Source organism: Coregonus clupeaformis, chromosome 20 (assembly GCF_020615455.1).
Source record: "Coregonus clupeaformis isolate EN_2021a chromosome 20, ASM2061545v1, whole genome shotgun sequence".
Lineage (NCBI taxonomy): Eukaryota > Metazoa > Chordata > Actinopteri > Salmoniformes > Salmonidae > Coregonus > Coregonus clupeaformis.
Genome location: NC_059211.1, coordinates 64,246,918 through 64,316,298, shown reverse-complemented (window position 1 = coordinate 64,316,298; position 69,381 = coordinate 64,246,918). Strand labels below are relative to the sequence as shown.

The following is a 69,381-nucleotide window of genomic DNA, read 5'->3' as shown; positions in this document are numbered from 1 at the left end:
AAGGTTATCAGTAGAATTGCGTGACCTCGGACCATAAAAACAGAATTCCTCATCACAGTATCACAGCTCTAGTTATGAGCCATCAGACTTAGTGTGGGTGGTGATGCTTTGAGCTCTGTTACCTTTGGCAATAAAGTTATTCAAATTGAATGGAACCTGACAATAACACCTCCCACCCAATTGCTCACCCTCGCACGCACACACACACACACACCTTCTCCCGATCATACCCCTGTACCATGTCATTATAAAGCAATTACACTACAACTCAGTCACTAAACTGGTTATTATTGAATGCCTATTTGAACTGTGACTAAATAAAACTAGAGAGCGAGAGTGTGTTTGTGCATGTGTATCTGCATCCGTACCTCTGTGTCTGTGCGCGAGTCTCTGCGTCTGTGCGCGAGTCTCTGCGTCTGTGCGCGAGTCTCTGCGTCTGTGCGCGAGTCTCTGCGTCTGTGCGCGAGTCTCTGCGTCTGTGCGCGAGTCTCTGCGTCTGTGCGCGAGTCTCTGCGTCTGTGCGCGAGTCTCTGCGTCTGTGCGCGAGTCTCTGCGTCTGTGCGCGAGTCTCTGCGTCTGTGCGCGAGTCTCTGTGTCTGTGCGCGAGTCTCTGTGTCTGTGCGTGTGTGTCTCTGTGTCTGTGTGTGGAATGTCCTGAGCTGCCAGCAGACTAATGTGTCAGGGCTGAGTAAACATGGAGAGCAGCAGCAGCAGATCAGACCACTGGGACCTGCCAGCCTTCTGTGTGTGTGTGTGTGTGTGTGTGTGTGTGTGTGTGTGTGTGTGTGTGTGTGTGTGACAGACACTGCTGTCTGCTGTAGGGATGCTGCCCTCTAGTGTCCGTCTGGACAAATTACACACACATTTACATTTTAGTCATTTAGCAGACGCTCTTATCCAGAGCGATTTACAGTTAGTGAGTGCATACATTTTCATACTGGCCCCCCGTGGGAATCACACACACACACACACACACTAAAGCCATCAAGTGAAGTACAGTGTTTCTATGAGGTGGAGGCTGAGCGCAATAGAGCGAGAGAGAGAAACAGAAAGAAAAAGAAAGTAAGTCAGACGGACGGACAGATACAGTGAGAGTCAGTGACAGCAATAGACAAGAGACTGACGAACAGACAGACAGACGGACAAACACTCTCTCTCCCCTCTCCAACCCTACCTTGTTCTTGCTGTTAGCCAGGTTGATCCGGAGGATGCCCATCCCGTGGAGGACAAACTTCATAGAGGTCAGAAGGTTGTCCAGCACCGCCGGCTGTACGGGGTCAACAGGTCAGGGGTCAGAGGTCAAAGACACCAGTTACCATGGCAACGGTGTTCACACCACACAGGAAAAGTACATATAGAATGTGTCTGAAATTGCACCCTTTTCCCTATGTATTACACTACTTATTAGTGCACTATGGGTAACGGTGCAATTTCGGACACAACTGTAGCCTTTATAACCAAAAAGGTCAGACATGAATTACATGGCAACAGTGACAACACCATACATATAGCCTTTATATAACCTCTTAAAATAAATAAAAAGTGGGGTGTTCATTCAAGTCAGACTTTAGGCTAAAGGGGAGATAACAGACCTGTCTGAAGATGACGAACAGAAGACAAGTCAGACTTTAGGCTAAAGGTGAGATAACAGACCTGTCTGAAGATGACGAACAGAAGACAAGTCAGACTTTAGGCTAAAGGTGAGATAACAGACCTGTCTGAAGATGACGAACAGAAGACAAGTCAGACTTTAGGCTAAAGGTGAGATAACAGACCTGTCTGAAGATGACGAACAGAAGACAAGTCAGACTTTAGGCTAAAGGGGAGATAACAGACCTGTCTGAAGATGACGAACAGAAGACAAGTCAGACTTTAGGCTAAAGGGGAGATAACAGACCTGTCTGAAGATGACGAACAGAAGACAAGTCATACAAGTAAACACAAAACTCAACTGTATCCAAGGTTGGGGTCAATTCCATTTAAATTCCAGTCAATTCAAGTAGTACACTGAAATTCAAATTCCAATTCTCTTCAATGCTTTTTAATGAGGAAAATGTGGAATTGGAATTTGTTTTACTTTCTGAATGAACTGGAATTGAAATGGAATTGACCCCAACCCTGACAGTAACTAAACTGAAAACTCAACTGTTTGAATCTCTGAGTGACTCAATGGGATTAGGGGATCTCTGTTAGTCTCTAACCCCCCTCCCTCTCTCCCCTTCTCTTTTCCCCTCCCTCTCTCCCCTTCTCTTTTCCCCCCATCCCTCTCTCTCCCCTTCTCTTTTTCCCTCCCTCCCCCTTCTCTTTTTCCCTCCCTCTCTCTCCCCTTCTCTTTTTCCCTCCCTCTCTCTCCCCTTCTCTTTTCCCCCATCCCTCTCTCTCCCCTTCTCTTTTCCCCCTCCCCCTCTCTCCCCTTCTCTTCCCCCCTTCTCTTTTCCCCTCCCTCTCCCTCCCCCCTTCTCTTTCCCCCCCTCCCTCTCCCTCCCCCTTCTCTGTTTCCCTCCCTCCCTCCTCTTTTTCCCTCTCTCCCCTTCTCTTTTCCCCCCTCCCTCTCTCCCCTCTCTCCCCTTCTCTTTTCCCCCTCCCCCTCCCTCTCTCCCCCTTCTCTTTCCCCCCTCCCTCCCTCTCTCCCCTTCTCTTTCCCCCCTCCCTCCCTCTCTCCCCTTCTCTTTCCCTCCTCCCTCTCTCCCCTTCTCTTTTCCCTCCTCCCTCTCTCCCCTCTCTCCCCTTCTCTTTTCCCCTCCCCCTCCCTCCTTCTCTTTTCCCCTCCCTCCCTCTCTCTCTCCCCTTCTCTTTTCCCCTCCCTCTCCCCCGTCTCTTTCCCCCCTCCCTCTCCCCCCTTCTCTTTCCCCCCTCCCTCTCCCCCCGTCTCTTTCCCCCCTCCCTCTCTTTCCCCCCCTCCCTCTCCCCCTTCTCTTTTCCCTCCCTCCCTCCCTCCCTCCCTCCTCTTTTCCCCTCTCTCCCCTTCTCTTTTCCCCCCCTCCCTCTCTCCCTTCTCTCTCCCCCCTCCCTCCCTCTCTCCCCTTCTCTTTTCCCCTCCCCCTCCCTCTCTCCCCCTTCTCTTTCCCCCTCCCCCTCCCTCTCTCCCCTTCTCTTTCCCCCCTCCCTCCCTCTCTCCCCTTCTCTTTCCCTCCTCCCTCTCTCCCCTTCTCTTTCCCCCCTCCCTCTCTCCCCTTCTCTTTTCCCCTCCCCCTCCCCTTCTCCCCTCCCCCTCCCTCTCTCCCCTTCTCTTTTCCCCTCCCTCTCTCCCCTTCTCTTTTCCCCTCCCTCCCTCTCTCTCTCCCCTTCTCTTTTCCCCCTCCCTCCCTCTCCCCCCTTCTCTTTCCCCCCCCTCCCTCTCCCTCCCCCTTCTCTTTTCCCTCCCTCCCTCTTTCCTCTCTCCCCTTCTCTTTTCCCCCTCCCCTCCCTCTCTCCCCCTTCTCTTTCCCCCTCCCCCTCCCTCTCTCCCCTTCTCTTTTCCCCTCCCCCTCCCTCTCTCTTTTCCCCCTCCCTCCCTCTCTCCCCTTCTCTTTTCCCCCCTCCCTCTCTCTCCCCTTCTCTTTTCCCCTCCCTCTCTCCCCTTCTCTTTTCCCCCTCCCTCTCCCCCTCTCTTTCCCCGTCTCTTTCCCCCCTCCCTCTCCCCCCGTCTCTTTCCCCCCCTCTCTCTTTCCCCCCTCCCTCTCCCCCCCTTCTCTTTTCCCCTCCCTCCCTCCCTCCCTCCCTCCTCTTTTTCCCCTCTCTCCCCTTCTCTTTCCCCCCTCCCTCTCTCCCCTTCTCTCTCCCCCTCCCCCTCCCTCTCTCCCCTTCTCTTTTCCCCCTCCCTCCCTCTCTCCCCTTCTCTTTTCCCCTCCCCCTCCCTCTCTCCCCTTCTCTTTCCCCCCTCCCTCCCTCTCTCCCCTTCTCTTTCCCTCCTCCCTCTCTCCCCTTCTCTTTCCCCCCTCCCTCTCTCCCCTTCTCTTTCCCCCCTCCCTCTCTCCCCTTCTCTTTTCCCCCTCCCCCTCCCCTTCTCCCCTCCCCTCCCTCTCTCCCCTTCTCTTTTCCCCCTCCCTCTCTCCCCTTCTCTTCCCCTCCCTCCCCTCCCTCTCCCTTCTCTTTTCTCCCCTCCCTCCTCCCCCCTTCTCTTTCCCCCCTCCCTCTCCCTCCCCCCTTCTCTTTCCCCTCCCTCCCTCTTTTTCCCCTCTCTCCCCTTCTCTTTTCCCCCCTCCCTCTCTCCCCTTCTCTTTTCCCCCCCCCCCTCCCTCTCTCCCTCTCTCTTTTCCCCTCCCTCCCTCTCTCCCCTTCTCTTTTCCCCCCTCCCTCTCTCTCCCCTTCTCTTTTCCCCCCTCCCTCTCTCCCCCTTCTCTTTCCCCCTCCCTCTCTCCCCTTCTCTTTTCCCCCTCCCTCTCTCCCCCTTCTCTTTTCCCCCTCCCTCTCTCCCCTTCTCTTTCCCCCCTCCCTCTCTCCCCTTCTCTTTCCCCCCTCCCTCTCTCCCCTCTCTCCCCTTCTCTTTTCCCCCTCCCCCCTCCCCTTCTCTTTTCCCCTCCCCTCCCTCTCTCCCCTTCTCTTTTCCCCTCCCTCTCTCCCCCTTCTCTTTTCCCCCCCTCCCTCCCTCCCTCCCTCCCTCCCTCCCTCCCTCTCTCTCTCCCTTCTCTTTTCCCCTCCCTCCCTCTCCCCCCTTCTCTTTCCCCCCCTCCCTCTCCCTCCCCCTTCTCTTTTTCCCTCCCTCCCTCTTTTTCCCTCTCTCCCCTTCTCTTTTCCCCCCTCCCTCTCTCCCCTTCTCTTTTCCCCTCCCCCTCCTTCTCTTTTCCCCTCCCCCTCCCTCTCTCTTTTCCCCTCCCTCCCTCTCTCCCCTTCTCTTTTCCCCTCCCTCTCTCCCCTTCTCTTTTCCCCCCTCCCTCTCTCTCCCCTTCTCTTTTCCCCCCTCCCTCTCCCCCCTTCTCTTTCCCCCCTCCCTCCTTCTCTTTTCCTCCCTCCCTCCCCTCTCCCTCCCCCTTTCTCTTTTCCCCTCCCTCCCTCCTCTTTTTCCCTCCCCCTTCTCTTTTTCCCTCCCTCCCTCCTTCCCCCCCTTCTCTTTTTCCCTCCCTCCCTCCCTCCCCCCCCTCCCTCCCTCTCTATCTCTTCCCTCCTCTTTTTCCCTCCCTCCCTCCTCTTTTTCACTCTCCTTTTCCCTCCCTCACTCACTCTTCCCTTCTCTTTTTCCCTCTCTCTCTCTCCCCTGCCAGAAAGAGATAAGCCTTACATTCCATCCCGATTTTTATCACAGTCTAGACCACCTTTCTTCCTCTCTTTCGTTCTGTCTGTCTGTCTTTTCTGACGTTTATTGGAGAGGTTTGACTTTCTCAGTGAGGCGTACCTACAGTGTGATAAGAAATACTGTAACTAACTCTATGAGAGTGACACATAACTTCAGTATCAGTATCGTGTTAAGCCGGGCTGAGGACAGTCAGATGTCAGGGAGTAATGATTCTTTATTAACACATTCTCCAATATTCATTTTTGCTGACACCTGCATATTGATTTGTGTCAGAAAAATAAGCAGCTCAGAGACTCATTTTATTTCTCTCTGAGAGAGAGAGAGTAAGGGAGGGAGGGAATATGCTTTTCTAAAGTATGAGAAGAGGCTCCAATCTTTCCCTGGTCCTAACAAGCAGCATGTGGCTAGGCTTAGTGACCTCTGACCCCGGTCTGCTGCTGTCTTACTGGCATCATGCTCGAAATTCTCACCTCAAAGAAAGGGAGTCTGTACCTACACATTACACAATGTCTGTGTTGGTTAAAACCGTCTCCCTGTACCCTCACTGTCTGTGTTGGTTAAAACCTTCCCCCCTGTACCCTCACCGTCTGTGTTGGTTAAAACCTTCCCCCCTGTACCCTCACCATCTGTGTTGGTTGAAACCTTCCCCCCTGTACCCTCACCGTCTGTGTTGGTTGAAACCTTCCCCCTGTACCCTCACCGTCTGTGTTGGTTAAAACCTTCCCCCTGTACCCTCACCGTCTGTGTTGGTTGAAACCTTCCCCCTGTACCCTCACCGTCTGTGTTGGTTGAAACCTTCGCCCCTGTACCCTCACCGTCTGTGTTGGTTAAAACCTTCCCCCTGTACCCTCACCGTCTGTGTTGGTTAAAACCTTCCCCCCTGTACCCTCACCGTCTGTGTTGGTTAAAACCTTCCCCCTGTACCCTCACCGTCTGTGTTGGTTGAAACCTTCCCCCCTGTACCCTCACCGTCTGTGTTGGTTGAAACCTTCGCCCCTGTACCCTCACCGTCTGTGTTGGTTAAAACCTTCCCCTGTACCCTCACCGTCTGTGTTGGTTGAAACCTTCCCCCTGTACCCTCACCGTCTGTGTTGGTTGAAACCTTCGCCCCTGTACCCTCACCGTCTGTGTTGGTTAAAACCTTCCCCCTGTACCCTCACCGTCTGTGTTGGTTAAAACCTTCCCCCTGTACCCTCACCGTCTGTGTTGGTTAAAACCTTCCCCCTGTACCCTCACCGTCTGTGTTGGTTAAAACCTTCCCCCCTGTACCCTCACCGTCTGTGTTGGTTAAAACCTTCCCCCTGTACCCTCACCGTCTGTGTTGGTTAAAACCTTCCCCCTGTACCCTCACAGTCTGTGTTGGTTAAAACCTTCCCCCTGTACCCTCACCGTCTGTGTTGGTTAAAACCTTCCCCCTGTACCCTCACCGTCTGTGTTGGTTAAAACCTTCCCCCTGTACCCTCACCGTCTGTGTTGGTTAAAACCTTCCCCCTGTACCCTCACCGTCTGTGTTGGTTGAAACCTTCCCCCTGTACTCTTACCGTCTGTGTTGGTTAAAACCTTCCCCCTGTACCCTCACCGTCTGTGTTGGTTAAAACCTTCCCCCTGTACCCTCTCCGTCTGTGTTGGTTAAAACCTTCCACCCTGTACCCTCACAGTCTGTGTTGGTTAAACCCCTCCCCTTCAAAAGTGTCACAGTGTGCAGGCCAAAAAAGGCCTCTTTACACAGTGATGAGATCTGTCCTGTTGTATTCAGATCATTATAAACACACACACCCACACCCCGCCTGATGGTCAGATCCTTCCTCTACCCTCCCGTCTCCCCATCCAAAATAAACACATTCCTGGCCTTGTTTCCCAGACGCTTTATTTGAAGCGTGTGTGTGTGTGTGTGTGTGTGTGTGTGTGTGAGTGAGTATGTGTGAAGTCAGATCAGACGTACCAGAGCTTCCCAGATAAGTTGTATTTTTAAAAAAAGCTTGTGTCTCCCTCTCTCCATCTCCCCCTCCATCCCACTTTTTCTCCATCACCCTCTCTCCATCTCTTTCTTTCTCCATCTCTTTCTTTCTCCATCACTCTCTCTCCATCTCATTCTTTCTCCATCTCTTTTTTTCTCCCCTCCAACTTCCATTTACATTTTAGTCATTTAACTTCCCTCTTCTTTCCTTTCCCGCTTCAAATAAAAATATGTTAATAGACTAATGGACACAGACATACTCTCTCTCTCTCTCGCTGCCTGCACCCCCAGGGGTTTGTCAAGTAATCTGATCTCAATATCTGAGGGCTACGTCACCCCTTTGTATAGTTTGTATGCATGTAGGAAGGGGGATACAATTCCAGATACTCTCATTCACCTCAGCAGTATGCTGTCAGCTTAGCTAATGCCCCAGTCACTACTCCCCCAGAGGCGAGATACAGGAACCCACACACACACGGGAGAGATAGAGAGAGAGTAAGGAGGGTGGGCCAGAGAAATGGAGGTAGAGAGAAACAGAAGGAGAGAGGGGGAAAGGAGGGCAAAAGTGAGAGAACAATGAAGATTGAAGAGGAACAAAAAGCAACACGTCAGAAAAGACTGAGGGCCTCAGTTAGCATCAGAAAATGGCACCCTACTCCCTATATAGTGCACTATTTTTGACCAGGGCCCATAGCGCACTATACAGGGAATAGGGTGCCATTTGGGACATAGCCTCAGTCTTCCCCACTCCTAACTCCTACAGCAGCCTCAGGTCTAGACAGGTTTTAAAGACTAATCCCTAGGTAGTGTGTGTGTGTGTGTGTGTGTGTGTGTGTGTGTGTGTGTGTGTGTGTGTGGAGAGAGATTTCCCACCAAAACCCTCATTCAACCACACCTTACTTAGTAGGTCAATAGGCTGTATGTATGGTAGTGGTGTGTACATTGTTTATTTGGGTGGTATGCGCACGTTCATGAAAAACTTGCCCCAGGCGTTATCAGAGAGGATACTGTAGAACAACAAGTTAATCTGCTCGCTGGTAGAATAATGCTCCCAAAAGACAACGTCTGGACCCCAAACTGGATGTTCTTCAGTTGTACATTCAAATTGTATGGATGGAACACTAGAACGACCAGGTTCAAACTGCCACATCCCCAGCCACTAAAACAACCCTACCCTGTAATCATGAAGGACACAAACATACAAAACCACCTACTAACCTGCCAAGGGACACAGATTGCAGGGGTGTCATATTGTTTGTCCAACTTCTTTTCTCTTTAGAGCTGGGAGTGTTTTTATTGTTGTAGTAGCTAGCGGTTACCATGTACTGCCTGGAAGTCAGGTTTCAACATTCTCTTCTTGCTCCAAGAGGCTGATATTGTGTGAGAACAGTGTCAGTGTGTGTGTGTGATTCCAAAATCATGATATAGTCAACTATTGTTCTATCCAACATAACCCTTTCTATCATTCTCAAACACAAAATAATAAAAACATGTTTCACGCTCTTAGTATTTCTGGACAATGTTACAAAAACAATATGTGGAATGTAGCTGAACTGGCAGAGGTCTGGCGTTCAATCATTAACTACTAGAGTGTTGTGTTAAAGCTGAGAGCTTTTCTGCTCAACAGAATTCTCAACACTGTTCTAGAATTTTCAACACTGTTCTAGAATCTTCAACATTGTTCTAGAATCTTCAACACAGTTCTAGAATCCTCAGACAATAAAGACATCCCCAGAGTTCTGAGTGCCCCCATCCTTGTTGACATAGCTGGTGGAATGAAAGAGAAATCTCACTCTATCCTCACGCTCTCTGCTGAGTAAAACCACTCTACAGCCCCAGGGCTGGGATCTGAAGCAAATAATGGAGGGATGAGACAGAGAGGGGCCTTCTTTATGTCTCTCTATCCCAAATCCAATACAATTTTATTGGTTGCGTACACATATTTTGCAGATGTTAATGCAGGAGCAGCGAAATGCTTATGTTTCTAGCTCCAACAGTGCAGTAATACCTAACAATACACACAAATCCAAAAAATTAAAAGAAAGGAATTAAGAAATATCAGAACGAGCAATGTCAGAGTCCAGGATATAAAAATACACTGAGTGTACAAAACATTAGGAACACCTTCCTAATATTGAGTTGCACCCCCTTTTGCCCTCAGAACAGCATCAATTCATCGGGGCAAGGACTACAAGGTGTCGAAAGCGTTCCACAAGGATGCTGGCCCATGTTGACTTCAATGCTTCCCACAGTTATGTCAAGTTGGCTGGATGTCCTACAGTGGTGGACTATTCTTGATACACAGGGGAAACTGTTGAGCTTGAAAAACCCAGCAGCGTCGCAATTCTTGACAAACTCAAACCGGTGCGCCTGGCACCTACTACCATACCCTGTTCAAAGGCACTTAAATATTTTGTCTTGCCCATTCACCCTCTGAATGGCACACATGCACAATTCATGGCTCAATTGTCTCCAGGCTTAAAAATCATTCTTTAACCTGTCTCCTCCCCTTCATCTACACTTTTTGAAGTGGATTTAACAAGTGACATCAATAAGGGATCATAGCTTTGACCTGGATTACCTGGTCAGTCTACAGTGAAGGAAAAAGTATTTGATCCCTTGCTGATTTTGTACGTTTGCCCACTGACAAAGAAATGATCAGTCTATAATTGTAATGTAGGAAATAGTAAAAATAAAGAAAAACCCTTGAATGAGTAGGTGTGTCCAAACTTTTGACTGGTAGTGTACATAGGGCGGCAGTCTCTAAGGTGCAGGGTAGAGTACCGGGTGGTAGCCGGCTAGTAATAGTGACTAAGGTGCAGGGTAGAGTACCGGGTGGTAGCCGGCTTGTAATAGTGACTAAGGTGCAGGGTAGAGTACCGGGTGGTAGCCGGCTAGTAATAGTGACTAAGTTCAGGGTAGAGTACCGGGTGGTAGCCGGCTAGTAATAGTGACTATGTTCAGGGTAGAGTACCGGGTGGTAGCCGGCTAGTAATAGTGACTAAGTTCAGGGTAGAGTACCGGGTGGTAGCCGGCTAGTAATAGTGACTAAGTTCAGGGTAGAGTACCGGGTGGTAGCCGGCTAGTAATAGTGACTAAGGTGCAGGGTAGAGTACCGGGTGGTAGCCGGCTAGTAATAGTGACTAAGGTGCAGGGTAGAGTACCGGGTGGTAGCCGGCTAGTAATAGTGACTAAGGTGCAGGGTAGAGTACCGGGTGGTAGCCGGCTTGTAATAGTGACTAAGGTGCAGGGTAGAGTACCGGGTGGTAGCCGGCTAGTAATAGTGACTAAGGTGCAGGGTAGAGTACCGGGTGGTAGCCGGCTAGTAATAGTGACTAAGGTGCAGGGTAGAGTACCGGGTGGTAGCCGGCTAGTAATAGTGACTAAGTTCAGGGTAGAGTACCGGGTGGTAGCCGGCTAGTAATAGTGACTATGTTCAGGGTAGAGTACCGGGTGGTAGCCGGCTAGTAATAGTGACTAAGTTCAGGGTAGAGTACCGGGTGGTAGCCGGCTAGTAATAGTGACTAAGTTCAGGGTAGAGTACCGGGTGGTAGCCGGCTAGTAATAGTGACTAAGGTGCAGGGTAGAGTACCGGGTGGTAGCCGGCTAGTAATAGTGACTAAGGTGCAGGGTAGAGTACCGGGTGGTAGCCGGCTAGTAATAGTGACTAAGTTCAGGGTAGAGTACCGGGTGGTAGCCGGCTAGTAATAGTGACTAAGGTGCAGGATAGAGTACCGGGTGGTAGCCGGCTAGTAATAGTGACTAAGGTGCAGGGTAGAGTACCGGGTGGTAGCCGGCTAGTAATAGTGACTAAGGTGCAGGGTAGAGTACCGGGTGGTAGCCGGCTAGTAATAGTGACTAAGGTGCAGGGTAGAGTACCGGGTGGTAGCCGGCTAGTAATAGTGACTAAGGTGCAGGGTAGAGTACCGGGTGGTAGCCGGCTAGTAATAGTGACTAAGGTGCAGGGTAGAGTACCGGGTGGTAGCCGGCTAGTAATAGTGACTAAGGTGCAGGGTAGAGTACCGGGTGGTAGCCGGCTAGTAATAGTGACTAAGGTGCAGGGTAGAGTACCGGGTGGTAGCCGGCTAGTAATAGTGACTAAGGTGCAGGGTAGAGTACCGGGTGGTAGCCGGCTAGTAATAGTGACTAAGGTGCAGGGTAGAGTACCGGGTGGTAGCCGGCTAGTAATAGTGACTAAGTTCAGGGTAGAGTACCGGGTGGTAGCCGGCTAGTAATAGTGACTAAGTTCAGGGTAGAGTACCGGGTGGTAGCCGGCTAGTAATAGTGACTAAGTTCAGGGTAGAGTATCGGGTGGTAGCCGGCTAGTAATAGTGACTAAGTTCAGGGTAGAGTATCGGGTGGTAGCCGGCTAGTAATAGTGATTAAGTTCAGGGTAGAGTACCGGGTGGTAGCCGGCTAGTAATAGTGACTTAGTTCAGGGTAGAGTACCGGGTGGTAGCCGGCTAGTAATAGTGACTAAGTTCAGGGTAGAGTACCGGGTGGTAGCCGGCTAGTAATAGGGACTAAGTTCAGGGTAGAGTATCGGGTGGTAGCCGGCTAGTAATAGTGATTAAGTTCAGGGTAGAGTACCGGGTGGTAGCCGGCTAGTAATAGTGACTTAGTTCAGGGTAGAGTACCGGGTGGTAGCCGGCTAGTAATAGTGACTAAGTTCAGGGTAGAGTACCGGGTGGTAGCCGGCTAGTAATAGTGACTAAGTTCAGGGTAGAGTACCGGGTGGTAGCCGGCTAGTAATAGTGACTTAGGTGCAGGGTAGAGTACCGGGTGGTAGCCGGCTAGTAATAGTGACTAAGTTCAGGGTAGAGTACCGGGTGGTAGCCAGCTAGTAATAGTGACTAAGTTCAGGGCAGGGTACTGGGCAGAGGCCGGTTAGTGGTGATTATTTAACAGTCTGATGACCTGGAGATAGAAGCTGTTTTTCAGTCTCTCGGTCCCAGCTTTTTATTTCATTTGTATTTAACTAGGCAAGTCAGTTAAGAACAAATTCTTATTTACAATGATGGCCTACCCCGGCCAAACCCGGAGGACGCTGGGGCAATTGTGCGCCGCCCTATGGGACTCCCAATCACGGCCGGCTTGTGATACAGCCTGGAATCTAACCAGGGTCTGTAGTGACGCCTCTAGCACTGAGATGCAGTGCCTTAGACTGCTGCGCCACTCGGGAGCTTTGATGCACCTGTACTGTCTCCACTTTCTAGATGGTAGCTGGGTAAACAGGTCATGGATTGTGTGGCTGAGGTCGTTGATGATCTTCTTAGCCTTCCTGTGACACCGGGTACTGTAGATCAGGGTTTCCCAAACTCGGTCCTGGAGGAAAACACAGTGCCACCGACGCTGGCCACCACCGCTCATGAGGACTGTGAGCTCTCGTTCTCCGTGGCCGACGTGAGTAAGAAATTTAAGCGTGTTAACCCTCGCAAGGCTGCTGGTCCAGACAGCTTCCCAAGCCTCAGAGCATGTGTAGACCAGCTGGCTGGAGTGTTTACGGACATATTCAATCTCTCCCTATCCCAGTCTGTTGTCCCCACTTGCTTCAAGAAAGCAACAACAACGAGACAGCCTACAGGGAGAAGGTGAGGGCCCTGGCGGAGCGGTGCCAGGAAAATAACCTCTCCCTCAACGTCAACAAAACCAAGGAGCTAATCGTGGACTTCAGGCTACAACACAAGCCAACGATGGGACAGAGAAAGGGGTGCGTCCCAAATGGTACCCTATTCCCTATATAGCCCTATGGGCTCTGGTCAAAAGTAGTGCACTATATAGGGAATATGATGTCATTTGGGATGCAAGCATGATTCCTGCTACAGAATTGGTGTGGTTCATCAAATAGTCTCTACCAGTCTGCAGCAGGCCTAGAGCAGAGATCAACTGTACAGGGCATGGTCAGGACAGGACAGGACAGGACAGGGGAAGGCGGGGGTGTGTGTGTGTGTGTGTGTGTGTGTGCGTAAGAGAGAAAGCAGGGTGTGTCTCTGTTTTCGTTGGTTCAGGGAAGGGCATAGATAGGGCAGTGAGGCAGCGTGTGATTTATTCCACTGGAAGAGAGGGTGTTAATGTTACCATGGCGCTAAGGTTACCAATGGCGCTAATGTTACAAATGTGTCTCTTTAGATCAAAGGGGGACTGATTGGGGCAGTGATGGTGGAGTGAGTCTTGGATAATCTGACTTTTATGAGAAAGAGGAGGGAAATGGCCTAACCTTCACCTTCACATATCACCACCCGGGACCTTCATCTGGCATATCAGAGTCTATCCGGTGGGTGGGGGGATAACAAGTGTTGTTTCCTCTCAACACGTGTTCATTATGTTGCTACATTATATAGAAGGCAGAGTGAGGGAAGGAGAGAGGGGGAGGGAGGGAGGGGGAGAAAGAGTAGAAGAGGGAAAGGGTGAAGAGGGGAGAAAGAGAGGTAGAGAATTGGGGTGAGCAAGGGAGCGATGAAGAGAGGAATAAAAATCAAAGTGAGAAGGAAAATAGAGAGGGATGGGAAGAAAGTTAGAGGGAGAAGAGAGAGAGGGGGAGAGAGAGAGAGAGTAGAGAGAGACAGAGAGAGAGGGAGAGAGAGTGGGGGAGAGACAGAGAGAGAGGGGGAGAGAGAGACAGAGAGAGGGAGAGACAGAGAGAGAGGGGCCCGTGGGTAAGAGCATTGTGCCAACGAAAAGGTCGCGGTTGAGCCTAGGTGAAAAATCTGTCATCCTTAGGCCCTTGGATAGAGTGACAAAAGGAAGAGAGTGGGGGAGAGACAGAGAGAGAGGGAGAGAGAGAGAGACAGAGAGAGTGGGGGAGAGACAGAGAGAGGGGGAGTAGAGAGAGAGGGGGGGAGTAGAGAGAGAGACAGAGAGAGTGGGGGAGTAGAGGGAGAGATACAGAGAGAATGGGGGAGTAGAGGGAGAGAGAGAGAGTGGGTGGTTCCCCCAGTCAGTGAGGGGGTGTGTCTCAGTATTGTCCACATTCCTCTATTTAACCCCATTCTGAAACCTTAGGACACACACACAGGAAGAGTGTGTGCAGATGTGCGTCCCCAGAAGACGACAGGCCCCACATAATAATATAATATGCCATTTAGCAGACGCTTTTATCCAAAGCGACTTACAGTCATGCGTGCATACATTTTGTATCTCCACTACCTTGGCGTCAAGCGCCGCGCTCACCACATATTGGATGCTTCCCAAATGGCAGCCTATTCCTTATTCTCCTTAGAGGAATGGACAGACTCAAACCACTGCATTCCTCTCCAACCCTACATCACTTCACCCCCTTCTCTCCGTCTCCATCTCTCCTCTTTTAGGCGCTACGCCCCTCACTCACCTTCTCTTCCCCTCCCTCTCTCACTCTTTCTCTGACCCCCTCTCTCTCTTATTCCACTTCTTATCAAATGAGTGATATGATCATCTATCCATCTCACCTGGCCAGTTCCATTAGAGTGAGTCGCAACCAGCACCTGATCTATGCAGATATGACAACAGACGTCCACACAATGGCTTTCAAGCAATTTGATCAGGCTCCTACTGTATTTAGATGACCTGTGGGGCTCTTGGTGTGTGTGTGAGCGTTTTGATCAGGCTCCTACTGTATTTAGATGACCTGTGGGGCTCTTGGTGTGTACCTTGAAGCTGGTCAGCTCCAGCTTGGTAAAGCCGTGGCTGTGGATGATCTTCATCTGTTTGACCAGAGTACTCTTCCCACTCTCTGCTGCTCCTGAGTGGGACGGAGGGTATAAGAGATGGAGAGAGAGAGAGAGAGAGACAGAGAGAGACCTGATAATATAACACTTGAAATGTATTTTTGAAACCTTGAGTGCAATATTTCCTGTTAAATTCTAATTGTTTTTTGTTTATGTTGTTTTGCATCTTCTCGCTTTTGTTTATATCAGTTGCTTTGGCAACGTAAACATGTTTCCCATGCCAATAAAGCCCCTTTGAATTGACTTGAGAGAGAAAAAGAGATGGAGAGTTTCTTACATTGTATTACAACAAGTTCAAGGACAATGCCTTTATGTTGTAGCTTGGGTCCAAGATCAGTTTGTGCTGTGATTGGACAATGACCATAGATAGGAGAGTTGGCAAGACAGCATAAAACATCTTAAGTGTTTCCCTTAAGGAATCATTTTCCCATACTTAAGGGAATTGTTTAAGGGTGTTGCATAGAGCCACTCAAACATTTCCTTAGGTAAGGGCATCATTTAAGGCTTTTACAGTAGTTTGAAGGCATGTACAACAGAAAGTGTCTCTGGTTACCATGGAGACGACCTGATTCACTGACAAGTCTTCAAAGAGATCGCATTAATTTTGGGAGATCGCAAAATAGAACTTCTACATTCAAGACCAGAGAAACAAATAGATTCAGAAGACAATAAAACACGTTTATTTTAGTTATTTTTTTCTCAACTTGTTTCTAATACTTTCTAGCACATCAAGCTAACTACAGAGCAGTGGAGGCTGCTGAGGGGAGGACGGCTCATAATAATGGCTGGAACGGAGTGAATGGAATGGCATCAAACACATAGAAACCTTGGGTGTTTCTCAAAATGCATACTACCGTGCTCCGAGCACGCAAATTGGCGCACGCAAGGTTCGGAGTATGAGTCCAGATCAAAGTATGCGAAACGGAGCACGGAAGGCTTTTCTTGAATGCGTACTCAGTTTGTACATCTTTTGAAGCATGCATCGATGCAAGCTTCAACAGAAAACAAAGAAATATGACGCAACCATGTAAAAAATGAAGCAAAATGTATTTAAATCAATGGCAGACATTATTTGAGCTGAAGCGAGAGAACACACACTCCGACTTCGGAATGAAATGTTGCCTATTCACATCTCATATGTTGCCTGACTACAATATTTTATCTTGTCACGTTAATAAATACATGCTGTGTTAATTTTGGCATGTTTACCTGCCTACATATTGTAGATCGCAAGCCCATAATAAGTCAATAGGGCTAAATGGCTAGCTACTAGTACTGTTGGCTAGCCAGATAGCCATGAAGAATTGTTAGCTAGCTACCCATGAAGAATTGACATTACTGTCTGTACCTTGCAGAACTTTAGTTTTAGGTCATTTTTGCCTGTTAAACTATCTGGTTAGCTACATTATTACAATTCACATATAGCTAGCTTATAGTTAAAATGTTTGCTTTCGTCTCTATTGACATTGTCCTGGCTGGAAGAAGGTTCAGTGAATGGGTAAGTCCATAGTCAAGTCAATAGGGCTAACTGGCTAGCTAGCTAGCCACGAATAATTGGTAGCTAGCTAACTAGCTGCCCACGAAACATTTACATCTACCTTGCATAACATTAGTTGTAGATAATTTTTTGCCTGTTTAACTAGCTGGCTAGCTAGATTACTACGATTCACATATATCTAGCTGATAATTATGAAGTAAAATGTTTGCTTTGTGGTGCAGCGTGAGATAATACAGTAGGGAGAGTGTCAGTAATGCTCAAATCTAATGTTTTACGCGTTCTCCACACTCTCGTCCTCACAAGAATGTACTCAAGAGAACGTTCTCAGAGAATGCACTCAGAGCGTGGAGCACGGTAGTATGCATATAACACTCCATGTGTTTGACACCATTCCACTCCAGCCATTACCACGAGCCCGTCCTCCCCAATGAATGTGCCACCAACCTCCTGTGGTACAGAGTATGTAGCCAGCTAGCTTTGCAGCCATGGATTGTGCAGCTACCTAGCTAGCTGGTGGAAGTTTTCCTTTTGAAACCAGGGCAGAGGAAAGCAACATTCACCTTCAGTATGGACATTGATATCCATACTGAATGAAGCACTTAATGGACCTCAGGGGCAACCTTAACTTTTTCACTTAATTTAAGGGGGAAATTTGCCTTAAAATGTTTTGTGCAAAAAACTAAGGGAAAAGATATGGGGAAAATGTACTTAAGATGTTTTATGCAACCGGGCCCAGGGTGTTTATCTTACTCTTGTTAATCTGATCACAAACCACATTGGCCTCTATCTGCACTGTGATTCATTCACTGTGACTGACCAGAAAGAATTTTTGACCATTGTGTGGAAGCGCCTGCCCTGCACCCTTTAAGCTCCTCACTGTGTTCTGTTTAACCAATCATTTGATCTAGTATGGGTCTTTTTAGCTCTTCACTATTGTACCAATAGCCTCATTTGAGCTAGAAGTGTGTGGGGCTTTTTAGTTAATGGACATAGGCTAAACTTCCAACGGCGTTGTGCAGGCCTACTGTCATAACTTGGGGCCAGGAGTATGACCAGTTGATCTGACCAGAGAAAACTCGGCTACACAATACAGAACAACGTCAAAATACTATTCTGCCAAAGGGGGAATATTGTCCACTAACTATTATTAATACTACTACCACACAGAGAGAGAGTAGAGAGAGTGACATTTGAAATGTATCTAATCCTTTGAAACTTGTGAGTTTAATGTTTACTCTTCATTTTTGATTATTTCGCTTTTGTTGATCTATTTCACTTTCTTTGGCAATGTAAACATGTTCCCCCATGCCAATAAATTCCTTTGAATTTAATTTAATTGAGAGAGAGAGAGAGACTTACCGAGCATTAGTATTTTGACCACGTTCATCTCCCTCTTGGCATATTCATAGAGGTCCCGGTCTATCTTAGCGCTCTGAATCTTCGCCTTCTTCCCCTCCTCTGTTAGGTCTTGTTCTGAACTGAGACACAGTCCCATCTCGGCTCGCTCATCTCCCCGTTCACCGGACACGCACGAGCTAGAATAATACCGGGGAAGGGGGATCCACTTTAGGGATCAGTTACCGTGGTTGACGGTGATAGTTGACTCGAGAATGTTTATCCAATTAGGTTTTGATGATCGCTTTTTCCTCTTTTGATGTGTCACATTTTGGTGTGGTTTTCTATGCCAAATGTCAGCAACAATATGGCCAAATGTTCTGTCCTATTCCTTTTTATGACAAAATTCAGATAATCAAGGAAAAAACGTCCTTGAATCGGTTCGCATAGGAAGCGCATGTCCATACGTTGTTACATGATGCGGAATCGCCCGCGATATCCAATCGAAAAATATGAAAACGTTTACCCACTCACTAGCCAAAAAGGTGGCTCGTTACCCAACCTTCCCAAACAACCACCTAGTCAACAAGTATATTGTGAATACTTCCTTGTTGTGTTAGACACAAGAGACAAACAACATTTTCATAAAATAGATGGCCAGTGAGCGCAGCTATAGTAGGCAACTGAATCCCAACTCCCGAAAAGTTTTCCCACCTAGTTAACTTGGGACGGGAGATCCCTCCCACGCAGCCTGGTCTCATAGACTCCCACGGTATTTCAGCATTGGAAAAATTTCAGAAATCCCGTGGAAGTGACGTTTCGGCAGGAGAAATTGACGCCTGAGTGAGTGCTGCCATTTCCACTGTATCCACAAGGTGCGTTACTATGAAACTAGCAAACTGCCATAATAATCATTGGTTTGAATATGTCACTGTCGCCAACAATAAGCTTTCACGCTCACCAACGCTTTTTTTGCGAGTCGCGCCTCAAATCCTGCCAAGCGCGTGGGTCGAGGATTAGCTACCCTTTGTGTTCCTAATGAGTTGAACGTTTCACTGTTTTTTCATTCAAGAGACTCGAGCCGTGGCCTCATTTCGCAAGCTCAGCGTAATCTGCGACCGCACACAGCCCCATCAACCACCGGTCTAGTTTACCGGTTTTTCCGCGCGACATGCTGACCTAAACGGTTGTTAATCAGTTGGGTATGGGTGGTATGATTTGAGTGGATGTAGACATGTAGTTGACCCCGTCAGAGCTCTGATGAAAAGCCACAGACAGCTTTCTTTAAAAAAAACTCTCTAAATAGTATAGTTTAAAGCCCCATGCAGTCTTTTTTAATTTTAAAATCATCACTGTATGGCTAATAAATCACTTTTTTGTTGTTGTTGAAAACTCATATATATATATATACACACTACTGTTCAAAAGTTTGGGGTCACTTAGACATTTCCTTGTTTTCGAAAGAAAAGCAATTTTTTTTGTCCATTAAAATAACATCAAATTGATCAGAAATACAGTGTAGACACTGTTAATGTTGTAAATGGCTATTGCAGCTGGAAACGGCTGATTTCTAATGGAATATCTACATAGGCGTACAGAGGCCCATTATCAGCAACCATCAATCCTGTGTTCCAATGGCACGTTGTGTTTGCTAATCCAAGTTTTGTCATTTTAAAAGGCTAATTGATCATTTGAAAACCCTTTTGCAATTATGTTAGCACAGCTGAAAACTGCTGTGCTGATTAAAGAAGCAATAAACTAGATGTTATTTAAATAGCAAAAAAATTGCTTTTCTTTCGAAAATAAGGAAATGTCTAAGTGACCCCAAACTTTTGAACGGTTGTGTGTATATATATATATATATATACTTGTGTGTATATATGTATGTGTGTGTATATACAGTTGAAGTCGGAAGTTTACATGCATTTAAACTCAGTTTTTCACAATTCTTGAAATTTAATCCTAGTAAAAATTCCCTGTTTTAGGTCAGTTAGGATCACCACTTTATTTTAAGAATGTGAAATGTCAGAATAATAGGAGAGTGATTTATTTCAGCTTTTATTTCTTTCATCACATTCCCAGTGGGTCAGAAGTTTACATACACTCAATTAGTATTTGGTAGCGTTGTCTTTAAATTGTTTAACTTGGGTCAAATGTTTCGGGTAGCCTTCCACAAGCTTCCCACAATAAGTTGGTTGAATTTTGGCCCATTCCTCCTGACAGAGCTGGTGTAACTGAGTCAGGTTTGTAGGCCTCCTTGCTCGCACACGCTTTTTCAGTTCTGCCCACAAATGTTCTATAGGATTGAGGTCAGGGCTTAGTGATGGCCACTCCAATACCTTGACTTTTTGCCATTTTGCCACAACTTTGGTCATTGTCCATTTTTGGAAGACCCATTTGCGAACAAGCTTTAACTTCCTGGCTGATTTCTTGAGATGTTGCTTCAATATATCCACATAATTTTCCTTCCTCATGATGCCATCTATTTTGTGAAGTGCACCAGTCCCTCCTGCAGCAAAGCACCCCCACAGCATGATGCTGCCACCCCCATGCTTCACGGTTGGGATGGTGTTCTTCGGCTTGCAAGTACCCCCTTTTTCCTCCAATCATAACGATGGTCATTATGGCCAAACAGTTCTATTTTTGTTAGATCAGACCAGAGGACATTTCTCCAAAAAGTACGATCTTTGTCCCCATGTGCAGTTGCAAAACGTAGTCTGGCTTTTTTATGGCGGTTTTGGAGCAGTGGCTTCTTCCTTGCTGAGCGGCCTTTCAGGTTATGTCGATATAGGACTCATTTTACTGTAGATACTTTTGTACCTGTTTCCTCCAGCATCTTCACAAGGTCCATTGCTGTTGTTCTGGGATTGATTGCAGACACGTTCTGTCTCCTAGAGATTAACGTACTTTGGTGCGAAAAGTGCAAATAAATCCCAGGATGACATCAAGTGACCTACAAAAAGAATGGCCAACGGCAGCTGGGATGAAGTGCACGGCGAGGACGGTTTGAAACAGGCTCCTAGGGGCAGGGCTGAAGTCGTGCAAAGCTAGAAAAAAGCCCTTCATCAATGAGAAGCAAAGAAGAGCCAGGCTGTTTGCAAAATACCATAAGGATTGGAGTAAGGTCATCTTCTCTGATGAGTCCAATTTTCAGCTTTGCCCAACACCTGGTCGTCTAATGGTTAGACGGAGACCTGGAGAGGCCTACAAGCCACAGTGTCTCGCACCCACTGTGACATTTGGTGGAGGATCGGTGATGATCTGGGGGTGCTTCAGCAAGGCTGGAATCGGGCAGATTTGAATTAATCAAGCCATGTACAAGGTTGTCATGGAAGAAAACTTGCTTCCTTTTGCTCTGACATTGTTCCCCAACTCTGAGGATTGGTTTTTCCAGCAGGACAATGTGCCATGCCACACAGCCAGGTTAATCAAGGTGTGGATGGAGGACCACCAGATCAAGACCCTGTCATGGCCAGCCCAATCTCCAGACCTGAACCCCATTTAAAACGTCTGGAATGTGATCAAGAGGAAGATGGATGGTCACAAGCCATCAAACAAAGCAGAGCTGCTTGAATTTTTGCGCCAGGAGTGGCATAAAGTCACCCAACATCAATGTGAAAGACTGGTGGAGAGCATGCCAAGACGCATGAATGCTGTGATTGAAAATCAGGGTTATTCCACCAAATATTGATTTCTGAACTCTTCCTAAATTAAAACATTAGTACTGTGTTTAAAAATGAACATGAACTTATTTTCTTTACATTATTCGAGGTCTGACAACACTATCATTTTTGTTATTTTGACCAGTTGTCATTTTCTGCAAATAAATGCTCTAAATGACTATTTTTATTTGGCATTTGGGAGAATGTTGTCAGTAGTTTATAGAATAAAACAAAAATGTTATTTTTACCCAAACACATACCTATAAATAGTAAAACCAGAGAAACTGATAATTTTGCAGTGGTCTCTTAATTTTTTCCAGAGCTGTATGTGAGTGTGTGTGTGTGTGTGTGTGTATGTACAGTGGGGAAAAAAAGTATTTAGTCAGCCACCAATTGTGCAAGTTCTCCCACTTAAAAAGATGAGAGGCCTGTAATTTTCATCATAGGTACACGTCAACTATGACAGACAAATTGAGGAAAAAAAATCCAGAAAATCACATTGTAGGATTTTTAATGAATTTATTTGCAAATTATGGTTTTTTTTTTCTGGCTCTCACAGACCTGTAACTTCTTATTTAAGAGGCTCCTCTGTCCTCCACTCGTTACCTGTATTAATGGCACCTGTTTGAACTTGTTATCGGTATAAAAGACACCTGTCCACAACATCAAACAGTCACACTCCAAACTCCACTATGCCCAAGACCAAAGAGCTGTCAAAGGACACCAGAAACAAAATTGTAGACCTGCACCAGGCTGGGAAGACTGAATCTGCAATAGGTAAGCAGCTTGGTTTGAAGAAATCAACTGTGGGAGCAATTATTAGGAAATGGAAGACATACAAGACCACTGATAATCTCCCTCGATCTGGGGCTCCACGCAAGATCTCACCCCGTGGGGTCAAAATGATCACAAGAACGGTGAGCAAAAATCCCAGAACCACACGGGGGGACCTAGTGAATGACCTGCAGAGAGCTGGGACCAAAGTAACAAAGCCTACCATCAGTAACACACTACGCCGCCAGGGACTCAAATCCTGCAGTGCCAGATGTGTCCCCCTGCTTAAGCCAGTACATGTCCAGGCCCGTCTGAAGTTTGCTAGAGTGCATTTGGATGATCCAGAAGAGGATTGGGAGAATGTCATATGGTCAGATGAAACCAAAATATAACTTTTTGGTAAAAACTCAACTCGTCATGTTTGGAGGACAAAGAATGCATAGTTGCATCCAAAGAACACCATACCTACTGTGAAGCACGGGGGTGGAAACATCATGCTTTGGGGCTGTTTTTCTGCAAAGGGACCAGGACGACTGATCCGTGTAAAGGAAAGAATGAATGGGGCCATGTATCGTGAGATTTTGAGTGAAAACCTCCTTCCATCAGCAAGGGCATTGAAGATGAAACATGGCTGGGTCTTTCAGCATGACAATGATCCCAAACACACTGCCTGGGCAACGAAGGAGTGGCTTCATAAGAAGCATTTCAAGGTCCTGGAGTGGCCTAGCCAGTCTCCAGATCTCAACCCCATAGAAAATCTTTGGAGGGAGTTGAAAGTCCGTGTTGCCCAGCGACAGCCCCAAAACATCACTGCTCTAGAGGAGATCTGCATGGAGGAATGGGCCAAAATACCAGCAACAGTGTGTGAAAACCTCGTGAAGACTTACAGAAAACGTTTGACCTGTGTCATTGCCAACAAAGGGTATATAACAAACTATTGAGAAACTTTTGTTATTGACCAAATACTTAATTTCCACCATAATTTGCAAATAAATTCATAAAAAATCCTACAATGTGATTTTCTGGATTTTTCTCTCTCATTTTGTCTGTCATAGTTGACGTGTACCTATGATGACAATTACAGGCCTCTCATCTTTTTAAGTGGGAGAACTTGCACAATTGGTGGCTGACTAAATACTTTTTTCCCCCACTGTATGTATATATATATATATATATATATATATAATTTTGTATAATTTATTTCCCTGAGCCTCCTTTTGCCATTGGAATGCTCTGATGATCATGTGTGTGTTGATACAAATTTAAATATTTACATACACAGCCCTGGTTGGCGGATAGGATCTTCAAGACCAGTGGTTCTCAAACTGTGGGTCGGGACCCACTTGTGGGTTGCGGCAGTGGTCCAGGTGGGTCACCAGATGACATTCTTTGTGCATTGCAACAATTTTTATGTATTTGTAGACTCTAGAGCAGGGCTCTCCAACCAGGTTCCTGGAGAGCTACCATCCTGTAGGTTTTCGCTACAACCCTAATCTAGCGCACCTGAATCTAATAATTAGATTAGGCTGAAATTCCCACCATTTTTTTCTCCAAAAACCTCTTACACTAAAAAAAGGGCATTATCATAATTTCAGTATAATTTCTACCTCAGTGTGGAAATATCCTTTTATTTATTTTGACAGCACTGCCCCTTTAAGTTTCAGATGGGTGAAGACCATTAAAGGAAAAGTTACTTCTGAAACTATCATTAGACTATCACATAAGTGGTAAGCAAATGTGTGTTCACACACAATTTTACTATCAGACTATTTTTCAGCTTAGTAGGTAAATAATGTTAACCTTTTCAGTTTTGACTTCATATCAGACATTATGGACTATTGGACAACAACAAAAAGGCACAACCTCAAAATAATTGGGTAGTTACAGTATTTGTATTTTCTTGTCATCACCGGATAATTAATTGACAGATTTACAGAGCAACTTATAGAGGGGTAGAGCCATACAATATACATGCACCTTTTTTCCAGTCTCACACACTCTCAAACACAGCCTCTCTCACATATACACACACTTGACTCCCCCATTCAACAAGTGCTACAACATCAAGTTCATTGTCCGTACGTCTCTAAAAATGTTTTAAATTAATTACCCACAAACCAACACATTAAAAACAAGAAAAGAAAACATTCAGAGTCCTGAATCATTGTTACATACAAGACAGAGAGTGCGTCTGAAATGGCACCCTATTCCCTATATAGTACACTGCAATTGACCAGAGCGCACCCTATTCCCTATGTAGTGCACTATTTATTTATTTATTGAAGAGATAGTACAGTGTTGGAAAGACAGGGAGGGTAGTGTGCTGGATTCAAACCATAGCTATGTAAAGAACGTCATGCTGCTTGCTTAAAGAGTACCGCTTCCTCCCGAGTTGTGCACCGAGTGGCGCAGTGGTCTAAGGCACTGCATCGCAGTGTTAGCTGTGCCACTAGAGATCCTGGTTCGAATCCAGGCTCTGTCGTAGCCGGCCGCGATCGGGAACATAATTGGCCCAGCGTCGTCCAGGGTAGGGGAGGGAATGGCCGGCAGGGATGTAGCTCAGTTGGTAGAGCATGGCGTTTGCAACGCCAGGGTTGTGGGTTCGATTCCCACGGGGGGTATGAAAAATAATGTATGCACTCACTGTATGCACGCTCTGGATAAGAGCGTCTGCTAAATGACAAATGTAAATGAGTTGGCTCCTACCGATGCTCGAACCCAAGACCTCTGCCTCAAACACACGTGACCGCCCTCCTGAAGCGTCTTACAGATCACGCCACAGAAAAGCCAGAGGGGACACTTCAGGCTGAGCAGCTACGTCAACTCTGGCATGTATGTGTGCTGGGCTCAGCGGCTGTAACCGCAGGACACACATATAGCACACTACTTTTGACCAAGGCCCTATGGAGGTCCTGGTCCAAAGTAGTGCGCTATATCAGGAATAGGGTGCCATTTGGGACCGAGACGTTCTATGTACATGAAACTGTATAAAACAGATCTAAAAATAGTTCACAGGAGGAAGAGGAAACATCAATGTCTACGTCCCAAATGGCTGCCTATTCCCTACAGAGTGCAGTCCTTTTGACCAGGGCCTATAGGGAAGTGTGGACCATTTGGGACGCATTACATGGGTCAATACATTCATAGCCCTTAGGATCAGGTCAGACTAGAAGGCACTGCTAAATATACAGGACACACAACTACATAGACTTTTCTCCTTTCTTCTTCTCAAGTCTCTCAACGTTCTATTTTCCATCACAGTCACACTCAGTCTTGGTGTCTTCCCTCTCTCTTCCTTTCTGCCTGAACGTGTGATAAGCAGCGTGGGTAGCTAGGACAGTTAGGATTCTCAGGTGAGCTGGTAACCACGAAGGAGAGAGAGGGGGTGTGTATAGGGGACAGTGGAGGCTGCTGAGGGGAGGACGGCTCATAATAATGGCTGGAATGGAATTGGTATCAAACACATTGTTTTCGCATGTTTGATAAGATTTAATTCACTCCATTCCAGCCATTATTATGAGCTGTCCTCCCCTCAGCAGCCTCCACTGACAGGGGGAGAGGGTTATTTTTGTGTTCTCGTTAGCTGGTGAGGGGGGGTGGGTCTTGGTTTGAGTTTGTGTTAAAATCTGGTTCTGCAGTTTGATCTGATCCGGTTTGGGTCAGGTGGAACCGGTTCGGCTGGGACAGGGGTGTCAAACTCATGCCACGGAGGGCCTAGTGTCTGCAGGTTTTTGGTTTTTCTTTTCAATTAAGACCTAGACAACCAGGTGAGGGGAGTTCCTTATTAATTACGGACCTTAAGTCATCAGGTCCAAGGGAGTGAAAACTGGCAGACACTCGTGACAAAAAGTGATGAAATCAACAGCCAATGTTTGCTTTCTTAATTGGGGCTATGACAGTCTATTACAAATCAGTCTGACAGAACATTTGACAGTATTTCAATCTGAAGGAAGTATGATATGAAGTGCCAAATGCGTCAAAGGTATTGGGAAGTTCAAAAGATCAGACAATAATGTTGTATGATCTGTGTAGAAAATAACATCATTTGTTATTTTTCCTCCAGTCTGATTTAGTTCCTGGTCTTGTCCACTCTGTTCTGAGGCTTCTGGGCATTGTAGAGGGAAACCGTAGATTAAACCGTTCAAAAGATAGCCACATTTGTAGGAAGAAAACAAAAAACTGTTCTAATTATTACAACCGGATCAAGCAGCTACCGGAGGTTACTGACAACCCCAGTTCTATGAACCAAGCGCTATTTTTAAAAAATAAGTTATTTCAGAGTTTCTCCAGTTTGGGAAACGCTGGGTTAGGATCAGTTTTGGGACAGCTGGATCTGGTGTGAACTAGTTTGATCTAGTTGCTGTGCTGCCTGGGCCTTGTCCCCAGCCTGCTCTCCCTCTGCCTGGCGCTTCATCGCCTCAAACACCGCAATCTCCTTCGCCTCCTTCTTCTGGTTCCTCGCCTCAAACTGCAGCCTGGAGCGAGAGAACCAAACAAACTTTATTTGTGTAGCGCATTTTGTGCAGGTAGCAATACAAGAAGCTTCACAGGATTTACAAACATGAAATAATACCAAATAAATAAGGAGGGAGAGATGGATGAAAAAGAACCAGATGAGGGGGAGAGGACCAGATGAGGGGGAGAGAACCAGATGAGGGGGAGAGAACCAGATGAGGGGGAGAGGACCAGATGAGGGGGAGAGGACCAGATGAGGGGGAGAGGACCAGATGAGGGGGAGAGGACCAGATGAGGGGAGAGGACCAGATGAGGGGGAGAGGACCAGATGAGAGGGGGAGAGGACCAGATGAGGGGGGAGAGGACCAGATGAGGGGGAGAGGACCAGATGAGGGGGAGAGGACCAGATGAGGGGGAGAGGACCAGATGAGGGGGAGAGGACCAGATGAGGGGGAGAGGACCAGATGAGGGGGAGAGGGGAGACAGAAGGTAGACAGTGATAGATGGGTGAGACAGACAGACAGACAGACACTTCAAGGCTACTGTGTGAGAGAGGCCCTTACCTGTTCTTGATGATTCTCTGGACGATGTCATCGGTGGTCAGACAGTTACTACTGTCTACTGTACGGAAGATATCTCTCTTCTTAGGCTCCTGGGGGACACACACACACACACAATAACATGCAATCACACAAAAGACAGATAATCACTCACGAATACTGCAAAACACACAGACAAACACACACACACACACACACACACACACACAGTCAGTACTCACAGCGTAAGGGTCTGAAGTGTCCTTGTCAGGAAACACCTCCGTCTTCCCATGACACACCAGGTCCACCTACAAGAAGTGACATCATAGATCATAAGACAATAGTCAATAGGATCAATAATATCTATAGTATAACCTACATGATTGGTCATACATATCTATGGTATAACAGGAAGTGACATGGACCATTTTAAGATATGATCAATAATATCTATGGTATAACCTTTATGATCATACTTATACATAGTATAACCTAATCATACATTCCTACGGTATAACAGATCAATAATATCTATGGTATACCATATACGATCATCCACATCTGTAGTAGAAGAAAGTAGATATCTATGGTACACCTTATGGTGTCTTGGTTCACCTTGGCTTATTCACCAGGAACTTCAACCCTGGCCTGCAAGGCTACCATTAACTACCGTAGACGGAGGGAAACAGTGGAAAAGTGAGAGAGAGAGAGAGCTAGAGGGAGAGCGCTACTAGAATCTGAAGTCAAATGTCTTCTGTTTGCTGATGATCTGCTGCTTCTGTCCCCACCAAGGAGGGCCTACAGCAGCACCTAGATCTTCTGCACAGATTCTGTCAGACCTGGGCCCTGACAGTAAATCTCAGTAAGACAAAAAAATAATGGTGTTCCAAAACAGGTCCAGTTGCCAGGACCACAAATACAAATTCCATCTAGACACCGTTGTCCTAGAGCACACAAAAAACGATACATACCTCGGCCTAAACATCAGCGCCACAGGTAACTTCCACAAAGCTGTGAACGATCTGAGAGACAAGGCAAGAAGGGCCTTCTATGCCATCAAAAGGAACATAAAATTCAACATACCAATTAGGATCTGGCTAAAAATACTTGAATCAGTTATAGAACCCATTGCCCTTTATGGTTGTGAGGTCTGGGGTCCGCTCACCAACCAAGAATTCACAAAATGGGACAAACACCAAATTGAGACTCTGCATGCAGAATTCTGCAAAAAATATCCTCAGTGTACAACGTAAAACACCAAATAATGCATGCAGAGCAGAATTAGGCCAAAACCCGTTAATTATCAAAATCCAGAAAAGAGCCGTTAAATTCTACAACCACCTAAAAGGAAGCGATTCCCAAACCTTCCATAACAAAGCCATCACCTACAGAGAGATGATCCTGGAGAAGAGTCCCCTAAGCAAGCTGGTCCTGGGGCTCTGTTCACATACACAAACAGACCCCACAGAGCCCCAGGACAGCAACACAATTAGACCCAACCAAATCATGAGAAAACAAAAAGATAATTACTTGAAACATTTGAAAGAATTAACAAAAAAACAGAGCAAACTAGAATGCTATTTGGCCCTAAACAGAGAGTACACAGTGGCAGAATACCTGACCACTGTGACTGACCCAAAATTAAGGAAAGCTTTGACTATGTACAGACTCAGTGATCATAGCCTTGCTATTGAGAAAGGCCACTGTAGGCAGACCTGGCTCTCAAGAGAAGACAGGCTATGTGCACACTGCCCACAAAATGAGATGGAAACTGAGCTGCACTTCCTAACTTCCTTCCAAATGTATGACCATATTAGAGACACATATTTCCCTCAGATTACACAGACCCACAAAGAATTCGAAAACTAACCCAATTTTGATAAACTCCCATATTTATTGGGTGAAATACCACAGTGTGCAATCACAGCAGCAGGATTTGTGACTTTTTGCCACAAGAAAAGGGCAACCAGTGAAGAACAAACACCATTGTAAATACAACCCATATTTATGTTTATTTATTTTCCCTTTTGTACATTAACTATTTGCACATATTATGACATTTGAAATGTCTTTATTCTTTTGGAACTTTTGTGTGTAATGTTTACTGTTAATTTTGATTGTTTATTTCACTTTTGTTTATTATCTACTTTACTTGCTTTGAAGTAGAGAACTAGCGAGGGAGAGAGGGAGAGAACTAGCGAGGGAGAGAACTAGCGAGAGAGAGAACTAGCGAGAGAGAACTAGCGAGAGAGAGAGGGAGAGAACTAGCGAGGGAGAGAACTAGCGAGAGAGAGAACTAGCGAGAGAGAACTAGCGAGAGAGAGAGGGAGAGCGAGAGCTAGTGAGAGAGGGAGGGAGAGAGCTAGCGAGAGACAGAGGGAGAGAGAACTAGCGAGAGAGAGAGAGAACTAACGAGAGAGAGAGAGAGAACTAGCGAGAGAGAAAGATCTAGCGAGAGAGAGAACTAGCGAGAGAGAGAACTAGCGAGAGACAGAGGGAGAGAGAACTAGCGAGAGAGAGAGAGAGAGATCTAGCGAGAGAGAGAACTAGCGAGAGACAGAGGGAGAGAGAACTAACGAGAGAGAGAGAGAGAGAACTAACGAGAGAGAGAACTAGCGAGAGAGAAAGATCTAGCGAGAGAGAGAACTAGCGAGAGAGAGAACTAGCGAGAGACAGAGGGAGAGAGAACTAGCGAGAGAGAGAGAGAGAGAGAACTAACGAGAGAGAGAGAGAGAACTAGCGAGAGAGAAAGATCTAGCGAGAGAGAGAACTAGCGAGAGAGAGAACTAGCGAGAGACAGAGGGAGAGAGAACTAGCGAGAGAGAGAGAGATCTAGCGAGAGAGAGAACTAGCGAGAGACAGAGGGAGAGAGAACTAACGAGAGAGAGAGAGAGAGAGAACTAACGAGAGACAGAGGGAGAGAGAACTAACGAGAGACAGAGGGAGAGAACTAACGAGAGAGAGAGAGAGAACTAGCGAGAAAGGGACATCTGTAGACTGTCTGCTATACACTGCCAGCCGGTCACTACTACAGCACCCCAGTCTGTAGACTGTCTGCTATCCACTGCCAGCCGGTCACTACTACAGCACCCCAGTCTGTAGACTGTCTGCTATCCACTGCCAGCCGGTCACTACTACAGCACCCCAGTCTGTAGACTGTCTGCTATACACTGCCAGCCGGTCACTACTACAGCACCCCAGTCTGTAGACTGTCTGCTATCCACTACCAGCCGGTCACTACTACAGCACCCCAGTCTGTAGACTGTCTGCTATACACTACCAGCCGGTCACTACTACAGCACCCCAGTCTGTAGACTGTCTGCTATACACTACCAGCCGGTCACTACTACAGCACCCCAGTCTGTAGACTGTCTGCTATACACTACCAGCCGGTCACTACTACAGCACCCCAGTCTGTAGACTGTCTGCTATACACTACCAGCCGGTCACTACTACAGCACCCCAGTCTGTAGACTGTCTGCTATCCACTACCAGCCGGTCACTACTACAGCACCCCAGTCTGTAGACTGTCTGCTATACACTACCAGCCGGTCACTACTACAGCACCCCAGTCTGTAGACTGTCTGCTATCCACTACCAGCCGGTCACTACTACAGCACCCCAGTCTGTAGACTGTCTGCTATACACTACCAGCCGGTCACTACTACAGCACCCCAGTCTGTAGACTGCAGGGGCGGTGTGTTCATTAGGGCGATATGGGCGACGCACTGCCAAACGGGAAAAGGAAGGGATTTTTTTTCTAATCAATTATATCACGGCAACAGTAGTTCAGTGTTCTAATCTAGACGTCTGATCTGACTGCCACTAAATGTCCAATCAGGCTAAAGTCGTGCTTCAAATGTCCCCGCCCGTTTTGGGGCGATTTCAGTCAGGTTGAAAATCGCCAAGAAGTCTCTCATAGCCTCTAATGTAAAATATTTTTTTTTCAAATATCAGAGCTTTCAATACAATCTCTATGGGTTTCTGAGGGCTTGCACTTACGCGCTTTCGTCATACGTAACGTAACGTAACCATGAACGTAACTAAGAAACTACTCTTTCACCCTGAAGGCGGCACGGCAGACAGCACCGCTTGGACAGCGACTGGTGTAACCGACATGCACCATCTTTCAGAAAAGATTAAGAAAAATGAGCTGTCAAAGACCCACATGGATAGCTGTTTGAGATTGTCTGCTTTGGGGAGAGTGAATATATTTACTACGACACTAGCTGTCCGCCGCCACAACGATGAGGTTAGCAACAGCAGAGTCGTGAACACTGTCTACGAGAATCGAGACGACCTCATAGAATGTTTTGAAGCCATCCGGACGGGTTCATTCATTCACGGGTTCATTCACATAGACAACAATACTGTACAAAGCCAACAAACACATTGGTCTGTTTGCCTTCAGGGACTCCTCTCAACAGCAGCTGCAAGAAGCAACAGGAGCCAAAAGACCCAGAACAGCTTTGAGAGAAGAGGAGAAGCAGAGGCTGTCTGAAGAGGTCTGCAACACCATCCTGGATCACACCAAAGAAAGGTTCTCTTTCTCTGGCCACCTTGTGAGTGCTACCTTACTGCAAGCAGACATGTTTGAAAGGTACTGCCATTCAAAAAAATAAAAAATCTGTTCATGTTCATTTTTACAAATCTATACAATTGGCCAGAATATGGTTGTTCATATTTACAAATCTATACAATTGGCCAGAATATGGTTGTTCATTTTTACAAAGCCATACAGATAGCTGTGTTTACCTTTTCTAGAAATTACTTTCAAATTCTGTTTTCAGGCGAAATGTCTATCACTGTTCATTTTCACAAATCTATACAAGAGGGCAGAATATGGAAGTCTATAAAAATTTCTTATTACCAATAACTTGCATCAATGTTTTCAGTAGCCTCTATCAAAAGCTCCTGCTTGCTTGTTGTGAATTATGCTCAGGTGCACATATTTCCAATTCAACCATGAGGCAAAAAATGTGGTAAAAGCTCTTGTTGATCCTGCAATCTGAACAAATACCAAGATGCTGTATTTTCAGCTGATATTTAATTTGTTTATGGAAATGCATATTGTTTATGCAGTGTTGAGGAATGTGAAAGAACACCCTTGATTAATTTTACTGTGATAACTTATTTTGATTTTGTAAGCCAACACTTTTGAGATCAGTCAATAAATGCTTCTGGTATTGACTTATATGCTGCCCCTGTCTTCATGTTGTTGCTGGACATATCTTTTTAAAAATGTGTGTAGGTCACCTAAATCGTCAGAAAAATTGCCCCCCCTGAGAATTTTTTCAGGAGCCGCCACTGGTAGACTGTCTGCTATCCACTACCAGCCGGTCACTACTACAGCACCCCAGTCTGTAGACTGTCTGCTATCCACTACCAGCCGGTCACTACTACAGCACCCCAGTCTGTAGACTGTCTGCTATCCACTACCAGCCGGTCCCTACTACAGCACCCCAGTCTGTAGACTGTCTGCTATACACTACCAGCCGGTCACTACTACAGCACCCCAGTCTGTAGACTGTCTGCTATACACTACCAGCCGGTCACTACTACAGCACCCCAGTCTGTAGACTGTCTGCTATACACTACCAGCCGGTCACTACTACAGCACCCCAGTCTGTAGACTGTCTGCTATACACTACCAGCCGGTCACTACTACAGCACCCCAGTCTGTAGACTGTCTGCTATCCACTACCAGCCGGTCACTACTACAGCACCCCAGTCTGTAGACTGTCTGCTATACACTACCAGCCGGTCACTACTACAGCACCCCAGTCTGTAGACTGTCTGCTATCCACTACCAGCCGGTCACTACTACAGCACCCCAGTCTGTAGACTGTCTGCTATCCACTACCAGCCGGTCACTACTACAGCACCCCAGTCTGTAGACTGTCTGCTATCCACTACCAGCCGGTCACTACTACAGCACCCCCAGTCTGTAGACTGTCTGCTATCCACTACCAGCCGGTCACTACTACAGCACCCCAGTCTGTAGACTGTCTGCTATACACTACCAGCCGGTCCCTACTACAGCACCCCCAGTCTGTAGACTGTCTGCTATCCACTACCAGCCGGTCCCTACTACAGCACCCCAGTCTGTAGACTGTCTGCTATCCACTACCAGCCGGTCACTACTACAGCACCCCAGTCTGTAGACTGTCTGCTATCCACTACCAGCCGGTCACTACTACAGCACCCCAGTCTGTAGACTGTCTGCTATACACTACCAGCCGGTCACTACTACAGCACCCCAGTCTGTAGACTGTCTGCTATCCACTACCAGCCGGTCACTACTACAGCACCCCAGTCTGTAGACTGTCTGCTATACACTACCAGCCGGTCCCTACTACAGCACCCCAGTCTGTAGACTGTCTGCTATCCACTACCAGCCGGTCCCTACTACAGCACCCCAGTCTGTAGACTGTCTGCTATCCACTACCAGCCGGTCACTACTACAGCACCCCAGTCTGTAGACTGTCTGCTATCCACTACCAGCCGGTCACTACTACAGCACCCCAGTCTGTAGACTGTCTGCTATACACTACCAGCCGGTCACTACTACAGCACCCCAGTCTGTAGACTGTCTGCTATACACTACCAGCCGGTCACTACTACAGCACCCCCAGTCTGTAGACTGTCTGCTATACACTACCAGCCGGTCACTACTACAGCACCCCAGTCTGTAGACTGTCTGCTATACACTACCAGCCGGTCACTACTACAGCACCCCAGTCTGTAGACTGTCTGCTATCCACTACCAGCCGGTCCCTACTACAGCACCCCAGTCTGTAGACTGTCTGCTATCCACTACCAGCCGGTCCCTACTACAGCACCCCAGTCTGTAGACTGTCTGCTATCCACTACCAGCCGGTCCCTACTACAGCACCCCAGTCTGTAGACTGTCTGCTATACACTACCAGCCGGTCACTACTACAGCACCCCAGTCTGTAGACTGTCTGCTATCCACTACCAGCCGGTCCCTACTACAGCACCCCAGTCTGTAGACTGTCTGCTATCCACTACCAGCCGGTCACTACTACAGCACCCCAGTCTGTAGACTGTCTGCTATCCACTACCAGCTGGTCACTACTACAGCACCCCAGTCGGGAACAATGCCCAGTCCCATACACACAGGACAAAGGTCCGTTTAAACACACTACAGGTCATTGTACATGTTTCCCCCTAAGAGAAGCTAGGCATGTTAGGAAAGATGTCTGTCTCTTCTCCCAGTCAAACAATACCATTGTTTCAATGTGTCTGGGTCTTCCTGTTTGTCTCTCTGTGTGTGTGTGTGTCTCACCTTGAAGTGGTCCAGCAGATCTTTACCCACAGCGTAGGGAGCCCCGATCACCACCTCTGATACATACTGGAGGAGGAGGTGTGTGTGTGTGTGTGTGTGTGTGTGTGTGTGTGTGTGTGTGTGTGTGTGTGTGAGTGAGAGAGAGAGAGAGAGAGAACCAAGTTACATGATAGAAAATAACTAAACAAACAAAATAACAGAGCAAGTTGAGGGGTCGGAGTGTGTTGTTGTGAGTGTTGTGTAATGGTTGTGTTTAGGTCGAGGGCTGACTATCAACACTGTGTCTTAGCTCTGGCACAGGACAGGGAGACAGTTTCAGGCTTTGTGTTAACGCTGAATGGTTATGGAATTGCGTAATCCTGTGTGTGTGTGTGTATAAATACCCTTTGTGTGGTTTGAGCAATCGAGTGCTGTTTTGGATTCGGATAACGACTTCATAAAACACATTCTCAGGACACGTCGACACACACACATTAAAATATGCATGCAATCACACACAAACATATGGTTTGAGATGAACACACACAGACACCGGGAGGACAGAGGCTCATTGTTCTGTAGCTGGTCTGATGAGAGCTGAATGGAGGAGAGAGCCTACCGTCCTTCAGTGTGTGTGGACATAGCTTTAACAGTCTGTGACTACTGAGCCCAGGGGGTTACAAAGAAGCGGGTGTCTGTTCTCACCCTGCAGGCCAGGACACTCAGGGTTCTCTCGTGGATGTTCATGATTGGGTAGTTCTTCCCTTTGTAGCGATTAACTTCCTGGTTGACAGAAAAACACAACAACCAATGGACAGGCTATTTACTGGCTTTCGACCAATGTCAGGATATTTTACTAGCTCTCGACCAATGACAGGAGGCTTTATTGCAATGTGAAACAGGGGTAACGGAGGTTACATAGACTTCGATAGACATCGCATCATTGTATCTGTCCCATTATGGCGTCTGTGAGAGCAGGGGCAGCGCCATTGAGGCCATCTCCATTTTGAAGTGGTCCATTTTCTTCTTCTACTACTTCTATGAGTTGGTAAACAAACTGAAAGGGTGCATACTGCCACCTGGAGTGTGTTGTTTGAACAGGTAGAAAGCCAAGGTTGCCGATTTACTGCCACCTGATGTTATGGAGTGTTTGCTCACGAGTATAATTAATTGGCTGATCCCTCCTGATGACCTGGATGGAACAATGTGAGCCCAGTTGACTACTTCAAAATGGTGAAAGTCCTCAATGCCCATGTTTTTGGCCAATAGTGGTGTCTATCTAAGTCTATGGGAGGTTACAAAGTGAAGTAGGTTAATGTTGCCTCTAGACACTGATCTTAGGTCAGTTTTGTGTTCCCCACTAATGGTGAAGCTTAAGATTTGGCCCTTTTTCCATTATATATATATATATTTTTTAATCTATTTTTGGTTCCAAGCAGACTTTTTTACATGAAGACTGAGTTGAGCACAGTCTCCTCGTGCTAGGATTTGATCCTTCAGCATTCCATCACAACTGACCTTAGAACAGTATCTAAAAGGAATAGGATAACCCCCCCCACAGTTGAGGACCAATGACAGAGTATTTATACTGGCTCTCAACCAATGGCAGCATGTTTTATTGGAATGTGAAACAGATTGGGGAACACGAGCAGCGAGGCCCTCTGTAGCTTTATTAGACCTGTACATCAATCCTTCATAAAATGTACAGTCAATTGGATCCACATGTTTCTCTTTAACAGTGTGTGTGTGTCTGTGCGTACCATGGGCCTCTGTGTGTGTGAGCTGGCCAGTGAAACAGTAGGAAAGTCAGGTTTGCATGTATACCCCCCCCATCGTGTCTACAGGGTTATAAAACCACATTCTCCATAGAGAATCTGATGGCGTTTGCTGAACGTGTGTGTTTAAGTGTGTGTACATACCTGGTCAAAGTGCAGTCCCACGATGACGTAAGGCCTCTCAGCCTGTTTGTAGACCGTCTCCAGGAAGTCAACATGACCAATGTCTGACGGAGAGGAGTGGTCAAGGTAATAACACACACAGAGAGAGAGAGAGAGAGACAACCACCCTTTGACTCGGTCTCTCTCACAGACAAACAACCACCCTTTGACTCTGTCTCTCTCACAGACACAGCGGTACATAAGGATACGGAAGAGGTCGAAGGCCCCGGCTACGTAGATGATGGTGTCCCCAGGTTGGGGCTCCTGTCCTGAGGCAAACTGGATGATCTTCTGGGACGTCTGGAGGAACTGGGACACTCCCGTCCATGGACTGTGGCCCTTAGGACCCTGGGAAGAACATGGAGGGCAGGAGAGATAGAGAGGAAGGGTCAGTTATACTCCAAACCCTAGCTTCAGAAAACCAGGCTTCTCACAGTTGTTGGAAAGCCTGGGGAAGTAACTCCTCAGAAAGCAGTCTCACGTGGTTGTTCCAAAGTTACATTTTGTTTCCAAAAAAACGTACTTACATTTATATTTGCAACTTTCTAAACGTTTCATCTGAATATACTACAGTACTATTTTCATTGTGACGTACAGCACACCATGGTTGTATTGAGCAGTGTAATTGCGCCCCCATGTGTTCAGAATAATCCACAACAAAAAATAGTTTTTTCATCTCCAGTTCCGCTTCAGAATATATTTGAATAGTAATATTTACCTTCCCAAAGTTGTCTGTGTGCTGTTGGTAGTCTGAGTTGTCCTGTAAACCGACAGAGGGAGAGTTTTGCTTGTGTGAATTCTGCCATTACAACAGTGTAAAGCCCCAGGAGGTTGGTGGCACCGTAACTGGGGAGGACGGGCTGGTGGTAAAGGCTGGAGCGGAATCAATGGAACGTTATCAAATACATCAAACGCCTGGTTTCCATGGTTTCCATGTGTTTCATACCATTCGCTCCGTTCCAGCCATTATTATGAGCCGTCCTCCCCTCAGCAGCCTCCCTGGTTCACACACACACACACACTAAGGTGACTGTAGGGTCAGAGTGCTCTGTGTGTGTGTGTGTGTGTGTGTGCTGCATGTCTGTGCAGTACTCACGATGTTGCTGTGGTGGGCTTTAGTCATGAGCAGCATGCGCCCCACCAGGTCTGTGGTTGAGACCCCCTGGGTGCGTCTGCACTCCCGGTACCGGCCCTCTCTCTTCACCTCCGCATACGTGTCCTTACCGTCCACCGTCAGAGTGATGTCATCTAAGGTAAACAAGGACAATGTTGTAGTTAGTTTTCTGACATCAACATGAGATGGAATCCCCCCGACACTGTTCTGCCGCTCTACATCTATAGCCTGGAATTTACATTCTGAACTGTCTAAATAAAGAGGGAAATATGGAAGGAGGAGGAGTCTCTGTTCTCCTTTAAAATATATATATATATCCCCCCCTGGACTATCAGTCCTCCCTCTCCCCTTTACCTCCCTCCTCCCGCCACCCCTCCCCATCTTCTCCCTCCCCTCTTACCTCCGTGGACGCAGAAGTCACTGTTGTATTTGTCCAGTGTGTCCAGTGTGGTGACATAGGGAGCACCCTCTACGATCTCATCCACCCACTTGATAGCCTGCACCATCTTATACCTACAACACCATTCCAGAACTTTATTGCCCATTTACATGAAAATTAAATGTAGTGATTTTCTTACTGTTTTTCAACAGAACTTTGTACAAGTGTCAGCAACAAGCTGAACTGTGAGTACAACTTACATTTAAATTTTAACATTTGGAAATGCTAACTAAAACAAACAAAAGATATCAGAATAAAAAAGTTACAGTTCTACCTCTCTGCCTGGGTGAAGACAGGAGGACCCTTGTGCTTCGAGATCTCTCCTGAAGGAAGGAAGGAGGAGGGGAATTAGTGTATATTACTGTTCTGTTGTCCAGAGGGAAACAGAGAGAGAAGTGAAGAAACAGCAGAGAATGAGATACTTGTGATTAATACCTGTGTGTGTGTGTGTGTGTGTGTGCTCACCATCCGTGTGTACGCCAACGATGAGGTAATCTCCCATGGCCTTAGCCTGTCTCAGCTGGTTGGAGTGGCCATAGTGCACCATGTCATAACTACAGGACAGGAAGAGAGGGCATGATGTCATAACTACAGGACAGGGAGAGAGCGCATGTCATAACTACGGGACAGGGAGAGAGCGCATGATGTCATAACTACAGGACAGGGAGAGAGGGCATGATGTCATAACTACAGGACGGGGAGAGAGGGCATGATGTCATAACTACAGGACAGGGAGAGAGGGCATGATGTCATAACTACAGGACAGGGAGAGAGGGCATGATGTCATAACTACAGGACAGGGAGAGAGGGCATGATGTCATAACTACAGGACAGGGAGGGAGGGCATGATGTCATAACTACAGTACAGGGAGAGAGGGCATGATGTCATAACTACAGGACAGGGAGAGAGGGCATGATGTCATAACTACAGGACAGGGAGAGAGAGCATGATGTCATAACTACAGGACAGGGAGAGAGAGCATGATGTCATAACTACAGGACAGGGAGAGAGGGCATGATGTCATAACTACAGGACAGGGAGAGAGGGCATGATGTCATAACTACAGGACAGGGAGAGAGGGCATGATGTCATAACTACAGGACAGGGAGAGAGGGCATGATGTCATAACTACAGGACAGGGAGAGAGGGCATGATGTCATTAACTACACACACACACAGAGAGAGACACACACAGTGTGCGTATAACTGAGCTGGTCTAAAGGAGGGGCTAGTGTATGTTATGAGTAGTAGCCGGCCCTATACTTGATAGTTGCCATCTGTATCCACTGGTAGATGCCTGGCCTGCCTGTAGACACCTCTAATGGAATAGATATGGAGGAACCTCTCCACTTACACACAGCAGACCCATCACCCCACACAACCTTACAGCCTGCTCCGTCCTCCTTCTGTCCTCCCTTCACATGACTACCAGCCATGGTATGATTTACACCTAACACAACAAGTTACGTTTCTCAAGTTAGGATTCAGCCCTAGGAAAGTACAATGTGTGGATCTAGCAGTATGGGAGTCATCCTCTCTCTGTAATGTGTGTGTGTGTGTGTGTGTGTGTGTGTGTGTGTGTGTGTGTGTGTGTGTGTGTGTGTGTGTGTGTGTGAGAGAGATTACCGATTCCTCTCTGTAATTAACCCCAGGATTACCATGGGAATTATCCCTGAGGTGTAACCAAGACGACACACACACTATCCCTAGACCTGGAGGAGACAGGCAGATCAACTGGAGACTCCCAACAACTCTACTTTATACTGGCAGTATAGTACAGAGAGCCTACCTCTGATAGATCTGTCCTTTATACTGGCAGTATAGTACAGAGAGCCTACCTCTGATAGATCTGTCCTTTATACTGGCAGTATAGTACAGAGAGCCTACCTCTGATAGATCTGTCCTTTATACTGGCAGTATAGTACAGAGAGCCTACCTCTGATAGATCTGTCCTTTATACTGGCAGTATAGTACAGAGAGCCTACCTCTGATAGATCTGTCCTTTATACTGGCAGTATAGTACAGAGAGCCTACCTCTGATAGATCTGTCCTTTATACTGGCAGGATAGTACAGAGAGCCTACCTCTGATAGATCTGTCCTTTATACTGGCAGTATAGTACAGAGAGCCTACCTCTGATAGATCTGTCCTTTATACTGGCAGGATAGTACAGAGAGCCTACCTCTGATAGATCTGTCCTTTATACTGGCAGTATAGTACAGAGAGCCTACCTCTGATAGATCTGTCCTGTCCACATACCTTGCTGGGTTTTGAACAAACAGCCACTAGTTCATTCCGCTATGTAAAGAAATCATTCTGAGTGCACTATGTAGGCCTTGTAGGAAATAGGGTGCCATTTGGGACGTAGTACTCTGTAACAAACTAGACTAAGTGCTTCTGTTTTATTTTTATGTACTCCCTCTCTCTAGGCATATCTCTCCTCTTTCTCGCCCTCTCTCTAGGCATACAGTGGGGAAAAAAAGTATTTAGTCAGCCACCAATTGTGCAAGTTTTCCCACTTAAAAAGATGAGAGAGGCCTGTAATTTTCATCATAGGTACACGTCAACTATGACAGACAAAATGAGAAAAAAAATTCCAGAAAATCCCATTGTAGGATTTTTTATGAATTTATTTGCAAATTATGGTGGAAAATAAGTATTTGGTCAATAACAAAAGTTTCTCAATACTTTGTTATATACCCCTTATTGGCAATGACACAGGTCAAACGTTTTCTGTAAGTCTTCACAAGGTTTTCACACACTGTTGCTGGTATTTTGGCCCATTCCTCCATGCAGATCTCCTCTAGAGCAGTGATGTTTTGGGGCTGTCGCTGGGCAACACGGACTTTCAACTCCCTCCAAAGATTTTCTATGGGGTTGAGATCTGGAGACTGGCTAGGCCACTCCAGGACCTTGAAATGCTTCTTACGAAGCCACTCCTTCGTTGCCCGGGAGGTGTGTTTGGGATCATTGTCATGCTAAAAGACCCAGCCATGTTTCATCTTCAATGCCCTTGCTGATGGAAGGAGGTTTTCACTCAAAATCTCACGATACATGGCCCCATTCATTCTTTCCTTTACACGGATCAGTCGTCCTGGTCCCTTTGCAGAAAAAACAGCCCCAAAGCATGAAGTTTCCACCCCCATGCTTCACAGTAGGTATGGTGTTCTTTGGATGCAACTCAGCATTCTTTGTCCTCCAAACACGATGAGTTGAGTTTTTACCAAAAAGTTATATTTTGGTTTCATCTGACCATATGACATTCTCCCAATCCTCTTCTGGATCATCCAAATGCACTCTAGCAAACTTCAGACGGGCCTGGACATGTACTGGCTTAAGCAGGGGGACACGTCTGGCAATGCAGGATTTGAGTCCCTGGCGGAGTAGTGTGTTACTGATGGTAGGCTTTGTTACTTTGGTCCCAGCTCTCTGCAGGTCATTCACTAGGTCCCCCCGTGTGGTTCTGGGATTTTTGCTCACCGTTCTTGTGATCATTTTGACCCCACGGGGTGAGATCTTGCGTGGAGCCCCAGATCGAGGGAGATTATCAGTGGTCTTGTATGTCTTCCATTTCCTAATAATTGCTCCCACAGTAGATTTCTTCAAACCAAGCCGTTTACCTATTGCAGATTCAGTCTTCCCAGCCTGGTGCAGGTCTACAATTTTGTTTCTGGTGTCCTTTGACAGCTCTTTGGTCTTGACCATAGTGGAGTTTGGAGTGTGACTGTTTGAGGTTGTGGACAGGTGTCTTTTATACTGATAACAAGTTCAAACAGGTGCCATTAATACAGGTAACGAGTGGAGGACAGAGGAGCCTCTTAAAGAAGAAGTTACAGGTCTGTGAGAGCCATAAATCTTGCTTGCTTGTAGGTGACCAAATACTTATTTTCCACCATAATTTGCAAATAAATTCATTAAAAATCCTACAATGTGATTTTCTGGATTTTTTTTTCTCAATTTGTCTGTCATAGTTGACGTGTACCTATGATGAAAATGACAGGCCTCTCTCATCTTTTTAAGTGGGAGAACTTGCACAATTGGTGGCTGACTAAATACTTTTTTTCCCCACTGTATCTCTCCCTCTCTCCTCTTTCTCTCCCTCTCTCTAGGCCTATCTCTCCCTCTTTCTCTATGCCTATCTCTCCCTCTGCTCTCCCTCTCTCTAGGCCTATCTCTCCCTCTTTCTCTCCCTCTCTAGGCCTATCTCTCCCTCTTTCTCTCCCTCTCTATGCCTATCTCTCCCTATTTCTCTCCCTCTTTCTCTCCCTCTCTCTAGGCCTATCTCTCCCTCTTTCTCTCCCTCTCTCTAGGCCTATCTCTCCCTCTTTCTCTCCCTCTCTCTAGGCCTATCTCTCCCTCTTTCTCTCCCTCTTTCTCTCCCTCTCTCTAGGCCTCTCTCCCTCTTTCTCTCCCTCTCTAGGCCTATCTCTCCCTCTCTCTAGGCCTATCTCTCCCTCTTTCTCTCCCTCTCTAGGCCTATCTCTCCCTCTCTCTTCCTCTCTCTAGGCCTATCTCTCCCTCTTTCTCTCCCTCTCTCTAGGCCTATCTCCCTCTCTCTCCCTCTCTATGCCTTTCTCTCCCTCTTTCTCTCCCTCTCTAGGCCTATCTCTCCCTCTTTCTCTCCCTCTCTATGCCTATCTCTCCCTCTGCTCTCCCTCTCTCTAGGCCTATCTCTCCCTCTTTCTCTCCCTCTCTAGGCCTATCTCTCCCTCTCGGCCTATCTCTCCCTCTCTCTCCCTCTCTATGCCTATCTCTCCCTCTTTCTCTCCCTCTCTCTAGGCCTATCTCTCCCTCTTTCTCTCCCTCTCTCTAGGCCTCTCTCCCTCTTTCTCTCCCTCTCTCTAGGCCTATCTCTCCCTCTTTCTCTCCCTCGCTCTCGGCCTATCTCTCCCTCTCTCTAGGCCTATCTCTCCCTCTCTCTAGGCCTATCTCTCCCTCTCTCTTCCTCTCTCTAGGCCTATCTCTCCCTCTTTCTCTCCCTCTCTCTAGGCCTATCTCTCCTCTTTCTCACCCTCTCTCTAGGCCCATCTCTTCCTCTCTCGATCTCGTAGTAGAATCTTTCTCGCTCTCTCTCTGCCCCCCTAAAAGACCCCTCTTCTACCCTCTAAAAAGATGCCAAGAAGACCCCTCTGCTACCCCCTAAAAGACCCCCCTGCTACCCACTAAAAGACCCCTCAGACACCCTCTAAAAAGATTCCAACAAGACCCCTCTGTTACCCCCTAAAATACCCCAACAAGACCCCTCTGCTACCCTCATGCTGTATCTGTCACTGGACGATATGTTCACTATGTTGGTTAGTTATTTATATCTACTATTCTGGACTGCCATGTCAAAACAAACTAGCTTTCTGCCTGGGTCCACGAGGGGCAGAGTGCCTGTGTGTGTGTGTGCCTGCTGTGTGTGTGTGTGTGTGTGTGTGTGTGTGTGTGTTGTGTGTGTGTGTGTGTGTGTGTGTAGAGAGCAATGTTTATAGCTATGCCACCACCAGCACCAGTCACACGGTGAGAACGGGTGAGGTGGTGGTGGGGGGGTCAGTTGGCTCTCGCCACAAGTAAACTCAGCAAGACCATGTCAACGTCCCAAATGGTACTCTATTCCTTACATGGTGTACTACATTTAACCAGAACATTATGGGCCCTGGGCAAAAGTAGTGCACTATAAAGGAAATAGGGTTCACTTTGGGACACTACCCATATAGGCTATATAGTATTACAGTAAGTGCACTATAGGGCTCTGATCAAAAGTGGTGCCCTTGGTCAAAAGAAGTGCACAATATAGGCTGCCATTTTGGCCACATCCCATGATGAGCAGGCTGTAGGTACTAGGTGGTGTGGATGGGCGGGAGTGAGAGACTAGCCCTGTTTGGCCACATCCCATGATGAGCAGGCTGTAGGTACTAGGTGGTGTGGATGGGCGGGAGTGAGAGACTAGCCCTGTTTGGCCACATCCCATGATGAGCAGGCTGTAGGTACTAGGTGGTGTGGATGGGCGGGAGTGAGAGACTAGCCCTGTTTGGCCACATCCCATGATGAGCAGGCTGTAGGTACTAGGTGGTGTGGATGGCCGGGAGTGAGAGACTAGCCCTGTTTGGCCACATCCCATGATGAGCAGGCTGTAGGTACTAGGTGGTGTGGATGGCCGGGAGTGAGAGACTAGCCCTGTTTGGCCACATCCCATGATGAGCAGGCTGTAGGTACTAGGTGGTGTGGATGGCCGGGAGTGAGAGACTAGCCCTGTTTGGCCACATCCCATGATGAGCAGGCTGCAGGTACTAGGTGGTGTGGATGGCCGGGAGTGAGAGACTAGCCCTGTTTGGCCACATCCCATGATGAGCAGGCTGTAGGTACTAGGTGGTGTGGATGGCCGGGAGTGAGAGACTAGCCCTGTTTGAGTACTCTCAAAATGCATCCTTCCTTCCTCCTCCCCCCTTCTTTGAAATAGCCTAATCACTGATCTGGTTTCTGTTAATAGGTGCAAGCTAAGTAGTAGAATCCTTTACTTTCACCTATCCAGCCATGTTGGATCAGTGATAGTAAGCCAGGGTCGTATTTCCTATTGATTTAGTGCACACCGTAGCAGTTTGCAACAAAACTAAAACAAGCGCATTTCTTTTTGGACAAGTTCAGTTAATGAATATGGCCCAGGTAAAGTATTTGAACCAAGCCAGAGCAAGGGCATCAGAGCATGTTATTGACCTTGGCCAATGAGTTACTGGGTGTCTCTCCTGTCTCCTCTCTAATCCACAGGGAGATAAAGGTCACTGCAGGTCATTTTTCCACCTGGCAGACAGCAGCATCGATCACAGAGCATCTACCTCATCCTCATCCTTATCCTTATCAGGGGAGTAAGGAAGAAGTTGCCTCTAGAGTAGACACTGATCTTGGGTCATTTTGGCATTTCCCCCATTAATGGCTAAGGTTAGGATTGGGGGAGGGGAAGACTATCCTAGATCTGTACCGAGGGGAAACATCACCCAGGAAGGAGCCTTATCAGGCATTAATGTCTTCTACAAACTTGAATAAAGGCTTATTAGCTACTAGTCAAATAAAATTGTATTTGTCACATGCGCCAAATAAAACAGGTGTAGACTTTAACTAATACCAGGCTACTGCTGAAAGTAAATGGGTGGCAGGTAGCTTAGTGGTTAAGAGCGTTGTGCCAGTATCCGAAAGGTCGCTGGTTCTAATCCCCGAGCCGACTAGGTGAAAAATCTGTCGATGTGCCCTTGAGCAAGGCACTTAGCCCTAATATCTCCTGTATGTCGCTCTGGATAAGAGCGTCTGCTAAATGACTAATAATAATGTAATAATGTAAACAACTTTTTGTTTGGGGAAACAAACATCAACCTGATAAGATCATCTGATAAATTACCAAAATGTTAATGTAAACAAGCACGTTGCACACTAGGAGATGTGACACTATGGTCAACTGATAAGGGTGGACTTTGTAACCTTACTTCCTTGCCAACTGGGTTGGGTAGCTAGCTATGTCACTCTGCACATTGTCCTCTGACAACAAAACAAGTGTTGCAACATACAGTAGGGTTGCCATGTATATCCTTTGCCCCACAGAGCTCGTCATCATGTTTACAGTTAGCTATTATAACAGTAATAAGAGGTCTTAGTTTGGGCTAGTCTGTTCTGGGTTTGTATACCTTTCAATAGCATGAAATTGATATCTAGGTAGCTAAAAAAAAGTGACTTTCAGATCAATCAACGAATGACCGTTCTTCCTGCCTACCAACCGTTGCCAGCCAACTACAGTAGGCCAGCTATAGATGAGAAAGGCTGTAGCCATAGATATAGCTAGAACTTATATATTGTCTATGGCTGTAGTAAACTAGCCTGGTGCCAGTCTGTTTCTGCTCCATTGCCAATTCCTCATGGAATTGTCATGTTTAGCTTGACAATAACAATGCAATGGAGTAGGAAAAAGCACAACCCGATTTGGGACCAGGCTACTAGTTAGCTAGCAGCAAGTCAGCAACTGCACTGTACCAACTTTTACCAAGCTATTTCCAATATCCATACATCATAGTGACGGCTAAGGTTACGTAACATCCTACCTAAACCATGTGCACATAAACTTCAGTCTAGCTGAGATCATTCCGTTCCTACTGGCTGTTGGTCGACTCTGGCAGGCTGTGATCACATTAAACAGCCCCTCTCTCAGAAACGTGGCAACTGAAACAGTTTAGCTAGCTAGTAGGTACTGTAGTTCTCTGACTTTAGGGGTATTTGTGATTGAAGTCACGAAATAATCACGCTTGTAGCCACTTTTGTTTGGCCAGGCAGCAACACTCAAGTTCATGTTTACAAAGTAGCAAAAATACCTAGTTAGCCGGCTTGTGCTGAAGCTGAATGTAACGATGTGCCGTTATAACGTTATCTAGCTTAGTGGTTATAGTCAACAGTTGATCGACCAAAATGTTACATTGTTGCTAGAGCTAACAGTTGGTTACTAGTGTAGCTGACGTTACCTAGCCACTTAACTTACTCAGACAAGTCACTATGCAAAACAGACTACCAAAAATGAAATAAACCATTTTAGCAGCTAGGCAACCTTGTACTTGTAGCTAATATAGCTAGCTGGATAGTAGGCGTAGCTACACGACTTACCACCCATCACACCACACCCGGACAGAGCGCTTCCTCTTCTCTGGGCTGCAAGCCAAGTCTCCCGGCTTAGCACCGCTCTCTATCCCCGGCTCATTCGATGTGTGGTGACCGTTCTTGATCATTTTGTTAAAATAATATTAAAACTCTGAGCTAAAACCCCACAATAATAAAATAATGTCGTCAAGTTAAAAGGACGGGTTGGGCGATCTCATTCACCGGCTTTAATGAAGAATGATGCCGCTGGTGGGACAACGCCTCCTTTCGCGTGAAAACGGCGTCATGATCGAACCATGAATCCTCTTAGGTAGCGGCCATGCTGGTTGCGTAAACACTCATATCACGTGATTAGGGACAGCATAAACACTCATATCGCGTGATTAGGGAAACCAGCACAACGTAGATTATGGGTGTGTCCGTAAATTCAGAGCGTTTCGCGGAATAGGCTTGATCCGAGCGTTCTGACCTCACAACGCATTCAAGCGCTGGCTAGCTACATCCAGAGACAAATGAGAGAACACCTCACTCTGACCATTTTACTCGACCTGGATAGGCTGTCTTCATGTTATCCAGATCGTTGGTGTTTGTAACTGTGCTGCTGGCAACAATTTAATTAGGCTTTTTGCCGACGTTTACCGAGACCAGACATATTCAATGGGTGTTGAGCTTTCGTAAAGTCATCAGTTATTCTGCGCTCTGGCACACTCAGAAGAGTGATCTGAAATCGGAGTAGATAGCCAGAGCGAATTTACGAACGCACTCTATACATTTCCGATAAAACTACGCGATTAGTGTGCAAACAAAGTACCAAAACACTTTCCTGTCAACCAATGTGTTTGAAAGAGAGAAAAAATACAGCAGGCAAAGTTTGAATAGATTCTATGGCACTTTTTGAAATTATAGTAACAGTACAAAAACAGTCAAGGGGTGGACAACGTATACGTCACAGTAGCCCAAAGGCAGGCAGATGGTGATATTGAGTCGTTTCATCTTATTGTCCAAAGGTAATGCATGCAGCCATCTATACACTCATATCATATCAAATCAAATGTTATTGGGCACATACGCCAATACAACAGGTGTAGACTTTACAGTGAAATGCTTATATCCCCGCTATACACTCATATCCCCATGGACCGGTTCGGTTCATACATAAAACCATTCAGGCCGCAAAGTTGTAGATTTCCTCCTTAAAGGGGAAGTTTACCTAAAATCCCAAACTTCCAAAGTGATTCCATACATTGAAATTAGTTAGGTGGAGTTTGCCTTCTCCCCCTCTCTCCCTGTTGTTGCAGTCGGCCACATTAAATAATAATATAAAATAATCACAATTGTTTTAGGTGGAAAAGTACACATTTTCTGACTTAAAGCCGATAGTACGTTTGGTTAAAATAGTTAAATTGGCCGTACCCTTTCAATAAAATGAATAATTTGTCCACAATTCACATATTTCTCAATTGCTCTTTGACTGACAATGGAGCAACGCACAAAGACATGTCACATGACTCATTTTTGCAGCTGTCCAGTTCTACACTGTAGGGAGAGCGAGGGGGAGAAGGCAAACTCCACCTAACTAGTTTCAATGTATGAAATCACTTGGGAAATGTGGGATTTTAGGTAAACTTCCCCTTTAACTCGATTTAATGGCAAGAAGGCAGAAAAAACAATAACCCGGAAACTGTGTGTACTTTCTTTATGAAACACCATTTTCAACCACCATGCTACAGTGGCCAATGCTAATCCCAGATGTTGCGTATCGCGTTCAGTCAATCTGGTCTTTTATTTTGAAAACTATCAGACTAGGGGTGAAACAAACAGACTGTTGCTGTAGTGGTAAAGTGGTGAGGTTTTAATGGGAGTAGAGTTAGTTGGTATAGTGGTGAGGTTTTAATGGGTGTAGGGTTAGTTGGTATAGTGGTGAGGTTTGTAATGGGTGTAGAGTTAGTTGGTATAGTGGTGAGGTTTTAATGGGTGTAGGGTTAGTTGGTATAGTGGTGAGGTTTTAATGGGTGTAGGGTTAGTTGGTATAGTGGTGAGGGTTGTAATGGGTGTAGGGTTAGTTGGTATAGTGGTGAGGTTGTAATGGGTGTAGGGTTAGTTGGTATAGTGGTGAGGTTTGTAATGGGTGTAGAGTTAGTTGGTATAGTGGTGAGGTTTGTAATGGGTGTAGGGTTAGTTGGTATAGTGGTGAGGTTTGTAATGGGTGTAGGGTTAGTTGGTATAGTGGTGAGGTTGTAATGGGTGTAGAGTTAGTTGGTATAGTGGTGAGGTTTGTAATGGGTGTAGAGTTAGTTGGTATAGTGGTGAGGTTGTAATGGGTGTATGGTTAGTTGGTATAGTGGTGAGGTTGTAATGGGTGTAGGGTTAGTTGGTATAGTGGTGAGGTTTTAATGGGTGTAGGGTTAGTTGGTATAGTGGTGAGGTTGTAATGGGTGTAGGGTTAGTTGGTATAGTGGTGAGGTTGTAATGGGTGTAGGGTTAGTTGGTATAGTGGTGAGGTTTGTAATGGGTGTAGGGTTAGTTGGTATAGTGGTGAGGTTTGTAATGGGTGTAGGGTTAGTTGGTATAGTGGTGAGGTTGTAATGGGTGTAGGGTTAGTTGGTATAGTGGTGAGGGTTGTAATGGGTGTAGGGTTAGTTGGTATAGTGGTGAGGTTTGTAATGGGTGTAGGGTTAGTTGGTATAGTGGTGAGGTTGTAATGGGTGTAGGGTTAGTTGGTATAGTGGTGAGGTTTGTAATGGGTGTAGGGTTAGTTGGTAGGGCATTTTTTCCCTTTTCCTCCCCATCTTTTGTCTCTCCCCTTTTTGTATCAATGTGTTAAGGGAGTACAGTAGGTTGTGGGGTATGCACCTCTTAGTTAGATGCAATCAGCCAATACAATAAAAAAAAGAACAGACGGCTGCAACCTGATTGGCTAACAGCAATACACAACATCCGGGACTAGCATTAACTACTCTACCGTGGTGGTGGAAAATGGTGTGTCATAAAATAAAGTATGCATATTTTCCAAATGTTTTCCCTCCCTCTCAACATTAAATCCAGTGGAGGAGGAACTCGGCGCCTTTGCAGCCTGAATGGAGAATGTTTTATGTACGAACCGGTCCACAGGGGACACGGCTGCATACATTTCCTTTGGACGGCAAGATGAAACGACTCAATATCGCCATCTGCCAGACTTTTGGTTGACTTCACAGTAACTCTGAAACACAAGGGTTATAAATATTGCAAAGTAGAGACTTGCCACGAGGCTTCACATTGTAAAACTGCAGCATTTTAATACTGGTAGTAATCATGATCACTCCGTGCGCATCATTGCCTTTCTAGGTGTATAGTGAAGTTAATCCTAAATGCTGATCCCGGGTCAGTTTTGCATTCCCCCCACTAAATTATAAGGTTATGATTGTGGAGGGGAGGCTGATCCCAGATCTGTACATCTGTACCTAGGGGAAACTTCCCCCGGAGCGTCTTTCTATTAAAAAAGACAGGAACAAGAGAAGTTACAGTAACATTTAGTAAACAACATTATGTAAACATGGTGCAGGGTTCTCTCCAGGAGTTTTTAACAAGGTGGTGCTGCTTAGTGTTTTTGAACACAGGGTAACTGCCATTTCCTGCAATCTAGAGCAAAAAAAATGTCCTTATATAGCTAGGTTTCCATCCAATTGGCGACAGATTTTCATGTGAATATTCTAAGATCTGCATGAAAACAATATGCACATTTTCATCAAATTGACTTGTTGCAGATAAAAGGCTGTGCTTGATTACATAGTGCACATAAAAATACCTTTTGTGGTTACATTTACCAAATTAAAAATACAAGTTAAATGGGTTTCCATCATATTTTCAACTCTACTGATAGTTCAAAAACAATTTTTTACAAAATATGTTGGGTTATATAGCGAGTGTGCCCACTCTGGTATTGGCACGTGCGCTCTAGCCAACAGCTCGCAGATACAGTGCTGGTATAACCTACATTAGATTATTATGGACAAAAGAGGGATTTGTGAAACGGCAGCCAAGCATCGAATATTATGTTACCAGAATAAGACCCTCGATATTTATTGAAAGGAGCAAGCTCCTCACCGTGCACTTTCACCACCCTGTGAAGTTAATCATAACTTATTTCAATTGTAGCCTAATAAACTGCATGGTTTCCCGACGAGTCTTAGTGAGAGAACCACACAACATATCATCGCGTGACTAAATATACTTCGATATGACGGCTATTATATAAATATTTGCGCATAAATGCATTTATTAATTTTACAGACACAAAAATATCCCACCTTGTCTAGCATATTTTGTTTCTTCGACATTTGGAAACATTAAAGACACATCCGACATGTACTAACGCATGAAAAATGTTGGATGGAAACCTGGTTTATGATGACAAATAAAGTGGTGGTGTTTTTTTAAACCGTGTTTACATAGTGGCGTAGCCTGTCCAGAAGGTTGTGCAGCACCTGTGCTATACTTTGGGGAGAACCCTGTAATGTTTAGCACCAAAATAACACAACATTTAACACTGATATTACATCCCAAATGGCACCCTCTGCCCATGTAGTGCTCTACTTTTGATCAGGACCCATAGAGAATAGGTTGCTATTTGGGAAACACGCTAAATTCACACTTCCATTATTGTAAAACAAAATACCTGACAATACCACCATCTGATGACAGATACTAATGCCATGAATGTGCTGTACTGTAATTGTATTGCATCGACGTCGGCAAACCTGAGGAAAGTTAGTAAGGTGCTGTGCATGCAACAAACACAAAACACCACTCCAATGAAACTCCTATAAAGCACCATTCAATTGAAAAAACAAACTCTTTGGTTACAGCCCAATAATATATCTCCCCCTGAAGTGTGCACTCGTTCACTACTCCCCACAAATTTAAAAGCGTTGGATTGGTGTAGGCATGGGTCAGAGGGAGTTTCCATATACCGGTCATTTTCTTTTAAATCCATGACGGGAAGTGAACAAGTGCACACTTCAGGAGAAAGGGGTTTCCACTAGACAGCACAGCCACAAAGTCAAAATGGGTTATATCGTGTTTATTTTTTTGGGGGGTGCTTTTTGGTCTTAATTTAAGGTTAGAAGTGTGGTTAGGGTTAAAATCACATTTTAAAATTGTAGAAATGGGCGGAGTTTATGACTTTGTGGCTGAGGTTACTAGTGGTGACCAGAAATGATAGACTATTAGGAGGCTACCTCTGGCTTAAATGAGTAGTATCTGAAAACATAATAATACTTTATAATATTCTGCATCACAAATAGCTCTGTCTTAGTGAGGGTTTTTCCCCCTCACTTCTTTCTGCTGGTGCATCTTCCTTATTATGAAGGTCCATTTAAAAAACAACCCCAATCAGAACAAAAAAAGAGATACTAGATACACACACGATTCTCCATGATTAACGTTCTCCTACGCCACCTTCTTCTTCCTCTTCCTTCCTTTGGAGTATCCTCGTCCGAACCAGCCTCCTTGCACTGCCCTCCCTCCACCCTGTCCCAGGCAGTCTGGTGAGCAGTCCTTCCCACCAGCGGGTGGAGCTATGAGTTTACGAGTGTAACTGTCCTCCTCGTCTGGCCTCAGCGGTGTGGCCAAGCTGAGTATAGGGTCCTCTGTCCTGATGAAGGAAGGGGAGTCAGGAACGCATCAGTGAGGGTGTTCCAGCTGGGGTGGATTCATTAGGACACACCATAGCATAACTATTTGCAACGGAAAACTTTTAGCAATAACAAGTTCAGGTATGTCCCTCCCCGTTCCAACCAGTTTGCTTCCTAGGCCCCTCTGTAGCTCAGTTGGTAGAGCATGGCGTTTGCAACACCAGGGTTGTGGGTTCGTTTCCCACGGGGGGGCCAGTATGAAAAATGTATGCACTCACTAACTGTAAGTCGCTCTGGATAAGAGCGTCTGCTAAATGACTAAAATGTAATGTAAATGTAGTGAACACACCAGAGGTGTGTGTGTGTTTTGACAGGTCTTACTTGTTGTAGGCAGGGATCTTTAGGTTCAGGTCCTCCATAAGGAGACGCATCACGTCGTCACATTTCCCATGGATCTTCAGTGTGGCCAGGTCGTCTTTAGGTGTCCACTAAAACAAGACAGAGGTCATCATCAATCAGGCATCCTATTACCTTCATAGTGCACTACTTTTGACCAGGGTCCATCTCTGTGGGAGAACTAAGTGAAACTGCATTGCACAATCAAGATTTAACTCTGTAACAACACAGGCTTTATTGGTTCATGTCAGTGTTTTCCAATCCTGGTCCTGGGGATCCAAAGGGGTGCAATTAAAACATTTTGTCCTAGCACTAACGTACCCAATTCAACTAATCCTAGGGACCAGGATGCTAGGGCAATGCTAGGGACCAGGATTGGGAAACACTGGTTCAAGTACTAGTAAGATGACCTGTAGATTGACGATATAGAGTTTGGGTCTCCTGTTAGCAGGTCTATTCATGCTCCATAGACAGGCATACTTCTTCAGCACCTGGTAAAGAGAGATGGAAAGATCAGTCTAACCACACTGTGATGACATAAAAAACACAAAGCCACTCAATTATTTTCAACATTCACGGAACTCCCATTTTATGCACATTCAATGTCATTTCGCATTCAATGTCATTTCATTGTCCTGTGAGGTAGCAGCACTCTGTTTTAGTCTATTCATCCTGATTAGACAGACCATCCCTTCAGACTTTATTGATGCTGCGTGTTAGTGCATGTTGTTGTCCTGTCCTTACCTTCAGACTGGAGCCCAGACAGAGGATAACATCAGCCCTCTCAGCAGCCTCCGATGCCCCCCTCCAGTTGAGAGGCTGCTCCAGGGTGCCCCTCTCCCCGAAATGTACGATGGTGTCCCTGAGCTCTCCCCCGCAGTGGGCACACCGCCGCCCCGTCCCGTGCCTGTGCCTCGCCGTGCGCTCTGTCACGTCAAAGAGTCGCACAAACTCCCTCACCGGGGAACAGGAAGTACACACCTGTAAAATAAGAAATGATGTCAGTATTATAATACAGCGAGTTCTTTAGGTGGCATCTATTGGTGTAGTATATACTGTATGTAGTGTGTGTGCCTGATGTCTGTGTGTGACCTGCCTCGATGAACATGTTGCCGTGCAGCTCAGAGAGGGTGTGTCTGGAAAGGCCGCTACGCAGGTGGAGCCCATCACAGTTCTGAGACACTACATGCTGCACCTACACCCACCCACACCAATGCCAACACACACATTGGAAATGGTCATACAGACACCTCGAAAACCTTTCCTATGTCTGAGGAAGCTACAAGCACAAGGTCCCTGACGACACACACAACTAGCTGACCGACCATGTTCTCCTCATGCAGCGTCCTGATACACATGTGTGTAAGAGTAGGTTCTGCTTCACTCAGGTCTGACGAGCTAGAGAGGGAGAGAGGGAAATTACTTAGGTACATGCAGTATGATGAAGTTGCCATCTTGTTGACTTAATTACATGCAGTTTGATTAAGTTGCCATCTTGTTGACTTAATTACATGCAGTTTGATGAAGTTGCCATCTTGTGTACTCCAGCCTGTCTCACCTGACAGCTCTGCCCTTCTGTAGCTGTGTCCAAACCCCATTTGGTCCCCTGTAGTCTGGGATGGACGCTGCCTGCAATACATGACACAGAAACATGTCCCCCTTGTCATGATGGGTGGCAGGTAGCCTAGCCAATTGGGCCAGTAACCGGAAGGTCGCTGGTTCGAAGCTCCGAGCCAACTAGGTGAAAATCTGTCGATGTGCCCTTGAGCAAGGCACTTAAACCTAATAGCTCCTGAAAGTCGAATAAGGTGTGCTACCTCTGGAATAGTTCAAATACATGGAAAGTCTGGGGGTCCCCAAGGAGAGGTTTGAAAAAGGCTACATGAGTGCACACCGTAGAAAAAAAAGAGTTTAGTTTTGGACAAGTTCAGGTTAGTCCCTCCCCTGTTTCAGCCATTTGGTTCCTGTGAAATACACCCCAGATCTGTTTGTGCTCTTGCCAACTCCATTGCTGTTTGGTATGACAATGAGTTGACATGATAGCATAAATAAACTGGCACTTAGACTAGTGGAACACAGCCATGGTGTGAAATACGGAGCCCCAGTATTTACCGTGCTGATCCCGGCCCCAGTGTAGATCACCAGGTGTTGAGCCTGTCTGACTGCCTCAGCCAACTGTCCCACTTTACACCTCAGGTCCTCTGTTTCATCAGATACCTACAACAGCACAAAGACAGAGAGAGACATAAAGCAAATTCCATGCCAATAGTCATCCTCCACATTGCATCTCTCCTAGCCTGGTGTTTCAGGTCAGTAAAGACAAGGAGAGAGAGAGAGCGCCACTTAGACCATGTTATTGGTAGCCTGGGTGCCAGTCTGTTTCTGCCCTCGTGCCAACTTCTTATGGAATTGTCATGCCATGTTTGGCGTGACAAGCAGTTGGAAAGATAGCCCCAAACAGATCTGGGACCAGGCTATGTTATTGGGCAGTTATAAAGACACGTCAATAACCAGACCTCTTCTTGCTTCCTCTTTAGAACGTTCCTGCGGACCTGCCGCGAGCACAGTTCCTGTACCGTGTCCTGGTGCAGAAGTAGATCCGCAGACTCCTCCTGTGTCCGCTCACTCTCCTGCTTCTTCAGGATCTTAGCTACCTGGAGCAGAGGGGATGATAGATAATTAGATGTTAAAAAGTGTATCAAGCATCCCAGAGTAGGAGTGCTGATCTAGGATCAGGTCCCAACCTGTCCATGTGATCTAATAGGGAAAACGGATCCTAAATCAACACTCCTACTTGGTGAAGCTTTATATGGGCCCTGAACATTTCGGTAGTCATTGTCAGCTGCTTATTTTACATTGAGAATGACGCAAAGGAAGACAATAGCTACTAACTTTTGAATACATTAAATGGGCAATATCTACTCTTGACAATGTCACTCGGTACGAACACTGTCCCAGTTTTATCCAAAGTTCTCAACATTGTTAAACGTTACAATGCATTGCAAGAAGTGTTGTTATTTTGCAAGCCACCGGTGTTGCTTGCTAGCCGGCTAGCATAACATCTAGCTAGCTTGTAAACAGTGGACTAAACAAATCTCCAATGTCTCTCCTCTCTGACCAGTTTGAAAGTCTTCCGCTGGATTTCCCGTTGCAGTATTTTAGCCTTCTCGTTAGCCTTCCTCTCATCCCGAGAAGACGCGCCAGTGTCTGGTTCATCTTCCATTCTCACAGACGTGGAAATTAGAAATGTTTTCAAAACAAAATCACACTGCTAGAAAAACCAACGACAGCTATAAACGGATGTAGTCGAATAGGCCAAATGTAGCTTTCGAAAAAACAGCGCCAACTGCCGTTCTCACAATGTAAAGGTTACCAGAACTCTGAAATTAATTTCTAAACTATACCAAACAAAAATATAAACGCAACATGTAAAGTGTTGTTCACATGTTTCATAAGCTGAAACAAAAGATCCCAAACATTTTCCATATGCACAAAAAGCTTATTTCCCTCAAATGTTGTGCATAAATTTGTTTACATCCCTGTTAGTAAGCATTTCTCCTTTGCCAAGATAATCCATCCACCTGATAGGTGTGGCATATCAAGAAGCTGATTAAACAGCATGATCATTTCGCAGGTGCACCTTGTGCTGGGGACAATAAAAGGCCACTCTAAAATGTGCAGTTTTGTCACACAACACAATGCCACAGATGTCTCAAGTTTTGAAGGAGCGCGCAATTGGAATGCTGACTGCAGGAATGTCCACCAGAGCTGTTGCCAGAGAATTGAATGTTCATTTCTCTACCATAGCCACCCCCAACGTCGTTTTAGAGAATTTGGCTGTACGTCCAACTGGCCTCACAACCGCAGACCATGTGTAACCATGCCAGCCCAGGACCTCCACATCCAGCTTCTTCACCTGCAGCATCGTCTGAGACCAGCCACCCAGACAGCTGATGAAACTGAGGAGTATTTATGTTTGTAATAAAGTCATTTTGTGGGGAAAAACTAATTCTGATTGAATTTATTTCAATTGACTGATTTCCTTACATGAACTGTAACTCAGTAAAATCGTTGAAATTGTTGAATGTTATGTTTATCTTTTTGTTCAGTTTACAATCAAACTTCAGGATTTGACTGGGGAAAAAAAGACAACCCGACAAATACATTTTTTATAAAAACATTTATTAAAAACCACATGAATAAATACCAAATAATTTAGAACAAAAACAGTAGGAAAGAAGAACACTCAGAACAGACTTTAAAAAACAGACTTGAGTTTTCTGGCCTTTGGTTGCATTGCTATCCCAATACTGTACCAAAAACAGGTATACCAAATATAAATAGTATAGAATGTGTAAAACTAACATATTACAAACGCTGTGTCCAAAAACAAGTCCTGAGGTCCTGTGGTAAGAATAGATTGTCACATACAGTATGTAGTAGATAAGATGCATTTGAATGCAGTGAGTTGTGCCTTTGTAGTATACAATCAAGTTAAAATACAATACTTTCCAGATGTACACTGGTTAGCAAGAAATACTATGGATGCAACCCAAATGGCACCCCATTTCCTTTATAGTGCACTCCTATTGACCAGGGACCATAGGGGCGTATCGTTTTAGGGCTACGTGAGATGGATTGTGTGTGTGTGTGTGTGTGTGTGTATCTTTTTAGGTATCAACAGTATTCATTTCCACTAACGAATACGAACATTAACTTGTCCAATAAGAAACGCTTGTTTTCGTTCTCCGGTGCAAAACGTTTCGCTACGGCGTGCCAAAACTTAACACGACCCAGTTCCCGGTCCAGTCTAGCCCGATAAGTAGACCATCTTCACCGAGGTCTACGGGACGGGGTGGTCTTGGGGACCCTTTGAGGGTTGGGTCGAAAAGACCCACGTGTCTGCTTCACGACGTTCTCCTCTGCCCCAGCCAGAGGGCCCTTCTGGCCAGCTACAACCCCAGTCCCCCTCTGCGTCCTGATGGGAGGAGAAGAGGAATAGGTTTATTGGTGAGACAGAGACGGTAGGTCTCTTTTACTTGTATCAGTAGTCACTAGCTGTGCTGTACTAGCTTGGGTAGAAGTATGGCTCTTTATAACCAAACATGTTATTAACACAACTCTAACCTTAGCCCCCTTAACCCTGAACTCAGAACATACAAGTCATACACTCACTGTCTTGCTCAGCAGCTCTGACAATGTCTGTTTTCTATACAATAACTATCTAGTCTAGTGACATTTTATGTGACAGGACTCACATCAAGACTCCTCTCTTCCTCTCTAGGGCTTTCTGTGTAGCAGCAGACAGAGAACTCTTCCCCCTGGTCGACCCTGTTTCCCCAGTCTGTGGACAGAAACACACACACACACGCAGTTAGATACACAAACACTCCTTCATTTTTCTCTCACACACACACACACACCCAGGTAGTTACCTTGCGTTTCATCTCCCTCTCCCTGGCCAGCTGTCTGTCCCAGCTGATGATCTGCATCCTGTCTCCAGCTGACACACAGAAGAAGATGTCCTGGACCTCATAACGCGCCGAGCGGAGCTGGAACAAGACACCACTCCCGAGTATTAGTCTGTCTGTGTGTGTGTCTGTGTGTAGACAGAGAGACAAAGTGTGTATGTGTGTGTAGAGACTGTTGTGTGTGTGTGTGTGTGTGTGTGTGGGGGGGGGGTAGATGGAGAGACAGTGTGTGTGTGTGTGTGTGTGTGTGTGTTAGTTAACCTGCAGTGTGACTCTCTCCAGCAGCACCAGGTCTTGTCTCCCAGGGCTCTGGGGCTGGAAGGCCTGCAGGAACTGCTGCGTGTCCTGAGGGAGGGGACAACACACACACAGTCATACACACAGCAAAAATACATTAAACACACATCCCTAAATCACATCTTCCATAAATCCCATGATGGGCTGTGTGTGTGTGTGCGTGCGTAAATGTGTGTGTGTGCATGACTGTGTGTCACCTTGATGGTAAGTAGCAGCTGTCCCACTCTCTCTGTGCGTAGGAGCCTCCTGGTTAGGTAGCCCTTCACTGCTGCTGCCACCAGGGGGCGGTAACACACAGACAGACACCTGGAAGACTGAGGAGAGAGGAGGGGAGAGAGGAGAGAGGAGGGGGTGGGGAGAGAGGAGAGGAGAGAGGAGGGGGTTGGGGAGAGAGGAGAGAGGAGAGAGAGAGAGAGAGGAGAGAGGAGAGGGTTGGGGAGAGAGGAGAGAGGAGGGGGTTGGGGAGAGAGGAGAGAGGAGGGGGTTGGGGAGAGAGGAGAGAAGAGAGGGGTGGGGAGAGAGGAGAGAGGTGTTGAGAGAGGAGAGGAGAGAGGAGGGGGGTTGGGGAGAGAGGAGAGAGGAGAGAGGAGAGAGGAGAAAGGGGGTTGGGGAGAGAGGAGAGAGGAGGGGGGTGGGGAGAGAGGAGAGAAGAGAGGGGTGGGGAGAGAGGAGAGAGGAGAGAGGAGGAGAGAGGAGAGAGGAGGAGAGAGAGGAGAGAGGAGTGGAGAGAGGAGAGAGGAGGGGGGTGGGGAGAGAGGAGAGAGGAGGGGGTGGGGAGAGAGGAGAGAGGAGGGGGTGGGGGAGAGAGGAGAGAGGAGGGGGGTTGGGGAGAGAGGAGAGAGGAGGGGGGTGGGGAGAGAGGATGGGGTGGGGAGAGAGGAGAGAGGATGGGGTTGGGGAGAGAGGAGAGAGGAGGGGGTGGGGAGAGATGAGAGAGGAGGGGGTGGGGAGAGAGGAGAGAGGAGGGGGTTGGGGAGAGAGGAGAGAAGAGAGGGGTGGGGAGAGAGGAGAGAGGTGTTGAGAGAGGAGAGGAGAGAGGAGGGGGTTGGGGAGAGAGGAGAGAGGAGAGAGGAGAGAGGAGAGAGGAGGGGGGGTTGGGGAGAGAGGAGAGAGGAGGGGGTTGGGGAGAGAGGAGAGAAGAGAGGGGTGGGGAGAGAGGAGAGAGGAGAGAGGAGGAGAGAGGAGAGAGGAGAGAGAGAGGAGTGGAGAGAGGAGAGAGGAGGGGGGTGGGGGAGAGAGGAGAGAGGAGGGGGTGGGGAGAGAGGAGAGAGGATGGGGTTGGGGAGAGAGGAGAGAGGAGGGGGTTGGGGAGAGAGGAGAGAGGTGTTGAGAGAGGAGAGGAGAGAGGAGGGGGGTTGGGGAGAGAGGAGAGAGGAGAGAGGAGAGAGGAGAGAGGAGGGGTTGGGGAGAGAGGAGAGAGGAGGGGGTTGGGGAGAGAGGAGAGAAGAGAGGGGGTGGGGAGAGAGGAGAGAGGAGAGAGGAGGAGAGAGGAGAGAGGAGGAGAGAGAGGAGAGAGGAGTGGAGAGAGGAGAGAGGAGGGGGGTGGGGAGAGAGGAGAGAGGAGGGGGTGGGGAGAGAGGAGAGAGGATGGGGTTGGGGAGAGAGGAGAGAGGAGGGGGGTGGGGAGAGAGGAGAGAGGAGGGGGGTGGGGAGAGATGAGAGAGGAGGGGGTGGGGAGAGAGGAGAGAGGAGGGGGGTGGGGAGAGAGGAGAGAGGAGAGAGGAGAGAGGAGAGAGGAGGGGGTTGGGGAGAGAGGAGAGAGGAGGGGGTTGGGGAGAGAGGAGAGAAGAGAGGGGGTGGGGAGAGAGGAGAGAGGAGAGAGGAGGAGAGAGGAGAGAGGAGGAGAGAGAGGAGAGAGGAGTGGAGAGAGGAGAGAGGAGGGGGGTGGGGAGAGAGGAGAGAGGAGGGGGGTGGGGAGAGAGGAGAGAGGAGGGGGGTGGGGAGAGAGGAGAGAGGAGGGGGTGGGGAGAGAGGAGAGAGGAGGGGGGGTGGGGAGAGATGAGAGAGGAGGGGGTGGGGAGAGAGGAGAGAGGATGGGGTGGGGAGAGAGGAGAGAGGAGGGGGGTGGGGAGAGATGAGAGAGGAGGGGGTGGGGGAGAGAGGAGAGAGGAGGGGGTGGGGAGAGAGGAGAGAGGAGGGGGCGGGGAGAGAGGAGAGAGGAGGGGGTGGGGAGAGAGGAGAGAGGAGGGGGGGGGGGAGAGGGGAGAGAGGAGGGGGGTGGGGAGAGAGGAGAGAGGAGGGGGTGGGGAGAGGGGAGAGAGAGGAGGGGGGTGGGGAGAGAGGAGAGAGGAGGGGGTGGGGAGAGAGGAGAGAGGAGGGGGTGGGGAGAGGGGAGAGAGAGGAGGGGGTGGGGAGAGAGGAGAGAGGAGGGGGTGGGGAGAGAGGAGAGAGGAGGGGGGTGGGGAGAGAGGAGAGAGGAGGGGGGTGGGGAGAGGGGAGAGAGAGGAGGGGGGTGGGGAGAGAGGAGGGGGAGAGAGGAGGTGGTGGGGAGAGGGGAGAGAGAGGAGGGGGTGGGGAGAGAGGAGAGAGGAGGGGGTGGGGAGAGGGGAGAGAGAGGAGGGGGTGGGGAGAGAGGAGAGAGGAGGGGGTTGGGGAGAGAGGAGAGAGGAGGGGGTGGGGAGAGAGGAGAGAGGAGGGGGTGGGGAGAGGGGAGAGAGAGGAGGGGGTGGGGAGAGAGGAGGGGGGAGAGAGGAGGTGGTGGGGAGAGGGGAGAGGGGAGAGAGAGAGGGAGAGGAATACTAATTCCATCAATGACAACCAATTAATTTCCTACCCAGGTCCTTTCAACTGTTGGCCAACTGTAGCTGTAGCCCCCCCCACACACCCTGACCTGAATAATCCTACAACTAACTGTTGTGCTCCTCACTTGTTGATTATAAACTGATGATCCAAATATAGAAACTAAGTCAGTCAGGTGGGAATTAAATGTACCTGTGGGGGGGAGTCTGGGTCTGAAAGGAGGGAGGAGAGGTTATCTGGAAGGGGGGATCCTGGAAAGGGGGAGAACAGAGGGATGGAGAGGGGGATGGAGGACAGAGGGATGGAAGAGAGGGGGAGGAGGGAGGTCGTGTTGTCCTCTAGACGTGAGCTGGATGTGGGGCAGGAGGACACAGGGAAGGACAAACTCTGGAGTAGCTGGTAACGTATGGCCAGCATCTGACAGACAGCAGAGAGGGGAGGGGGGAAGGAGAGAGAGGAGGTGAGAGAGAGGGATGAGAGGACCATTAGCAGCGGCGCTCAGCGCGACTATCTGGCACTTAACCAGCACCCCTCATGAATTAAACTAATGTTCCTCTCCTTTTCTGTATCACATCCCCCTCTCCCTCCCTCCCTCCTTCCATCCCAGCTACCCTACATCCCTCCATCTCTCTATCCACGGCCCAGCTAACCTCCTTTTACAGGCAACACATCATCAATGATGGAGGGAGGGGGAGAGAAGAAGACCTGACAAAGGTCTCATAATTAAACAGCTTGTTAATGATGGTGTTGTTGAAGCTATGAGACACTTAAATGAATGGGGCAAGGACACACACAGGAGGAAATACAAGGATGCCAGCTAATGTGTTGGTTGTCCTTGGGTTTAAGACACACACACACACACACACACACACACACACACACACACACACACACACACACACACACAGTGAGGTAGCCAAACTCAGCCAGCCTTCCTCTTACAGCTCCAATGAAACATTTATAGTAGAATCACTCCCTGGTCCTTAAAACTGGAGGAGGAGAGTTTCAAGGTCCCTTATAATGGGCATATGTCTGCAGTCTGCACAAGCTGTGTGTGTGTGTGTGAGTGAGGATGTAATTTAGCCAAGGAGCCAGCTGAGATCCCCATCTCTCTTTTGAGGAACATTAAGGTTGATGTAACAGCACAAGCTGGGGCTTTTTAAGAATCCGAGAAATAGAGAGAGAAAGACAGAGGGAGGGAGAGAGAAGAAAGAGGGAGAGAGAAAGAGAGAGGGAGGGAGAGAGACAGAGGGAGGGAGAGAGAAGAAATAGGGAGAGAGAGAAGAAAGAGGGAGAGAGAAAGACAGAGGGAGGGAGAGAGAAAGACAGAGGGAGGGAGAGAGAAGAAAGAGGGAGAGAGAGAAGAAAGAGGGAGAGAGAGGATTTGAGAGAGAGGGAGTGAAGCAGGCAGGGAGGGATACAGGTGCCAGCTAGATGGGTTTTATAGGTGACCTTGGTTAGATTTCACAGTTATTGGAGTTGCTAGTGTAGTGGTCATTTTGCGTTCCAGCGGTCTCACTCACCTGGAGTAGTTGTTGCTGCTGTTTCCTCTATTGTTTAGAGGTCAGGGTTGGGGTCAATTCCCTTTTAATTCTGGTCAATTCAGGAAGTACACTGAAATTCCAATGACCAATTCTCTTCAAAGCTTTTCAATGAGGAGATGTGGAATTGGAATTTGGTTTACTTTCTGAATTGACTGGATTTGAAATGGGATTGACCCCAAACCTGTTAGAGGTTGTATTGTGGTTAGTATTGTAGCTATAGTAGTAATATAGTAGCTGTATTGTGGTCATATTGAGGTCATATTGAGGTGGTGGTCAGCGGTCTCTCTCACCTGCAGTAGTTGTTGCTGCTGTCTCCTCTGCTCCTCCTTCAGGGCTCTGATCTGGGCTGCATGGGTCAGCTCCAGATGGACCTGCTGGTTCTCCTGACTGGAACAGGATCCCACCTGCTGGTTCTCCTGACTGGAACAGGATCCCACCTGCTGGTTCTCCTGACTGGAACAGGATCCCACCTGCTGGTTCTCCTGACTGGAACAGGATCCCACCTGCTGGTTCTCCTGACTGGAACAGGATCCCACCTGCTGGTTCTCCTGACTGGAACAGGATCCCACCTGCTGGTTCTCCTGACTGGAACAGGATCCCACCTGCTGGTTCTCCTGACTGGAACAGGATCCCACCTGCTGGTTCTCCTGACTGGAACAGGATCCCACCTGCTGGTTCTCCTGACTGGAACAGGATCCCACCTGCTGGTTCTCCTGACTGGAACAGGATCGCACCTGCTGGTTCTCCTGACCGTGCGACCGCACCGCAGCTAGGAGGGAGGGGTAACAGTCAGACATTAAGGGCTAGCTAGGGGTCTGATTTGGATTATATAGAGTTATGGATTGACAAACATTTGTCTTGCACTTGTTGCCTTTATAATTAATGAATAAATAGCATTAACTTCTTATTTGAGTTTGGAGCCACTGAATGTTATATAATGGATTGAGAAAATATTGAATTAATATTTGAGATGACAGCCATTGCTATCTGAATTTCTGTATCTCTAACTCTGTACCTCAGACAGGAAGATATCCTAACATACTCACATATAATCTAAATCCACTGTGGACATAGGCTGGCCTACCTTTAGGAGTACTGGAGTGAGGCCTGACCATCACCGCTCTTCGTCCTCCTCCTCTTCCCCCGTTCTCCTCTGTTGTGTGCATGACCAGTCTACGTTTGGCCCTTGACGCCCCTCCCTGACCAACTTCTCCATTCTCAGGGGTCAGCTGCTTCCCCGCGGGGTCATGACCTTTCAACGACCCCTCTGACCCTGACCCTCCCTGGAGCCAGAGCCCTGAGGGCGTGCCCACGTCATACGATTGGTTGATGGACAGGAAGTCGGCGTGGTCCTCCGGATCACTCTTCCACTCCATTGGCTGGCGCTGGTTGTTGCTGGCGTCTGAGAGGACGGAGGAAGTTGTTTTGTGTGATGCCGGAATCTTGATGACGTCCTTCAGAACCTCGATGACTTCCGACGGAACCTTGATGACATCATATGGAACCTTCCGGAACACGTCAGGAACTCTCATCTTCTGAGTGAGGGAGGTGACTTGGCGCGCTGCAAGAGGCTGCTGCTGGCGACCATCTTGTCTTTTGTAACCCGTTGTAACACTGATCTCCACCTCCTTGACCAATGGAGGTACGCTGTCACACCACTGGACTCTACAGGGGACCACCACCATCTTATCAGCTGACCTCACACCGCCACCCCCTCTTCCTTTGTCACTGTCAGTAAGGTTACTCTCTGTCTGACTCTCAGGTGTATGGTAGTCTATGTATTTGTGCGGCGGGTCCATGGTAAGGTTACTACTATTATCAGTCTGACTGTTGTTGTGTGTCTGGTTCCCTGTTGTCTGTAAGGCCTGGCTGTCAGGTGTATGATAGTCCCTGTATTGGTATTGTTGGTCTATATTATCAGTCTGGCTGCTGTTGTGTGTCTGGTGGTTCCCTGGTGTCTCTGTGAGCGTGGACTCCAGGTCTGAGATCAGTGCTTTGAGGCTGGACAGGTTCAGCTCCAGCTGGGCTATCTGTTCCGCCTGGTCTGAGCTCCTACGCATAGGTGTTGTACCACCCCTGGCCACTACAGGAGCTATCGGAGCAATAAAGCCTTGTGATATACCACCCCAAGCCACTAGGGGCGCTCTATGCAGATTACTTTGGTCCCAAGCATCATTCTTTCCCAGCCCAGTCCCCGACCCCACCTCGTTGTCTACATTCAAAGGTGTGTTTACCAGGATCTGCCTCCTGGGGGTGCCACCTCCTCCGCCACTGTTTCCTTTACTCTTACAGCGGATAGGGCTCATACTAAACTGGGGGGTAGGGACGGTCTGGAACCTATTTCCCCCCAGAGAGGAAGGCCTTGGCAGGGTAGAGCTCTTCTCCCTGACTAGGTAGAATGATTCCTGGGTTATGGAGGCATCGGCTGAGATAGGATGTGGAAGGTTGTCCATTAGTGTTGACGGTGCTGCTGTGACGTCTGGTGAGAGGTGTAGCTGGATGTCTTGGGCTGCCGATCCAGCGTCAATGTCCACTCCTGGGGGAGATTGGGTTTGGGTGTCTCCTCCTAGACCAACCAAATGTGTAGGGCCATTTCCAGCCTCCAATTCCTTCATTATTCCTTTGTGACATACTTTTTCGTTGAGTCCCATTCTTTCCACAATACTAGACCTCTCCTTCTCCTCACGTTGAACCCTCGCTTCCTTAGGGAATATTTCCAGTGGTGGCGGTCCGGAAAACTGGACTCCCATTCCCAGATGATCCTTTCTCCCATCCCGGTCCCGGGTTTTCAATCCCTCCGCCACCCCTCTCCCTAACTGGGGGAACTCATCATTCTCCTTGTCTGAGAAACTCATCTCCTCCTCCATCTTCTGGTGTGTCGAGGCCTCCTGGGTCCTAAAATAAAATAAAACTAAATATCATTTAAATTGCATATAAAATCACAACACACTTTACAGTAAAAACATTCAAATGAAGGATATAAAAAAACAGAAGACAATAAAAGAGATGAATAGAAAAAAAGAGGTCCAAAATAAAAGGAAAAGCACTGATGAAAAGACAGACTAAAAGGTGGATTTTCAAATGGGATTTAAAAACCTCTAATGTGTCTGCCCCACTTACCTGAAAAAAGAACTTACAGAAGTCAATAAAACAGATGAATAACATAACATAAAACTCTTACCTTACAGGACAAGTAGAGGCCTTGGCCTGGTTCTTCAGCTGACGCTGGCGTCTCCGGTGCTCCTGGGACTTCTTCAGCAGGGTCTGGAGGCTGAGGCGGTACGGCCCTGCCAGTGGTTCCGATTCTACATCTCCAGTCTGGGTCTTTGGCTCTGGCTGGTTCCTCCCTGGTTTGGGGCGTTCCAAAGCTGCCTGGGATTTCTTTAGAAGAGTCTGGAGGCTGAGCCGGTATGGTCCCTCCTGTGGGTCCAGGTCTAAGTCTGACGCCTGGTTCTGATCTGGTTTGCAGAGGTCCGGTGTCGAGGCCTCAGTATGAGGACATGTCACTACAATCTTGGGATCAGGACGGTCTGATAGTGATGAGGCTTGATGCTGGGGGGAAATTACATCAACATTAGTAGTACTACACTCCTTCTTTCCTGGATGACTTGCTATGAGGTCTTCTACAGGACATGTGATATTGTTGCTCTGTAGAGGCGATGTCACCAACGCTTCCTCTAAATAGTCTGGTATGACGTCATTACACCAGGACGACGTCACACTCGCTTCCTCTACAGGGCGACCAGTTATGAGGTCATCGTCACACGGGGACGACCCCTCCTCCAGATCTTCAGCATCAACGGGGGGATGGCTGATGATATTACATGCCTTGGTTGTGTTTGTATCGGAGGTGTTCTGTAGGAAAAATCCCCCCGTTCTAACTGGTGTCCCCTCCTCAGGCCCTGATATAATGCTCTCCCCAGCCTCGGTCCGACTCAAGACACAGGTGGCCTCCGTGTTTTCATACGTCACGTACCCCGAAGACTGGTGGCTTATGTCAGCTGGAGGATCCACGGTTGGTCTTCCTAACTCCCAGGTCCTCCTCCAGAACACACCCAACATTGGTGGTCCTATCCTGGTCATACAAGAGTCTCTCCCTGGTCCGGGTCTCTGTTTGCGGGGCAAGCCGGTTGGTGTGTGTGGTTGCCTCTCTAGAGAGAGAAGGTGTCATTGGGTCACACACCAGCTTATCTAGGAAGGTGTCCCTCACAGTGGTGGTGTTATGGAGAGTTGGAAGGACAGTGGTGGTGTTATGGAGAGTTGGAAGGACAGTGGTGGTGTTATGGAGAGTTGGAAGGACAGTGGTGGTGTTATGGAGAGTTGGAAGGACAGTGGTGGTGTTATGGAGAGTTGGAAGGACAGTGGTGGTGTTATGGAGAGTTGGAAGGACAGTGGTGGTGTTATGGAGAGTTGGAAGGACAGTGGTGGTGTTATGGAGAGTTGGAAGGACAGTGGTGGTGTTATGGAGAGTTGGAAGGACAGTGGTGGTGTTATGGAGAGTTGGAAGGACAGTGGTGGTGTTATGGAGAGTTGGAAGGACAGTGGTGGTGTTATGGAGAGTTGGAAGGACAGTGGTGGTGTTATGGAGAGTTGGAAGGACAGTGGTGGTGTTATGGAGAGTTGGAAGGACAGTGGTGGTGTTATGGAGAGTTGGAAGGACAGTGGTGGTGTTATGGAGAGTTGGAAGGACAGTGGTGGTGTTATGGAGAGTTGGAAGGACAGTGGTGGTGTTATGGAGAGTTGGAAGGACAGTGGTGGTGTTATGGAGAGTTGGAAGGACAGTGGTGGTGTTATGGAGAGTTGGAAGGACAGTGGTGGTGTTATGGAGAGTTGGAAGGACAGTGGTGGTGTTATGGAGAGTTGGAAGGTGATTTGTTGTGAAGGCGCCGTAGGCTGTTGACGTCATGGGAGGACCTCGGACGAGGATGCCTGCTTTCCCATCATGCATGACGGTTCGGGTTGGTGGGGAGGACGACCCCGGCAAGCTGTCCTTGGTTTCGGTGACATCATCATTCTGCGACGCTAGAACCTGGCAGACGTTGCTGTGGTGGAGGTTGGTAGTTTTGGCTGCCGTTAGTCTTGGTTCACCCTGAAAGAACTCCTCCAGTGTTGGTGCTGGTTCACCCTGAAAGAACTCCTCCAGTGTTGGTGCTGGTTCACCCTGAAAGAACTCCTCCAGTGTTGGTGCTCGTCTCATCTAGAATACCAGACAGAAAACAAATAAAAAACACATATTACCATAACAACAGGCAAATGAAAACAATCCCCTTACTTTCTAACCCCACCACCCCTTCCCTAATTGGAGTAAACCAGTAAACAACAATGCTTAGGCCTCTACTTCCAGCTTATACATACTATATAGATTTTATGGACACAGTCAATTTTACAATAATTCTATTTTGTTTGTTTTTACTCCTGAACTTCCTCTACCCTCAACCTCTCCGATCATTTTCATGATGTCCATCCGGTTTGCTTCTATATGCCATATCTTTCTAACTGTGCTCTTTCACAAAAGCTCTCAACCTATAACCTATATACTTATTATGGACACAGTATGCTTACATGATTAGTTATCATAACTTTGTTAGGAAATAAAGACACACTTTTCACCTTACAGGCTAGGCAATACAGTAAGTTAGTTTCCCAGCCTCGTCCTGCACAAAAAAATTAGTCTCCAATAATGTTAATCTGCGTCCGGGAAACCAGCCCTATATGACTTAAAATTCATGTGGATTTACCTGAACACTGTGTAGAATGTTCTGAACGTAGGACATCCTAGGATCAGAAGGCTGAGTCTTCCTTCTATCCGTCATCCTATTGGCTGCCTCTCTGTGTCTCTGCATCTCTTCTCTCTGCACTCCTGTGAGCTGGGAGTGGGAACACACAGTCAGACTTTGACTACGTCCCAAATGGCACCCTATTCCCTTTACTGTACACTACTTTTGACCAGGGCCCATAGGGCTTTTTTGGGGGGAATAGGGTGCCATTTGGGACTCAAATCTTTGTCTTGCCATGAGAGGCCCCCCTTAATAATGATAGATATCATTAGTAAGGCCCCAAAATAGAAAGTAATATGCATATACCATATAGTCGCAGCAAAGCCCTTGCTAACAATTATTTTAACAGTAGGTTCTCATATTTAAGACTATAAATACCTAACGTTAGCTAGCCTGGGTGCCAGTCTTCTCTGCTCTTTCCAACTCCGTATGGAATCGTCATGCAAAAAGACTGGTTCCCAGGCTAACATTTAACTAGCTCCATCATTCCTCAAAGGCATCATACCATGTAACATGTAAGTGGTGATATGTAACTTTGGTGATATCCACAGAGCTATACAACAACAAAAAGCCTTACCAATGGAGGAAGGATGGGTGAGCCATGGAAACGGATAGCTGATGATCCGTGGCGAGTACATTCCAGTGTTCGGCGTTGGTTCTTGTTGTGGTTGCTATGCCTGCTTTTCAGTTCGTAAAGTCGGCGTTGTATGAACTTTTCATAGTCCTCCATTCTGTAACAAAACGATGTGTTTCGTTAATTCGATATTAGAGCACGGCATTATTTGATGATCACGAAATAACGATAGTTTTTTTTTTTTACCAGTTGTTTGCTAATCTAGCTAACTAGCAGCTAACGTTATCTAGAAAGTTAGCTAACGACCAACTAATCATTCAACAAAATAGCGCCAACTTTATCAAACAACACAAAGTTAAATTAATAGAATGCAAAATGTACAAACAGTCGCAAAAATATTGCTTAACGAATGCCTTTAAAACTTTTAAATTAAACGAATTTG

The 69,381-nt window shown here is 47.1% G+C and overlaps 4 protein-coding genes across 9 annotated transcripts in view; all 4 read right to left on the bottom strand.

The window, feature by feature from the left end:
* The window catches only part of LOC121534302 (guanine nucleotide-binding protein G(o) subunit alpha), a 42,627-nt gene extending 23,862 nt beyond the window's left edge, over positions 1 to 18,765 (bottom strand). Inside the window, exons 1-3 of one of the 2 annotated variants that reach the window (XM_041840940.2) lie at positions 17,730 to 18,765; positions 14,795 to 14,880; positions 1,175 to 1,267 (exon numbers count right to left, since the gene is read on the bottom strand). In XM_041840940.2, coding sequence (XP_041696874.2) covers positions 1,175 to 1,267; positions 14,795 to 14,880; positions 17,730 to 17,865 — 315 coding nt within the window. In that variant the 5' untranslated portion in view covers positions 17,866 to 18,765. Of the gene's footprint in view, positions 1 to 1,174; positions 1,268 to 14,794; positions 14,887 to 17,729 lie in introns of both variants that reach the window. The other variant, XM_041840939.2, reaches the window with a different exon arrangement.
* A 6,954-nt stretch (positions 18,766 to 25,719) lies between these two features.
* On the bottom strand, positions 25,720 to 46,972 carry LOC121534301 (ethanolamine-phosphate cytidylyltransferase). Its single transcript, XM_045205723.1, has 13 exons — positions 46,533 to 46,972; positions 38,379 to 38,467; positions 38,188 to 38,236; positions 37,875 to 37,987; positions 37,457 to 37,608; positions 37,079 to 37,120; positions 36,570 to 36,708; positions 36,343 to 36,425; positions 35,129 to 35,206; positions 34,445 to 34,510; positions 27,378 to 27,443; positions 27,160 to 27,248; positions 25,720 to 26,616 (listed from the first exon to the last, which is right to left on the bottom strand). Exons 1-13 carry the CDS (start codon positions 46,652 to 46,654, stop codon positions 26,454 to 26,456), a joined length of 1,251 nt encoding a protein of 416 aa, XP_045061658.1. The 5' UTR covers positions 46,655 to 46,972; the 3' UTR covers positions 25,720 to 26,453.
* A 4,653-nt stretch (positions 46,973 to 51,625) lies between these two features.
* On the bottom strand, positions 51,626 to 55,843 carry sirt7 (sirtuin 7). 3 transcript variants are annotated; one of them, XM_041840936.2, is made up of 10 exons: positions 55,656 to 55,843; positions 55,114 to 55,191; positions 54,650 to 54,754; positions 54,096 to 54,166; positions 53,863 to 53,935; positions 53,634 to 53,732; positions 53,282 to 53,518; positions 52,948 to 53,028; positions 52,523 to 52,629; positions 51,626 to 52,161 (listed from the first exon to the last, which is right to left on the bottom strand). In XM_041840936.2, exons 1-10 carry the CDS (start codon positions 55,758 to 55,760, stop codon positions 51,957 to 51,959), a joined length of 1,161 nt encoding a protein of 386 aa, XP_041696870.2. In that variant the 5' UTR covers positions 55,761 to 55,843; the 3' UTR covers positions 51,626 to 51,956. The 3 variants fall into 3 exon arrangements, with proteins under 3 accessions (XP_041696870.2, XP_041696869.2, XP_041696871.2); XM_041840935.2 differs by having other exon boundaries at positions 55,054 to 55,191; positions 55,656 to 55,842; XM_041840937.2 differs by having other exon boundaries at positions 55,054 to 55,191; positions 55,430 to 55,748.
* Positions 55,844 to 56,698: 855 nt separating this feature from the next.
* Positions 56,699 to 66,672, bottom strand: si:ch73-100l22.3. Of its 3 annotated transcripts, XM_041840932.2 has the most exons (10): positions 65,770 to 66,672; positions 63,673 to 65,483; positions 62,993 to 63,357; positions 62,879 to 62,959; positions 61,237 to 61,461; positions 58,503 to 58,619; positions 58,270 to 58,353; positions 57,973 to 58,089; positions 57,796 to 57,881; positions 56,699 to 57,515 (listed from the first exon to the last, which is right to left on the bottom strand). In XM_041840932.2, exons 1-10 carry the CDS (start codon positions 66,669 to 66,671, stop codon positions 57,371 to 57,373), a joined length of 3,933 nt encoding a protein of 1,310 aa, XP_041696866.2. In that variant the 5' UTR covers position 66,672; the 3' UTR covers positions 56,699 to 57,370. The 3 variants fall into 3 exon arrangements, with proteins under 3 accessions (XP_041696866.2, XP_041696865.2, XP_041696867.2); XM_041840931.2 differs by having other exon boundaries at positions 62,879 to 63,357; XM_041840933.2 differs by lacking the exon at positions 61,237 to 61,461 and having other exon boundaries at positions 62,879 to 63,357.
* Between the last annotated feature and the right edge of the window lie 2,709 nt (positions 66,673 to 69,381).

Excerpts from the sequence above, each read along its gene's own strand:
- sirt7 (XM_041840935.2), bottom strand. The coding sequence starts at position 55,760 with ATGGAAGATGAACCAGACACTGGCGCGTCTTCTCGGGATGAGAGGAAG. Across the intron at positions 53,733-53,862 it reads CGCTGCATGAGGAGAACATG|GTGCAGCATGTAGTGTCTCA; the intron begins GTCGGTCAGCTA and ends GGGTGGGTGTAG. Across the intron at positions 52,630-52,947 it reads TCTATATCGTCAATCTACAG|TGGACACCTAAAGACGACCT; the intron begins GTCATCTTACTA and ends GTCTTGTTTTAG.
- si:ch73-100l22.3 (XM_041840931.2), bottom strand. The coding sequence starts at position 66,671 with ATGACCAGGATAGGACCACCAATGTTGGGTGTGTTCTGGAGGAGGACC. Across the intron at positions 61,462-62,878 it reads AGCAGCAACAACTACTGCAG|ATGCTGGCCATACGTTACCA; the intron begins GTGAGAGAGACC and ends GCTGTCTGTCAG. Across the intron at positions 58,354-58,502 it reads AGCTGCTACTTACCATCAAG|GACACGCAGCAGTTCCTGCA; the intron begins GTGACACACAGT and ends CCCCTCCCTCAG.
- LOC121534301 (XM_045205723.1), bottom strand. The coding sequence starts at position 46,654 with ATGATCAAGAACGGTCACCACACATCGAATGAGCCGGGGATAGAGAGC. Across the intron at positions 37,121-37,456 it reads AAGCCCACCACAGCAACATC|GACAACTCAGACTACCAACA; the intron begins GTGAGTACTGCA and ends GTCGGTTTACAG. Across the intron at positions 26,617-27,159 it reads CAGAGAATCATCAAGAACAG|GCTGCAGTTTGAGGCGAGGA; the intron begins GTAAGGGCCTCT and ends CTCTCGCTCCAG.